This window comes from Lytechinus variegatus, chromosome 3, assembly GCF_018143015.1.
Source record: "Lytechinus variegatus isolate NC3 chromosome 3, Lvar_3.0, whole genome shotgun sequence".
In the NCBI taxonomy this organism is placed as follows: Eukaryota; Metazoa; Echinodermata; class Echinoidea; order Temnopleuroida; family Toxopneustidae; genus Lytechinus; species Lytechinus variegatus.
The window spans coordinates 62713893-62785981 of record NC_054742.1 but is presented as its reverse complement, the minus strand read 5'-3'; the positions used below and the strand labels follow the sequence as shown (position 1 = coordinate 62785981).

The window sequence follows — 72089 nt, the reverse complement described above, 5'->3', positions numbered from 1 at the left end:
TTTTTCAGCCTGGTCCTGTTAACATAAAAATAACAATATATACATAATAGATAAAAAAAAGTAACATTGGGTTCTGTAATGATTGAGTTCAATAACATTTAAAATTAGAATTATTACAAATACAAAATTGTTCAAAGATAACATACACTACCAGTCACAATTCCCAGACTTACCACTACCTGCCTCAGCCAAAATCCAGCCGAAACAGGCAATAGTGATTCAAAAGAATGGTGACTGGTACTGTATTAATTTTTTGTAATCGATGAAATGGGAAAACTATCCTGTATACAATGACTTTCAAAACTCTTCTCTGGTCCTGTCATTTACTTTATTCGCTGATGATTCTTCCGTTTTCTTTTTCCATAAAAATCCAAATATCCTATTAGAAACAGTTAATATTGAACTCAGACTTGTCGCAGAATGGATATGCGCTAATAAACTTTCCCTTAACATAAATAAAACTCAATGAATGTTTTCAGTAATTCTATTTCACAGTTACCCGGTAATGTTTACATTAATAATACTGTTATAAATATAGTTGATTCGTTAATATTTCTTGGTCTTATTATTGACAATAAACTTTCTTGGGAAGAGCATAATTTGAAATTAAGTAAAAGTTTGCGAGGAATGTTGGTTAATCTATAAACTAAAATCGTCATTTTCATAAAAATGCATATTTTAAAGGGTTTATACTTAACACTTATACTACCTTATCTGAACTACGGTATACTTGCATGGGGTTATTCGTTTAATTACCAAATGGACAAATTGTACATGTTAATTCTTCAAAAACGCGTATTGCGAATAATTTGCCATTCTGACAGGTTAAGTCACACAAACATTTTATTTTTCAACAATAAAGTATTAAAGGTGTATGATTTATATAATTTCTTTTGTAGGGTGTTTCATGTTTCAATTGAACTCAAATGCTCTTCCTCATGTTTTTACATCACTATTCCAAAAGAATCAACATTCGCATAGTTACCCTACCCGACAGTCGTCATTCTTTCATTTGCATAGGTTGAGAACAGTACTTAGGAGAAGAACGATAGTATACACTGGTCCAGTTTATTGGAATTCCCTGGATATGACACTTAAGCAACTACAAAATTATAATATTTTCAAACATCACTTGAAAGCAAAGCTTCTTCTTCAATATAATGAAACAAAGTGAAATTGCTCTTTATTGGTATGTTCCATTGCATTTTTGTCCAAAGAGCTTATCCAGAAGATTCTTAAATTTTGTTGGATGGCAGCTTCTTACTTTATTTCTTTTGCTCTTTTATTTCTTCGTGTCTTTCTTCGTTTTTTGTCACTTTTCTGCATGTATTGTTTTTGTCGGTGTAAGTTGATTGATAAAATGTTGTCAAAAATAAGTAGTTATATCAAAAGTAATGTATAAAAAAGGGAACCTTATCTACAAGCATTCTGCTTTTAAGGTTTCCTCCACTTTTTCGTTTTTTATGTACTTAAACATCTATTAATATGTATTGTTTAAGAATGCTTGCTATTTATACTTTATAGTCTACGTGTGTAATGGTGGTTCAACTTAGTTATGTAAGTTAAGTTATCAAAGTTTTGTAACATAACGGAATTGTGGAAATAAAACCTAAATGAAATGAAATACCAGTCGTTCGTGGACCCATTGTTGTTTTTTGTGGATGTAAATGAAAACCACAATTCAATAGAATATATGAATAATGAAGACATTAAAGTTGGTGCTTATCTCATTGAAACCACCATGTCACTTTAGTGACCTTCCTCTGATCATCCGTAGAATCTTTTGATCATGCGCAGAAAGGAACTACGAAAGGCCTTGTGGGATGGCTGATAGGACTCTGAACCCCCCCCCCAAAAAATAAAAATAATTAAATTAAATGAATGAATATTTTAAATATATATGAAATAGATATATAATAAAAACATGAATTTTAAAATAATAGGTACTGTACATTTTTGTGCGCGAAGAATTTTTTTCTCTTAAAGTGAGATGTCTCTTTCACTCTTAAACCTGCATGCTCGTGAAAAAGCCACAAAAGGCAAAATAAAATTATAAAGGGCCAAAGGATAGGAAATTATTCTTAATCTCAGGCCCCGCGGAAGCGGGGGGAGGGGACTTCAGTCCCCCATTTTTTTTTTCAAAAACCGTGTACAAAAACGTAAAAATTACCATAATATGATTGTGATTATTTGCATGTTCAGCCCCCCCCCCACTTTGAAAATCGTCCTGCAGCCCCTGAATCTAATGCTAGGTTCACACCAACGCCGCTTTGATGGCGCTTTAAAGCGGCGTGCAAAGCGGTGGCAAAGCGTAACAAAGCTTAATTAAAGCGTAAAGACCGTAATAGAGCATGAGAAAGCTTTGAGCAATTCGGGACATGCGGCAAGAGCGCCAAAATTTTTTAAACTGTTTAAAAATTTGAGGCGATCTGTCACGGATTGCGAAAAGCGGGAAGAGCGCATTAAAGCTTATCAAACCGTCACAAAGCTTATCAAAGTCGTAGGAAAGCTTAACAGAGTTTAAGAGAGCTTGGTTCAAAGCGGTGACCCCACTTTTGATACTTTGCCCATAGGCCCTACAGTTAAGGATTCGTTCAGCCTGATTTTTACCGGTTATGGACCTTTGCAAGAAGTACTTATAACACAAAAACCACTGAATGTGATTTGGGTATTTTTGGATCAATTACTAAATGAAGAGTTGGTCTTTTCAATGAAACAAAAAATAATGAAAAAAAAACCACCAGAAGTGTACCGGGCATTTTTTAATGGGACACCCTGTATAAAACAGAATAAAATAAAAAGGCAATAGAATAAAAAAAATAAATAGAAAAACTTTTTTTAAAACTTCAAGTTTTCCACAAAGTTTTTTTCTATTTATTTTTTTACTATATTTCGTTTTTTAATTCTATAATATTTTATTTCCTTTGTTTTATGTTCTTTTTTATAAAATTGATTTTCTAACTAATTTTTTAATTAGTAAGAAAATCAATTTGTAATAATTTGTACAAATAAATTTAACAAAAAATGCGTATTTTAAAAACCTTTAATCGCACATGTCTAAATTTCGAATTCTGCAACTTGATTCCTTTAAATTTTCACTCCTGATGTACAATAGTAGTATTTTTTTATATTTAATGGGTAAGAAATCAATAAAGTCTGTATTTATAGTTTTACAAGCAGATGAAATACATAACAACAACAATAACATCAATAATAATAATAACATCTTCACAAGTACACACAATACAAAATTATTTCAAACTTGTATTAAAAATAACGAATGTGCATATTGGAGTATGTTCTTATTTCCAGACAAAAAAGTCTTTATCTTCATCATTCGCTTCTGACGATATCTGAGCCACTCCTTTCTTGACTCAATCAGGAAGTACCTCCCCAGCCATTCTTTGTTGCCAGTCAACAGCACCCACTGGAGAGTATTCTCTGAGATGATCTCTCTGATGTCTGGCATCCACAGTGGCGAGGTTCCCCCTTGCAGGTGGTTGCGGAACATCTTCCCAGTGAGGTCCACCTCCCCTGGCCCCTAGTGCGAAGCTGTGCTCTTCATCTTCGTGGTCCACCGCATTGGCTGCCAGCGCCACCCTCTTCTTCAGCTGGTTGTGGAGCACCACAGCATGCAGTCTCCACTAAATCTCTGATGATGTTATCTACCTTCTGTTCCAGTGTTCACAACAGGCACCGGAACCTGTTGGTCATGATTCCAAAGGCATTCTCCACCACTCTTCTCCCCCTTGAGATCCTGTAGTTGCAGATCCTCTGTTCATCTGGCATCCCTCTTCTGCTGTATGGCTTCATCATGTAGCTCTTCAAGGCAAAAACATCGTCACCCATAGGATAAAGTAGGGAATATCAGGCTGATTTTCTCCAGGGAGGGGGGCATAATGGGGGCAGCCCTATGGACCCATCTTCTAGGCATTCGAAGAGCTCAGAGTCAGACATGTGTCATTTACCTCCCAGCTCAATCCAGATGAACTTGTACTCTGCATATACCAATGTCAGCACTGGTACAGAGAAGAAGCCTTATAGTTGTGGTAGAGACTGTCTGTGATTGCTGGCTTCTTAATGGCTGTGTGCTTTCCATCCAAGGTACCAATTGCATGGGGGATATTCCATCTCTGTTCAAACTGCTGGGAAAGGGTGCTCCATGCTTCAGAGGGGTGGTAGGTATGTTGAAGACCTCATCTTTATATGCCTCTGAAATGGCCCTTCACACTCCTGGAATCAACTCTGATATGGTTGAGATACCACATCTGAAACCATATGCCAGTGATCTGTAGTTGTCCCCAGTGGCCAGATGTCTCAAGGTGATTGCCAGGCCAGCGGACAAAGGGTGCCTGTAGTTAGTCTCTTGCTTCTGGATGACTGGTGCAACTCTCGCAAGGATCTCATCGAACACCTCAGGGGTTACTCTGGTGAACATTGTGAAGGCAACAGGGTCCTCTAACCGCGGTTGTGTGTCTAAGAGGATAGTGTACTGGCCATATACTGCTGTCTTCTTTCTTCAGTGAGCCATGGCCTGGTCCAGCAGCACCTGATGAATGGTCTTCTCCCTCCTGCTGGTAGTTCAATCTCCTCTTGTCTTTGCTGTTCTTTCTCTCTCCTCTGCCTCGAGGGCTATCATGTAGTTATTTAGCAGGGAGACAAAGGTCATGTCTACATCATAAGATGGTTCATAGTCTGGTACATATTGAACTTCCATATCTCGTTCTTCTGCCAAAGATGAAATGACTTCCTGTATCTGCTGCATCTTTATATACTAGCTCTGGATCAGAGTCGGGATACAATCAGAATCTCGAATTTTGTCATTGCGTAACAGAGCTTGACAGACCCTATCAATGCACAAGAGATCTTGATAATCGTATCAGAGCGTTATTTAAAGCGTGATAAGCGCATCAAAGCTTATCAAAGAGTAATAAAGCATATCAAAGCGTGATTTAAAGCGTAATAAATCCTGATCAATCGGCATCATAGCGTGAGAAGCCGTAGCGATTCGGGAAATAATTTGTCGCACAAGCGGGAACGAACTTCGTATCAGAGCGCATCAGAGCTTATCAGATCATAACATATCTGATGAGATCGTGAGATTTTTTAAAAGTTGAAAAAAAATGACGCCGAATTGATCGCCGATTTAAAGCGCGGCATTCGCCGTTGGTGTGAACTTAGCATTAGTGATCTTAATAAATAGATGAAACTAAAGCATGGTTGTCAGAATCTGTAAATTTACATGCAAAAGACGTATCCATGTCCCCCCCCCCACCCTGACGAGCTTGAAGACCTTTTTTTTTTGCTTGTCAATATTTTTTCTGGTACAAAATCCTTCATTTGTGATTGAAGACCCTTTTTTTTGCTTGTCAAATTTTTTGGCTGACGGTTTTGCGGTTTTGCCCCCCCCCCTGTAAAAAATGCTAGGTACGCTACTGCCCTAATTCCTTTCGACCCTCCCCCCAACGCCGTTTCCACCTATCATTGAAAAAATTCAAAATGTTTTCTCTCTGAAATATCTCTACAAACATTCTCTTTCCCCGATCCATGAATATGGGGCCGCAAAATCGGAGGGGTGGGGGAGTTGGCAGGGGGTTCCAGCCCCAATTCTTTTGTTTTCCATTAGCGTGCACATAAACGTTAAATTTACCATCTGCCTTGTCCTACCCCCCCCCCTCCAAAATATAATCCCAGGACCAAAATCCAGTTAAAACCAATTAGAGCAAAACCAATTGAAACCAGTTGGCCAACTGGTTTCAATAGGGAAATTGGAACAACTGGTTCCAATTGAAAACCAGTTGCCAATTGGTTCCAGTTAAAACCAATTGGGCAACTGGAACCAGTTGGCAATTGGTTTTTAATTGGTTTTCAATTGGTTCCAGTTGTTCCAATTTCCCTATTGAAACCAATTGAAGGCAACTGGTTTCAATTGGTTCCAGTTGAAACCAATTGGAGGCAACTGGTTTCAATTGGAACCAGTTGAAACCAATTGGGCAACTGGAACCAGTTGGCAATTGGTTTTTAATTGGTTTTCAATTGGTTCCAGTTGTTCTAATTTCCCTATTGAAACCAATTGAAGGCAACTGGTTTTAATTGGTTTCCAAAATTGGAACTTCCAGTTGGAATGAACTTATATGGTAGGGGAAAGGAAGAGAAAGAGAAGGAAAAGAAGTGAGAAGGGAAATAAATGGAAGGGGAGATTAACAGAAAAGAGGGGAAAGGGAAAGGATAGGAAGGTGTATGGTAAGGGAAGCGAGAGAGAGAGAGGGAAAGGGAGAGGCATAAAGGAAAGAAAAATATTAAGAGAAGGGGGTAAGGAAAGTAAGAAATGTGGGTTAAGATCGGGGAAGATGGATAATTTAAAAGGAAAGGAAGAGGCACACGAATGAAAAAGAAATATAGGAAACAAAATATTTTGGCAGGCAAAGATCTAGGATGGAGGGGGTGAGGGGACCTTAACTCCCGTCCAATGGGGGAGAGAAAGAAGGAAATTATGGATCGGGAACACAGAAGCCTATATATAGCTGCCTCCTCTTATAGGTTCTTTATTAGTACCCCAGTATTTGATATATGATACCGGGATATGATAGCTACAGTCTGTAGCACAGACTAGAATGCCCGGCTAGAATGCCCTAGATAGCCGATCGAGACAGCAGGGAGCTCCTTTATTATCTTTTCCTTGACCAAACAAGAGTTCAAACATTCGAAAACCATCCCATTCATTACACTACGAAATTGTATGCATGATCGATATGCATTAGAATAGTGCCCCAATAGTGCACAGAATATGAAGGACAACGTATAGGTATATTCTCTCGAATTGGGTCATTCGTGAAATTTATGATAGGGGGTGCGGCGCCTAATGATAACTCCGTGATTATCTCTAAGACCTGGATCTAAGAATGGATGGACAAACGATGCGTTTGATGTGTTTGGAGGGATTGCTCCTCATCTGCATCTGTCATGTCTGTGTGGTTTATTGTGAGTCGGTGATCGTCGATGTGATAGATGGAAGGCTGGTCGGTGAAACGATTCCTTTTGATCAAGAGTTCCTCGGAATCACAACAAATGTTGATGTTTTCCTGGTGAGTCTGTGATCTGTGCTATTTGAACACCATTCTCATGCATTGCTTGTGTCGCGATATGTTTCACGGTAATATTGTTCTAGGGGCAGAGGATATCTATCTTTCAGTTTGCAGTTGGGGTTATCATACATGATTTAGAAAATGGTACGAACCAAATGCCCTGGGAATAGTATAATTGAGGTGATATCTCCTTGGTATAAGTCATGTTGAACACGGTCGATAAATTGAACAGCTGATCTTTACCAGTCAGAACTCTCTCGTTCTGTAGGCCATTTACCCATTCTCTCTATATCTCTCCCTCTCCTTAAAGTCCTATCCTATATTCTAAACACTTCCTCTTTCTAAAACTTTCTTATCAGTTCTTATTCTCTATTTTTAATATATACACACATAATATACACATACACCCTTACACATATATATTACAATATTATGGCCTAATGGTATATATCATTTTGGATGCATAAATCAATTTTCATTCTTTAATTCTTTGATCTTTTACTTATTTCTAGTGTATAATTTTTTTTTAAAGAATACCTCTTTTTGTAGTCTTATTTAGACATAAAAAGTAGAAAAACTATGCAACATAAAACCTTTTTGGGTTCCTCGATTTTCTATCTGGAATCCTACTCCATAAATATATATGACCTTATAAATGTAACCACTTGTATTTATGTTTATTATATTGGCAATCTGTTTTATTCTGTTGATTTTTTTTGAATGTATAACTGTTTGTGAAAGAAAGAAATTAACTACATAGAAATAAATATCATATATATTCCGAAATCATACGATAGGTGTGTATCATATGCACTTTGCATTTTTGGGAAGGATACCACTCTCCTTAATCTTTATACTTGCCCCTAAGCTTCTCCCCAAAATCCACAAACAAGAATAATAACATATAAAGAAGGTAAAGAGGAAAGAGAAAACAATTGGAAATGTAAAGGATATAATAAGAAATCATATTTTGGATATGGCAAAATCTCAGTTCCCAATTTATTTTCAAAATTGTTTGATTGTTCGCATTTATTTAGAAATGTTTGCCATTGTCAGCCCCTTAAAGTTTTTGTCTCATGCTGTCACATATTTGGTTTCGATGACTTCAAAGGTGGGGCATGGGGGGGGGGAGAAGGGGGGCTACTATGGCAGTGCGTGCCTTGATGAGTTTTCTAGTATAGTAAGAATAATGGAAGGAAATAGAAAAAGGAGAGAAAGGAATTATAAAGGAACTATAACCCACTGTGTACAGATGATGGGGGGGGAGGGGGACAGGGCCAAAAAAATCATACTGAGAAAAAAAAAGAAAAATAAAAGATTTTTTGAAAGTATGATACTATACTTTCTCGAATAATGATATTTATATGCAGTCACTGCATTAATTGCTCATTGCACAAAGCAGACCTTGAAATTAAAGAAATAATTTAGCATTTGCCCCAATGTGATAAATTAAAAATCGCATCTAAAACATCACAATTTTGTCTAATGCTGGTTAATAATTTCATGTGATATACTGTTTGATGATTTTATAATTCAGTTATTTATATAAATCCCAATGTGATGAAAAAATAGTCTCTAAATCATAACAATTATAAGTTATCCTGGTTAATAACTTTATGTGTTATACCATTTGAGTACCGGTATTTATGATTCAGTTATTTAAATAAATCTTGTGCAACTGTTTGAAATGTGTAGGATATATAGATGAAATTTTGTTTCAGGGGCATTTGAATGAGATTAAATTGAAAACAATTTGTTTAGCTCTTGCAATACAGTTATAGGCATAAAAGTGTTTTTCAGAATCAAGTTTTATGAGAAAATATATATTCTATATTCTATGTAATCTTGACATGTCATCATCAAGCTGATCAGATGTATCTTGGATTTCGTCGTGTCTAAATCTTTTAGAGGAGATGATCAGATGACAAGATGTCGAGATGATCAAATATCTTGACATTCGGTCTTCTCTATCAAAGATCTTGACATGAATAGATATGAGATCTTGCCATCTGATCAGTTGGTGCCTAGCTGGCACACTGCATTGCACTGTTGAAATTAAAAATGCATTGTCATTTATTGTGTTTGTTTACAGGGCGTTCCGTTTGCCGAGCCGCCAGTCAGATTTGCTGCCCCTGTACCCAAGGAACCCTGGGAAGGGGATTGGAATGCCACATACTTCAGGGATACTTGCTCTAATAACGTCAGGAGCAATCCACTTCAGATGCCATCCAGCGAAGATTGTCTCTATCTCAATATCTTCGCTCCAACTCCGAGGGTAATAGAACCACCTTAATTTCCAAACTTTGCAATAGTGTCGAGTTATGCTTTTCAAACAACAGCTGTGTTTGATATGTATTAACATGAATGCTTATCAGAGGTATACCAGACATAGCAACAAATATTCCAATCAGTGAAAGGTACTCTGCATAAATCAAACACACCAGTACATCATCATCATAGCAATAATTATCTTTATCATTATAACAATGTCCTTTATACCACATTTTCTGTTTCTCATTTTCTTCCATCTTGTCCTTTCTCTCTCCTTGGTCTCTTCATCCATAAACTTATTATGCATTCCTTTAATTATCCCCCTCTCTCTCCCTCCCTCTCTCTCATTCATCACTTAAATCTGCCCCTGCCCCTTTCTGCATCTCCCTTCTACCTCTTTCTTCTCTCCCTCTCATTCTCTTTTGTATATTTCCTACTCTCTCTTTCCTACTCTCCCTTTCCTATTCATCTCTCCCTTGTGCCTACTCTCTCTCTCTTCCCTCCTCTCTCTTCTCACTCTTTCCTACTCTTTCATTTTTTTTATCTCTCTTAGAGCCAACCAATGCTGCAGTGATGGTATACTTCCCGGGAGGAGCATTCAAGTTTGGTGGTGCTTCTAATCCTCTCTATGCAGGCATCTCATTGGCTGCTTCATCTGATGTCATTGTCGTCACAGTTGGGTATAGAGTCGGAGTGTTTGGGGTATTTACTACGGGTGAGTAAATTAATATAACATAATTATATCTAAAGGACAAGTCCACACCGACAAAAAGTTTATTTGAATAAAAGGAGAAAAATCCAACAAGCAAAACACTGAAAATTTCATCAAAATCGGATGTAAAATAAGAAAGTTATGCCATTTCAAATTTTTCGCTTAATTTCACAAAACAGTTATATGCACATCCTGGTCGGTATGCAAATTGGCACACTGGAGGCGTCACCCACTCACTACGTCTTTTGTATTTTATTATATGAAATATGAAAAATTCAAATTTTCTCTTCATTGTCATGTGAAACAAAATTTTATTCCTCCCAGAACATGTGGAATTACCATTGTAACAGTTTATGGTTAAGTAAAGTTGGTCCTTATTTTTAATCTGTAAAAATTGAAATAGTGTATAATTCAAACAATAAAAAGCAAAAGAAATAGTGAGTGACATCGACAACTCTCTTATATGCATATTGCTGAGTTGGGCATTTAACTGTTATGTGCAAAAAATAAGCAAAATTGATAAATGTCATATTTTTCTTAATTTACATCCGATTTCGATGAAATATGCAGCGTTATGTTTGTTTGATTTTTCTCTATCGATTGAAACCAACAATTATCTGGGATGGATTTGACCCTTTAAACAAAAACGATATTGCAGAAATCAGGAAGGGGACATGATCAACAACTATTCATCTCCATAGAAACTGATGGTTCTAGCTTCTAGTAGTCCGAGATTGAAATGGTTGCTTAGAAAAGTTACTGCCTCTTACCAAAGACCCTAGATACTGCTCACTGGTAAATGCCTACTGCAAAGACTTCTTGTTTGTGACCATACTGTAACTCTACTCTCACATAAGGCTGTGATCCGGGGGGGGGGACCACTTACATTGTCGAGTGGATACCACGCGCAATACAAAAAAACACGTAAAAAGGATGTCTTTTTCAAGATAGGGCATGTTATGTACGTAACAGGATAAGGGTGTCAAAAACACTAAAGTAATGAAAAAAGTGTATCTATTCTGCTGGGAAAGCTACGTATTTAGGCTCATTTTTTTCTGGGATGATAAAACAAAATTAAAATGTACGTGTTTATAGTTCGATTTGCGCGAGGTGTGGAAGGTGGGGCCGTGCTAAACCAAATGGTGTGTAAAGGGTAAAGGTAAAACCGACGACCGACGGACCCGTAATATAACAATAAAATATCGCTCTACTTGTTTAGGGGTTCATTTCAGGGAATTCTTGCCAAGATTTTGGTTTTGCTTCCAATACTTGTTAAGGGTAGGGTTTCACATGCCATTACTTGTTAAGGGGTGCATTTTCAGAATATGGAAAATATGTGTTTAGGGTGCTTTTCGAGACCCCTTGGTCATGCATGGTATCCCCACTCGTCAATGGAAGTGCCCCCCGGGGCTGTGATATCACTATTTCACTCACCAATCACAGACTGCTTGATTGTAGTTTGTACATGGTAAAAATTGAGATTGGCAGTAAACTTTTTTTTTTATTAGAAAGCATAAAAAAGCATCTGAAAACATGCCTAAATGATTATGAATCTTAACTTGCCCTTCCTCAAACATAAAAGGAAAAGATGCTGTATAAATCCAATGACATTGTCATTGTTATACTCATTTCTTTGTAGGCTAAACTGTATGGTATACTCCAATGTTCAACATATCTGTTATTTGTTAATTGAACATATTTTCATGCTTTTATCAGGTGATGAAGTTGCTCCAGGAAATTATGCCATGTTGGATCAGGTTGCTGCTTTACAGTGGGTCCACGGCAATATCGAAGGTGAGGTTTCTAAGTAAAAACTTCATAATTCTCCAACCTGTTTGGTTCCATCACGTTTGATCTGCTGACATAGGGTGATTTCATGTCGGGTGTTGGTCCCGATACTCTTTGTGTTGCACAAAGACTTGACCAAATTAAATTTCAAAATCAAGTGCAGGTCCAAATTTTGTCTAAATTTTGAATTCATCCCTTGCCTCTCACCTCTGACAGGAGCATTTTCTTTTTAAAATAATGAGAAGCAAATATAAATATATATATATAAAAAAGCTACAAAAAAATGGGTGCCCCTTTTGCCCTCAGATCCATGCCCTTTTTTATTACATTTGCTCTCAATTCCACTTTATTTATGGTTTGAACCAATAAATTATTTTATCTTTATAGCTAGAGAAAATATGTTAACCATCAACCATATAATATTAATATATGAATATTTTTTATACTGCTTGTAAAAGACAGTTTCAGAAAGATAACAAAGTGTTATCTCTTGTTATCAATGTAATTAACGTACCAATTTATTTGAATTATTTCATTTTACAACATACTCTGTCATAACATTGACCAAGTTTATGAATGCAATAACATTCCATTCTCTCTTATCAGCTTTTGGTGGTGATAAGGAAAAGGTCACAATTTTCGGGCAAAGTGCTGGTGCCGGGAGTGTTGGTTTCTTGCTCCTCTCTAAACTCACCGCTGGATTATTTTCACAAGCTATATTGCAGGTGAAATATGCAAAATTAGCAAAATACTTTTACCCCTACCACTCTTTCGATAATTGTTTGCATAACCTAATGCTTTTATCACCAATATATGACTATCCTACTGTATAATATGCTTGAATTTATAAGTCCACGCATTTATTGAACTGAAAAGGGCCATTTATTGATAAGAAGTTCTGAGAACCACATTTTTAGACACTTCCCCAAGAACCTCCACCACTTCTCATTGATCAAGTGTTTAATGATTAAATGTTTCATACACTCGGACGCAGATCCTGTGAATGGGGGGCATAGGGGAATATATGCCATTTCTTTAAGCAAAAGATTCCGATCGTACCTCTTCTATTTAAAGTGGACTTTTCTTCATCTTTTTTGTTTGTTTTTGCTTATAAGGAATGTTTTTAAGGATCAAATCACTTTCTGCCCCCCCCCCCATCATTGATATACTGGTCCTGCCAGCACCCCTTAATATTCATACCAGTTTTCATTTGTAGACCTCCACATACTTTTTTAAGATCAAGTCACATGGTCATGATGAGCATTAAGTTCCAAGAAAATCTCAAATTGAAGGGGTTAGGTATCCTTTTGCTTATTGTGTATCAAGAATTGGAATGAAATTGAACAGAATGTATAATAACTATAATAATGCAGTTGAGTCTACACAAGTTGATCGTACGCAAGCTGAAAAGTTACATTTTAATTTAATTACCTCTTAGTCAATCAGTTATCTGTGGTGTTGAGAGATTCAACTTTGATGAGGTTTTAATTTACATATGTATTCAATTTTAGCTTTGACATCCATGGTACAATACCATATTCAACCATTTTATGGACTTTATTGTAAAACTTTAAATCCTTTTATTTCCTACAATCAAAATGAAATGTAGAGTGGTAGTGCCTTGTCTCCTCGCTACTTCCGCAATGACCTTTCCGAGGATCGACGCGACGCAGTGGAACTTGCTTCTGCCGTGGGATGTCCTACTACAGACGCTGTTGCCATGGTTGCATGCCTCAGATCTGTGGATGAAATGACCTTGCTGGAAGTGCAGGATTCGGTATGTATCTATTGCTCTTAAAAGTCCTGGAATAGCATTAACAAAACTTGATTCAATATTGAGTTAGATTTAGATGATCATAATAATACCAACATGCTTATATAGCGCATATCACTGCCAAATGCGTCCCTATGCGCTCCATTGGATATTATTACCCTGGCTTTAGCCCCGCAGCCTTTTACAGGGCGGTGGCATTTCAAGGAGTAAATTCCTGCCAGGTACCCACTTACCTCACCTGGGTCGAGTGCAGCACAACGTGGACGAATTTCTTGCTGAAGGAAATTACGCCATGGCTGGGATTCGAACCCACGACCCTCTGTTTCAAAGTCCGAAGACTAATCCACTGGGCCACAACGCTCCACAAGATTTAGATTTGTGTATGTTCATCTTGCAAGAAAGACACGACTGGTGAATTTTCAAATTAGGTAGTACAGTAAAAATCTCCAATATGTAGACATTGTTCATAGTAAGAAAATACAAATCTAGCATAAAAAAATAAACATGCCCTGCCTACTTCGATCACACAATATAATTTTCTAACTTATATATCTAATATAACTTTGTTTATGATGTATGTATGTAGGTCTATGATACTGGCTACCACATTCGTGTGGATGGCACCTTCCTGGAGGACACTCCCGAGAATCTCCTGTACGGTGAAGACACCATCCGTCATCCTGCAGCCATCATGGCCGGATTCAACAGCCAAGAAGGCACTGCCAGCGTGCTCTCTCTCTTCCCGGAGTACAGCACCAGGGAAATGGGTCCTTTCATCAATCGTTCCATGTTTAGGACCATGGTACATAGCTCCCTCTTGGGTTCCGACAAGCATTCCATCGTCAGGCAGTCCATCTATCAGGAGTACGTAGATTGGAGCCAGGCCGACTACGATGATCTGGACTATTTTGATGCGTATGTGGCCTTCTACAGAGACTACATCTGGGCTAGCGGTAGTGATGCCACTCTAAGACGTTATTACGAGTTAGGCGTTGAAAACGTCTACCAGTATTATTTTACCCATACCCCGAGCAGGTAACTATGTCTCGTTTCTCATCGGATATAATTCTCCTTTATGTTAGACTGACACCCTTTTCTTGCAATGGGGATCATCTATCAATTTTTTGAAGATATCTCTTCCATAAATCGGAAAGAGTCCTGTACAATCCAATAGAGATGATCAATGGGTAATTCCTTAAAGTATGTATGTTTAATCCTCAATTTGCTTGACCGATCTGAAACGATTTGCCCGTTTCCTAGTTCATATGAAATGTTTTACTGTTCTTGTGTTATCCAGTCTTCATTGGTACATGGGGTGATGAAGGATATATATATGGATTTCTTTATGGAATTACCCTTATGTCAAATTTATGGAGAGGTTGAAGTCCGAAGGAGTTTTTAAGAACCTAATAGCTCTGTTTAACTTTAACCAAACCTTCCGTTTATCAGTATCGTAGGTTGAAACATGTCAGAATTAATAAACAATATCCCAAACAGTATTAAAATAAACCATTACTTTAACCCTATCTAGGCGGGGGGGGGGGGGCCTCGGAGGCCCCCCCTCAATGAATCGTGATAATTTTTTGACCGCGCTGCTTGCTGACTTTTTACTTTCAAGTCTTGTGCAACTTTTGAGACCAATTTTGCGTCACCCGGGTACACGGTTCCGAAATTACTTAACATTATGTAAGTTCATGTCAGACCGAAAATTGCTCAAAAACGTGATTTCATGTACAAAGTCAATGCAAATTGTGTTTTCAACCAAAATTCATAAATGTATGATTATTTTTAGTTTTTCTAGTCTAAATGTATTCATTTTATGCTTTTTATGATCACAGAAGAGTCCCCAACAAATTTCATTGAAAAAACAATGAAAAACAAAAGGTAAAAAAACAAAGAAATACATAAGAAATTGCAAAAAACAATATAATACATAAGAAAATGATTCGATATCACAATTTTTTCATGTACACTTGCTAAGGACACCACAAAGAGTTTCTATACCCAAAATTAGTACATTTGGAGCTTTATTTAGGGAGTTAAAGGGAAAAGTATGATTTCGCATACTAATTACGCATAAATTAGCATAATCACTCAATAGCAATTCGCATGAAATAAATTACTATACAATCTTGTAGATTATGCTCCAGGCAACCCGTGTGCCAATTTTCGGCACGAACGCGCGGTCGACGGCCGAGATCTTAGGGGGGGGGGCTGGGAGGCCCCGCCATAGGAACTCCAAAAATACCCCGGCCTAGATAGGGTTAGGATGAACAGATTTACAATTACAAATATTTTTACTTTAATAACAAATCAACATAATTGAAAGTTTAATACTATTCATAGTTTCATTTTAGTAAATCTTTTGGTATGTCATGTTACTGTTCAGGGGAGCATTTCATGAAATGACTTGTCAGATGTTTTTTCTGACAGTTACTATGGTAATAGTGCCTTTTAGCCAATCATATTCAAGGAAAGTTGTCAGACCTGACAACTTGTCGGAGAAAATGTTGATGAAATGCTCCCCTGCACTCTATTTAAGTGTGTTATCCAATGAATAAAATGTATCGTCTTGTTATTTTTACGATGGTCCTTTATTGTATTCATTCAACTACACTATTTTCTATTTCCCTTTACAGTTCTTATTATCGTTCTGGGCCAGTCAATCCAACATGGCTCCAGGCTTGTCATACGGAAGAGCTCCAGTTTGTCTTTGGATGGTCATTTGATGAGAACATCTTACAGTACAAGCATGAACTGACGGATGATGAGAAGACCGTGTCTGCTCAGATGATGAAGATGTGGACCAACTTTGCTAAATCTGGGTGAGACCTAGAGAGTATATAAGGACTTGTTGGATGAAATATCTGACAAAGTATGTTTCAACCAACAGTTACCATAATAGTTGAATAAAAATGTTGATATAGAGATCTATGCACAACAAAGACCACTCTTTTTTATTCTCTCTTTCCTTCTTTTTTTCCTTTTTCTTTCTTCACCTGCTTGTCCCCCACCCAACCCCCATTAATTGCAAACAAGTGGAATGCCTCTGGCCGTCTCACCTGCATCACGCGGTTCAATATAGCAGCAGTGCTGACTTTGAATACTACTCTAACTCGCACAAGATGTTCAGTGATACATGGTTACTCTATGTCCACTTTTTATGAACTAGACCAATAAACTTACAGAGATATGATGGGTTTTCAACGAAAAACCCCAACATGGCCAAAGTTCATTGACCTTACATGACCTTTGACCTTGATCATGTGACCTGAAACTCGAACAGGATGTTCAGTGATACTTGATTACTATAATGTCCAAGTTTAATGAACTAGACCAATAAACTTTCAAAGTTATGATGGTAATTCAACAGATACACCCAATCGGCCAAAGTTCATTGACCTTTGACCTTGGTCATGTGACCTGAAACGTGCACAGGATGTTCAGTGATACTTGATTACTATAATGTCCAAGTTTAATGAACTAGACCAATAAACTTTCAAAGTAATGATGGTAATTCAACAGATACCCCCAATTCGGCCAAAGTTCATTGACCCTAAATGACCTTTGACCTTAATCATGAGACCTGAAACTTGCACAAAATTTTCAGTGATGCTTGATTACTATTATGTCCAAGTTTCATGAATCAGATCCATAAACTTTCAAAGTTATAATGGGAATTCAACAGATATCCCCAATTCGGCCAAAGTTCATTGACCCTAAATGACCTTTGACCTTGGTCATGTGACGTGAAACTCATGCAGGATGTTCAGTGATACTTGATTAACCTTATGTCCAAGTTTCATGAACTAGGTCCATATATTTTCTAAGTTATGATGACATTTCAAAAACTTAACCTCATGTTAAGATTTCGATGTTGATTCCTCCAACATGGTCTAAGTTCATTGACCCTAAATGACCTTTGACCTTGGTCATGTGACATGAAACTCTAATAGGATGTTCAGTAATACTTGATCAACCTTATTGCCAAGTTTTATAAACTAGGTCCATATACTTTCTAAGTTATGACGTCATTTCAAAAACTTAACCTCAGGTTAAGATTTGATGTTGACGCCGCCGTCGGAAAAAGCGGCGCCTATAGTCTCACTTTGCTTCGCAGGTGAGACAAAAACATGGAGGGGGTGCTCCAACCCCCCTGTAGCACAGCCTCGGTCATGAGCAACGTAAACCAAATATCCAACGTTTATATTCCAAGTGCTTCTTATGCCACATAAGATTACAATTACCACATAATAGCTGTTGGGTCCAAGTCAGAGTAAAATTCTATTATACATAGATTAAAATTCCAAAGCTATTTATTTTATCATAATCCAGAAGTAGGCTGTTTTGGTCAAAGGAAGGGTCGGAGGAAAGGTCAGAGAAGTGCCCGTCTGGACAGACTGACCTTCCTCCGGCCAAGATACTCTTACCTCCGACCAGGAAACCCACGTCTGAATGAGGCTACTGAAATACAATTGAGTCTGCATTAGTGGAATAATCAAGTTGAAACAACTTTTTAGACCAGATGATGTCAAAGATGTCTCATTTACTTCTCTGTCGAATGTTATCTTTTATAGTCAAATTCCTTTGGTTCCTAAGAGATTCTATTTACGCTGGCCTGCATACCACGTTAGCAATTGTTTTCATTTTATTTTCTTGCAGTGATCCCACCCGTGAGTCGGCCGACTCTTCTCCTGATCCCGAGCTACCTGCTTGGGCACCCTACACTATCCCCGAGCGTCGTTACTTAGAAATCAGATTGAATAACTCAACTACAGAGAGAGCTGTCCAAGCAAGCGGAATGGCTTTCTGGAATCGCTATATTCCCGAGCTGAGAAAGTTCATAGGTAATGATTAAGTTGTTATCAAATTGACTAGAGTCCCCACTTTTTTGCAGTATGGAAAATTAAAAAAAATCTTGTTTGTGTCATCTTAAAAGAAAACATTTCATTCATTTCCTATACTGAAGAAATGGGCAAGTAGTCCTTACCCTTAATCATAAATACAAATATTTTGAATTTGCTGTAAGTATAGTGACTACAACGTTTGAAAGTTCATAACTTTGTTTGTCCAATTTGCTCAAACTATCTCCAATTGGCTTGTCTGATTTTTCTTTTCAAATAAGAAAAATATAGGGTATTTATATTGCGCACATATCCACCTTGTTAGGTGCTCAAGGTGCTCCTATATTACCCGGCTATGCTAGGCGTTCATAGCGCACACAGCTTTTTAAGGAATTACTTCCTACCGGTACCATTTACCTCACCTGGGTTGAGTGCAGCACACTGTGGATTATAACTTTCCATTTGGGTTGGATTCCCTTTTAATCTTTCTCTATTATCTATATGAATTGTATTTGTAAAATTGATGTGTGGATGAAAGAACCAATCCTTTCACTTGTTTTTTTATCACTTCACAGAGGGCCTGTCCGATGATGAAGAGGAATGGGGAGAGCAGTTTGCTGCCTGGCAGGACAGGATGGACGAATGGCGGGTTGCTTTTGATGACTATCTGGCAAAACCTACCTGCCCATACCCATAGACATATTTCATGGTTTTTGCTTAATAGAAATAATAATACAGGATAATTATCTTGTTCACATATTCTAAGGTGTTTAGGGCATTGCGATATTACCTTTGAAAATATAGGCTAGCAATTTTAATGTTGACAACTCATTTTTCTAATAATAGATGTTAAGTGAAACAGTGTCAATAGTACTTATTCTGTGCCAAAAGAATTTAATCCTAGTTAAATTCTTGTTTGAACCCCCCTCCAGAATGAAAGCTTTTGCTCAAAATTGTACAAAAAGGGCAATCCCATGATAATTTTGCTTTGATTTGTGTTATCTTTTTTTAATAGTCAAATGCTAAAGTTAAAAACAAAAAGAAATTTAATTTGATCTCCAGAGATCAGAGACGTGTTTTATGAAAGGTTTTCTTGGATGTTTTATCCGATAGTTGACATACTAAACGTGTTTCTCACTACTTCTCAGCCAATCAAAATCAATGAAAGTCAGGTGTGATAGCAATCATTGTAAAACATTTGTTACGATTGATTGCATGGACTACAATGTACAATCATGAAAACCAAGCGTACGATTAATCAGTAACCTTTGTGTTACGAGACCCTGGTGGGTGTTTCAAAAAGCTGTTCCTTAGAAAAGAGCGACTTTAAGAACTGGTGAACCTCTCTTACACGACACGCTGAATAATCACCAATGAACATTTAATGGTGAATATTATTTACCACAAGAAAGGATCAGCATTCATTCTTAAAGTCACTCTTAGCTAGTTAGCTTACGAACAGCATTATGAAATGGCCCCCTGTAAGTTGATCACTTTCAAATCAATATTTGACCTTTAGCTTTAAGGATCTGGAAATCATTGGTAATGAATATTAATAGAATCAGAAGAAGCAGTTCATACTTAAATGATATTCAAATATGGTTTACATTACTTTTCAGAGAGTAATCGATCTATTGATACGATATTGAATTGATATATTTTAGATTCCTGTCATGACTTGTCTCTGCCATACAACTCACTCCAAATTTTCTAATCGATGATTATCTTTGATTGGATACGCACAGTCACATGTAATTCAATTTTTTGTAGCCTACCCTGGTATGTTACATTTCTTGTTTGTTTGAAAAGCATTCAATATTTTATAGTACAATCCAACATGTCTCTTTCTCTCTCTCCCTCTCCTTTCGGAGTTGAGTGTCCATGTGCTACGTTTGTGTGTCATTATACCAAGGGTATTTTTGCGCATATCATTAAGCACATTAAATTGAAATGACTGCGCAATTACATCCATGATTCGTTGCATGTCTAAATAAAGTTTGGTTGAAAAGCACCTTACGGTTGCGGAGTTAGGTAAGGTTGACCTGAAAATGACCTTTGACCTTATCATGTGACCTCTGACTGCAGCATAACATGCAGGTCCCCCAAGTCCATCTACCATCTAAGTTTGGTTGAAAAGCACCTTACGGTTGCAGAGTTAGGTAAGGTTGACCTGAAAATGACCTTTGACCTTATTGTGTGACCTCTGACTACAGCATAACATGCAGGTCCCGCAAGTCCATCCACCATCCAAGTTTGGTTGAAAAGTGACTTACGGTTGTGGAGTTAGGTGTCAAGAGAGTCTTGCATGTAAACTTTAACGTTGACCAGAAAATGATCTTTGACCTTACGATGTAACCTCCGACTGCAGCATATCATGCAGGTCACCAAATCCATCTACCATCCAAGTTTGGTTGAAAAGTGTCTTACGGTTGCAGAGATATACGTAGGTGTCATAAGAGAGTCTTGCATGTAAACATTAACGTTGCCCTGAAAATGACCTTTGACCTTACCATGTGACCTCCACCTGCAGCATAACATGCAGGTCCCCCAAGTCCATCTACCATCCAAGTTTGGTTGAAAAGCGACTTACGGTTGTGGAGTTATGTGTCATTAGATTTGTGACGGACGGGCGACATTTGGATCCCTAAGTCTCGCCTTCACCTCTAGTGGGCGAGACAAAAATATCATTTTAAATGTATTGAAGACTGCCAAGAATACTAATCAGATAAAATATATTTCCTGATTAAAAATAAAGCCATAACGTAGTTTCCTTCAGCAAGGAACTCATCCACAGTGTGCTGCACTCGACCCAGGTGAGGTAAATGGGTACCGGCAGGAAGTAACTCCTCAAAGAGCTGTGTGCACCTGAATAGGTAGCCTAGCTTAGCCAGGGTAATAATAATAGCAGCTGGGAGAACAGTTTTCGGAACTGAAGTGGCTACCCTGGGTAAATATACTGCTATTATTATTATAAAGTTAACTGTGTCAATCCTATATTCATCTTTGTAATATATATATACTATTATGTAGGTATACAAAGATTCTATGGGACTGTTGCATACATTTATTCAATATTTCATCTGTGCCTTTGAGATTTTATGTGTGTGAGCTTGACAGTACTAATTTTGAAAATGTGAAGAAAAAAAATAAATCACATATATATATTTGTTTAGAAATGAATGTTAGATGAAAACTTAGTTAATACATAGTATTCAACAGAAGTGAGTACAAACCTCACAAAAATTTTCAGTGCAGCTCTTCACCAAACTTTTTTCTTCTAATAAATCAAAACAATAAAAGAATAGTGAATACATAACAATGCACATCATTTAGTATGACAATGTAGCATTTAACCCGAAGAAAGCTGCATACAGAGTTATGGATAATAATTGACATATCCATTAGGGATGTACTCACTTCTGTTAGATATTACATATATGATAAATGTATGGAATCATATAAATATATTTCACTTTCATTCTATGAACAAATGAGAGGAATGTGACATGTTTTTCTAATAACGGGTCAAATCAGCATTATTTTTCCTATCACTATTTCATATTGTCAGCATATTTTTTTCTATTTTTCAATAAAAATGTTTCAAAGATGAAATGAATTGTTTGTGTTATACTGTACCCTGAATATGTATCTTTACAGATAAATAGGCGAACACCAGTTTGCTTCAAATAAAGTAAAAACAAATATTATATTTTTAGTTGATTTTAATAATCACGTCAATGGACAATGCATATTCAGTTTATCCACGATAATATGACATTCATTACACATACTTGGAAGATGTTCATTAAAGGACAAGTCCATCCCAACAAATAGCGGATTTGAATAAAAGGAGAAAAATCCATCAGGCACAACACTGAAAATTTCATCAAAATCGGATGTAAAATAAGAAAGTTATTATTTGAATTTTCGCTTAATTTTGCAAAACAGATATATGTACATCCTGGTAGGTGTTTCATAAAGCTGTTTGTAAGATAAGAGCGACTTTAAGAACGACTGGTGATCCTTTCTTATGCGCTAAACCTTTGCCAATGAATATATCATTTACCACAAGAAAGGATCACCAGTCGTGATGGGTTCATCTTCATAGAACACTCAAAGTCACGACCTTGATCAAAGGCTAAGCCACCCTTGGCCATGTCTTTCACCCAGTCAACAAGAATTTACTCGGGGTATTTTCCTCTCCTGGATAGAGTGTGTCACGAAGCATCTTGACATTAATTTCAACTGTGCTCTGAGCCAATCAGATGCCAGGAACTGGTAGCTTATAACAAAAGTCAGTGGAAAATCATTGCCTGTTGGTTTATGCTCCCGTTTCTCACATTTCTAAATGGACAAAACAATTGAGGATCGGAAAACCCCAATAGACGATAATTCTGACTTTTTTAAAACTCCATGAAGATGAGTGCCTTTTCAAACATCTTTACCAGTACGAACAATTAAAAGAGCTAGGTTGAAGATCTTCGGGGCAAGCCTACCTCTTCCATTCAGACTGCCTCTAACCATGACAACAAATTCTTCCTCCGTTAATCAGTTCATCTGTTCTTTGATCTTCCTTTTCTTCCATCGATAATCAGTTCATCTGTTCTTTCATCTGCTCTTTCTCGCTACTTCCTTGCTCCATCCCCTCTCCTCCATCCTCCTCCGCTTCCTCCACCTCCTCATCGGGTAAGACCATTGTCCTGATGATGGGTTCCCTGTGGTCGGCCCATTCCGGTACGATCTTCCCATGCATTCTCCAGGTTCCGTATCGATGCGGCAGGTGCTTCTCAAAGACCACATACTCCAGAACATCTTTAGGTATCTCTTCACTCCCGACCATGATGCGACCGAAGCGATCGTAGATTGCTAGTGTCTGTATGGGGGGAAAATGTTAACATCCGAGTCTTCAGGACATAGAGTACAACTTGGAGAACCTTATTAATGAAGATTTATATTTCCATGCCCAATATTATAAAAAGTGACATTATACATATATCATACCTGCAGACCTCGCAACTAAACAATAGAGTCAAATAGTGGAGAATATTTCAAGATACCGATATTTGCGAATTTCTAAATAAAGAGTAAAGTAAGGGGACAATATTGCTCTCTAATTTTTCCCCAAATAGGAACTATCTGATACTATTTAATATGAACAGGTAGAAGGAATCAAATATACATGAATATGAACCCTTTTTCAAGGATAAAGAATGCACTTATAAAATCATTCAACATACAGTCTTTGATAAAGTAAATACAAAACAACTGATATGTACATAATAATAATACATATGATTTATATAGCGTTTTTTTTATTTTGATTTAATGCTTAAGGCGCTTAGAAGAGAGCGAAACATGAAAGTAAAGATAACTTGGAGAATTGCAAGAAAGAATAAATCACAAATGAGGATAAATGTCTGTCTTCAAACCTAGTACCAGCTGGTGAACAAACTGTTAATGTTGTCTCTGCTCGAAAATTCCTTTAGAATTTTGACTAGCTATTGAGAAAGAAAGCACTTCTATACCTGTTTTGTATGAAAGCGCACAGTGACCTGCCCATAGATGTTTCCTTTGTTTATCATATCTGTACATCTCATGTGTACAACGCGAGGTTTCTCTATAGATTCAAGCATCTTCCATCTTATCGTCTTGTAACGAAAACCAGCTGTGATCTCCTGCAAAAGAATTACATATTAATAAATACATGTGAATACAGGTACTTTGTCAAATAAAAAGTAGATTTCCACAAAGTATTGCACTTTAATAGCTCTAAGAAAGTTTATTCATATGAAAATCAAGTTCTTGACGTAACCCGTCTTCTTCAGGGTTACATGGATTACTAAGTATGACAAGATATTAAACGATTGAACAGATTTGAATAATTTGATATATATATATATATATATATATATATTTACATTATTCCCATTTAAGGCATTTCTTTAGGGAAAAATGTTCAGAAGGGGGAAGCCGACTTTTCAAACAAACTTTTTGATTTGTCGTAACATTTTTGAATTTATTTTCTCTGATCTCTGTATGGGTAGGAGGCATTCTCTTGACACCGATGTAGAATGTCAAACTACGTTATATTACTTCAACACTCTGTAGGCCAGGGAGAATTTCAACATAGTGTAACATGAAAGATAACTATACCAGTATGCATTTTGTCATAAATAAAATTTGAACAAAATCTATTCCAGAAAATATACTAAGACATCAATCCCCCCATGTCATTCTATGCTGATACAGATACATGTATATGAAAAAAAAATCAAATCAAATTTGCCCTTCACTTTAATTCACAGTGGCGTATGTACATAAAATCATTGTATATTTCAAATGGTTAGCATAATGGTCTTTTATTGCGGAATATTTACTTAAATCTGCCAAACAAGGGATTTAAATAACTGTACAGCAGGATATCTTCTTGTGGTGGTTAATTTTCTGGGGTATATGAATGGCATGGAGGAAAGGGAGGCATAATACTACTTAAAGGGGGATGAGACCTTTGAAACAAGTAGGCTTGTGTCGAAACAGAAAAATCAAAGAATAAGAACAAAGAAAAATTGAGAAAAATCTGACAAATAATGAGAAAGTCATGAGCATTTGAACATTTGAATATTGTGTCGAAACAGAAAAATCAAAGAATAAGAACAAAGAAAAATTGAGAAAAATCTGACAAATAATGAGAAAGTTATGAGCATTTGAATATTGTGTCGAAACAGAAAAATCAAAGAATAAGAACAAAGAAAAATTGAGAAAAATCTGACAAATAATGAGAAAGTTATGAGCATTTGAATATTGCAATCACTAATACTATGGAGATCCTCCCTTGGCAATGCGACAAGGAAGTGTGATTTCACATGTGAACAACTTTCCCTTTGATGGACTATAAAACAACCCCAAAATGTGATACAAATTCTTTATCCATGATGTATTCTTTAAAAATCTGTATTACATGCCCTCCTATAGAAAGAATATATGCTCTACTGATAGATGTGAAAAAATAGGCAGTTTAAGTGAAATATATACTAAAGTAATGGGAAGAGTTGTTCACAAGTGACATCAAACATCTTTGTCGCATTGCCAATATGAGGATCTCCATAGCATCAGTGATCGCAATATTCAAATGCTCATAACTTTCTCATTATTTGTCTGATATTTCTCAAACTTTCGTTGATTTTTCTGTTTCAACACATGCTATCTTGTTTCAAAGGTTTCATTTTCCTTTAATAAAGTATCCTTATCAGACTTTACAATGGTGACAAACTACATTAAAGTAGAAATATATTGAAAATCGTAAAAATGGAGAATCATATATCACAATAAAGGAGAAAATAAGGAGAACACGATGGTGTACATCATTTATCATGGAGACGGATGAAACTCAGTTAATTGATAGTTTGAAGTTCTCTCTCTGAATGCTTCAAAACACGCAGCCTTACGTCCGCGAAATTGGGGATTTTTTATGACGTCACTGTCTGTACGAGAGGCGTGATTGGCTCTCCCACGTGAAGCTCCACTTGCATGCAAACCTGTTGCAAGGGTACATTTTCTCCACATTGTCACTGAATATTTCGATCCCGAAATGATCGAAAGAAACCCAGAATTTTATCTTGATTTGGATTTTCAAATTGATGATTTTGAGATGAAGAGAATGATGATGAAGTGAAACAACACAGTGACGTAGTTGGAGGTAAATTGGGGGAATTACGCCGATGATGATGATGAAAATTCAACTTGCAACACAATCACAAGTAAAGTCATGTACATGCCGATTCGCTACCAATTCATGCTGCTGGAAGTGCTAGCTACACCGCGCGGGCCAAATTGAATTCATGCTGAACATGAATAACCACATCCAAACAGAGTCTATCATAAGAAGGAAAATGATATAACTGTACTTACAAACAAGTGAATAATCCGAACCTGAAGGCAAATCAATTCAACGAATAGTAGCAGACGATATGGCATATTCACTGACGATACACTTCATGTGGCTGGATAGATTGTCACTCGTTCTGTTAGATGTAACTTTTATCTCATTAATTTGACAAAATTACGAAACTCGTGGAATTATTTATCTATGTAAAAATATAGTAACATCTATCATTTTTTGAATAACGATAAAACCTGTTTTAAAGGAAAACGTTGAGGTAAATTAAAATTAGATGTAAAAGATCATCCCATCATGCGTAGCATTATGTGATCGTAAACAAACCATCACAACAACACATGCCGTATTGTTTGCTCGCCTGAGAGAATAGATCTTTGCACGTGTGCAGCAGCTCTCAATCAGCAAGGAAGGAATACGTGCATGTTTGCGATGGTTTGTTTGCAATGACATACATGTACAAGCTACGCATGTTGGGGGGGGGGTGATCTTTTACATGTAATTTTAGTTTACCTCAACGTTTTCCTTCAAAACAGGTTTTATCGTAATACAAAAAATAATAAGGATGTTACTATATTTTTATATATATAAATAATTCCCCGAGTTTCGTAATTTTGTCAAATTAATGAGTTACAAATTACATCTAACAGAACGAGTGACAATCTATCCCAGCCACATGAAGTTTATCGTCGGTGCATATCGTCTGCTGCTATTCGTTGAGTTGATTTGCTTTCAGGTTCGAATTATTCACTTGTTTGTAAGTACAGTTATATCATTATTTTCCTTCTTATGATAGACTCTGTCTGGATGTGGTTATTCATTTTCATGGATTTAATTTGGCCCGCGCGGTGTACGTAGCTACCACTTGTAGCAGTAGCTGCATGAGTTGGTAGCGAATCGGCATGTACATGACTTGTGATCGTCAGGCAAGTTGAATTTTCATCATAATCATCGGCATTGTTCCCCCATTATTTACCTCCAACTACCTCACTGTGTTGTTCACTTCATCATCATTCTCTTCATCCTTAAAATCATCAATTTGAAAATCCAAATCTAGATGAAATTCTGGGTTTTCTTTCATTTCGTGATAGAAGTATTCAGTGACAGTGTGGAGAAAACGTACCCACGCAACAGGTTTTGCATGCAAGTGGAGCTTCACGTGGGAGAGCCAATCACGCCTCTCGTACAGACAGTGACGTCATCAAATTCCAGTCAATTCAGAGACCGATGCGAGGCATATTTCGGAGAGGCATTTTAGCGTTTTTTAATCGGCGATTTTCACCTTTTTGTATTATTTTCGGTATTTTTGAATGACCCACTGGACCGGCTAATGATCCCAACATCATTACCTTTTCATTGATATATAATAAGACCACATTCATAATCAATATATTTCTCCTTTAAACTAAGATGGATAATATTGAAATATTAACAACTTCTACAATTATCCAAGAAAAACTTCTGTGACCAACTGACCTTCAACCTCAAAATGTAATTATTGCACTGTAACTCCTGTTTGCAAACATGAATACAGTTTGAAGGGTTCTTTAGTAATCAAAACTTAAAAACCAATGCTTCCATTGACCATGTAAGATGGTTGGAGGCCTAAAAACACTATCTGTATTAAGTCACCTTGATACAAGTTGTTAAGTGATATAAAAGGGGCAAATATCAAAACCCTAAATAAAGATGAAAGAAAAGTAATATAAACTGTTCACTTACAGGATAGCATTTTTCAGTGACAAGTGAATGCAGCAAATGTCTGTCAAAGCTGTCAAAAGAAAATAATGGAAGCAACAGATACAATAAAATTAGAAATCATTTGTCACTATCATATTTGTCAAAGTTTGCAATATGTATATTCTTCCTTGAAATAAGAATTCATATCCATGTTCATTGATTAATATTTAGTTTAGTTCAATCAGAAATAAAATAAATCACAGATGATAAAAGTATTTGACTGTGATTAGAATATTACATTTTATGAAATACTATTCATTGTGCCATTATTTTCAGCAATGTTTTATGAGTACAAAACATGTTCAATCTAATATTGTTGCCTTGATTGAGGGTCTATGTAATACATGTAAATATACACCCAATTTGTCAAAGAACAAATTTCCTTTACTTTTTGGAAGTATAAGAGTATGTTTAAAAAATAAATATTTCAGGCAAAGATTTATTTGAATATGAGGTGACATAGCTCAGTTAAGAAGCAGGATAGCTGAGTCAGTTAGAGTGTCTGTTTTGGATGAGATCACAAATCTCAACGTAAGGGGTTCGAGACCCCTTATGATGAAACACGTCTAACAAAAATCTGATGCTATAGTTGGGTGTTAGCGTGCTCAGTGAATGCAGTTGGAAAACACTCCGTCCATTAGAAAGGATGCAAATGTTTGTCCCCTCTAGAACCACGACTTCTGTACATTTACAACCAATACACTATTTCTCAAAGAATAGGGTGTTTCCCCAGTATATTGCACCTGCCAGTTATAATAATCTGAAGCAAAGGAAACTGACACAAGTCTGAAATGAAACAAATCTCCTGTTGCAGGCTTTGGCAAGACAAAGCACGCTCTGGTAATAACTGCTATTGTATGATGCACATTTCCCATTACCAAAGTACACTGTCATTTCTAATGAACTTTTTTTTTTCATCTAAAGACTCCATTGTTTTACAATAATCACATTGAGGGCTAGCTTGTGATGGACCTTTGCTTTGCTAGTCCATTATATTTCTCATGCTATCATGTAAATCCGATGACTTCTATTCCTAAATTTGTAAATTAAATTGATGTTTTTTGTTGGGATTATGAGAATAAATTAATTGAAATACTTACTCTTGGAGTGCATTGTGGGCATCGACATAGATCTGCTGGGCTTTCCAAGCAAAGTCTGTCGTTGTGAACTCTGGTTCAAATTGCCGGATTTTCCTCTGGGCCATTTGCGTGACACCAACATTTTTGACCCGCTCAAGGCGTTGCTTAGCACCCTGAAAATATGATTAACAATTACAAATGAATTAGCCTACAACATTATTTGCAAAGGGACAATATTATTCAAAAGAATTTTTGTTTTGCTATTTGGTAACATAATTTCTTCATGTACTGAGAAGTGAATTAAGGTGTTATGATCATTCAAGATGGCCTATATTAGAAGACTACACAGCTTAGGATGTTGCATTATGGGTAATAAACCTGGCCAGATTTGAGTAATTGAGGACTTGAGTTGAGATGGTGTTATTAAGGCTGCTGGTTCGTATCTGCTTTACCGGGGGTAATCCATGTTTAAAAAGGAAAATTGCCAAAGGGATCAAAGTGAATTTGTGGGCTGTTGGTTGGTAAAGGAAGTATTACCTCTGTGGTTAGTGACGAGGCTCTGCCATCTCCTTCTGGTGGGACATAGGGCTCAAAGAAATCGCCTGAAAGAGAGCAAGAATATAATATATCATTTTAAAAGGATAAATGCAAAAAATAGATCCATATTTCTTGAGATATAAAATGATGGATTTCACCAGTTTTCACAAAAATGAAAACAAAGCTAAACTCAATGGAGATTGAGCCTGCACATACCTGGGTTTGAATCTATCTTAAACATATGTTATAGCAAAATCATTGAGTTTCTAATATGTTATAAAGATGTACCGGTATATATATTTAGGGAGGGGGCTATTGTATTTCAAACGCAGTGGTCTCTTAAAAAAATAAATGTTAAAAACACACCACATTCAATTGTCATAATTACTGAAAAAAGAATATCCTACAGTTTTACATACTAAACAATAACAGAACCTTGTATAAACTATGAATATCATCAAGATTTCAAATTTCAAATCAAATATTTTTGGATGTGAAGAGACAAAACCGTGATTAAAGGGACCTCTTTCATTAAACAAATAAGATCTATAACATTGCAGTTATTTTTCAAATGAAATACATTAAACTTCTGTTTTACATGGGTGTTTTTATCATGCATGTAATGAGAAACACAATGTAATTGATGTAATCTGTATTTGAGAGCTGTTAGAAATGGAAGGAAAAAAAATGTTATGTTATGCCTGTATTCTTAAATATCTTGTACCTTGTAATACTTTTTACATATTTTGCATCATATGATATATAAATAATAATATAAATCATCAGATCCTGAAAGATTACTCTTGAACTGTTAAAAGATTTGTACTAAATCAATCAAATGGCAGGGGCTCAGAAGCCTATAAAGTAGCTTGTAACTTGTCACTAATTAAAGGAATTGTTGAACTTCTTTCAGGATCTAAAATATATTTTTTCTTGCAGTTAATGCTAATTGCACATCATCAGGTTTATATAGACACTGACAGGAATCACCGAGATTTTTATGCTAATTATTGCTAAATTGCTATGATAATACGGTCATACACGGCCATGGACGCTTAAGAAGGCTATGGAGGGAAAATAATCAACTTTTAGATTATTGAGAACTATGTAATGATGCTTATTATGAGACAACAACGCCAGGGTTTCCACTTGAACTATCATTGCATGCACTGACAGCATATTAGGGCCCAACAACTCAGATTTTTGCAAAGCTCCACAAAGTTACTCTTTAAAAGGTTACAGGGCCATGCCTGACCTATCATCAAACTCACCAGTGCAGGTAATTGTAATTGGTCTCTCCTGATATTGTTGTCCAGGTCTGATTCCTGCATTTCTCAAGGTATCCAAGATGTATTTACGTCGATCATTCTTGTACTCCTCGGCCTTCCTCAACCGCTCCTCGTCTTTCAGAGTCAGTCTAGCCTTCTTACGAGCCTTGTGGATTTTTTGTGTGGTTCTGTTCCTGCATGGCTGGGTAGCAATTACTGACGAGCTCAACAAACTCTGACGAGCTACATTAAATGCATGCTGTCCGATCTAATAAATTAAAGAATCAACAAAGGGATTAGCGACTTATAGGCAGATGCCATCAAAACTGGAAGAAAATTGTGATACTAACCCATTTTACATAGAGCACCTATCTTTTGAATTGTTCCCCCTCCTACATGTAGTCAAGCCTTTAAATTAAAACTAAACTTTCTCTCTCTCTCTTTCGCCTGTCTGAGCATTTTGATGTCAGGTGTCAGGAGATTGGACGCCCCAATTGTCGAGTCTGAGTTCTGACATTAATGAAGTTTATCTGTAACTTTAGCATATAAAAGATAGACCTCTTTTATTTGAATCAAAATTTAATTCTCAACAACTATCTTAGAATATCTAAGTTAACTGAAATAGCCCTTTCTTCATCAGAGCTTGGATGATATACTGCTACTAGATAGAATTGACATAAACAATCTCCTATGCAGCTTGACAGAAGCAATGGAGGAGATATCTCTCACTACCTCACTGCTATTCGTCGACAAAGAAAAGAGGCAAGCCTGAATGGTCCCCTGCTGTTCAAGCTGCCTACGAAAAAGCTCAAAGAGCTTGGAGAGATTGGCATTCTAAGAACTGACCCAAAGCAGGCTATCACTACTGGAAACATCTAAAAAGCATAAAAGCCTTCTGGAACTTAGCTCTTGCTTGAGGCAGGCTATGCCTTAAACCTCTTCTTGAATTCCAACTCTCCATGAAAGATATACCAGACCAGCTGCAATTTGCATTCAGAAGAGGATTCTCCTGCCAACTCACAGCTTTATGTCTGCAACTGATCTAAGAGGGCACTGTTAAGCAGCTAGCACCACTTTATTTAGATTCTCGTACCTTCATATATTTTTTCCTGCATTTTTATCTATTTTGTTTGATGAATTGAATAATAAATGGTTATAGAATCATTGTTATTACAATGATGGTTGATTTCATAATAACTTATGTATCTATTATATACCTCAGGCATGTGATTATATTTTTACGTATTTTGGAATTGTGCTTCTAATTCCTGTTTTTCATTATAGTGTAATCTTTATGTATATTTGTGTGTTTGCTTTTACGTCTGAAAATCTGTAATTCGGCCTTTGGGCCGCAAATGTTTTTTGTTCAATAAACCATTTCTATTCTATCCTATTCTATCATAGAAGTTCAACCAGCAGAAAAGAGGCCTACCTACGTTGCCTTCCCAGATGCTGAAAAGGCATTCGATAAAGTATGGCATTAAAGCTTGCTGAACAAACCGAGAGCTGCTGAACCAGACCAGTTAATTCTTCGAGCAATAAAGAGCCTGTATGATTGTATTGATAGCCTTGTCTACTGGGACGGCAAAGTCCCTCCTCCAATCCATATCCAGCAGGGTGAAAGGCAGGGTGGAGTGCTCTCACCTTCTCTCTATACTCTTTTCATTGATGGACTTATTAAGACCCTTCGAGACAAGAATCTTGGCTGCCATATTATGCCAGAGTCCTTGTTCTTGCCAATGATGTGGCACTTTTGCAACAGAGCTTCAGGCAATGTTAGACACCACCTTAGCCTAGTCACAGTGCTGGAGGTACAATATCAACCCAAATAAAAGCGCTGTGGTGGTCATGCACCCAAAGAATGACACACAGACTGTCTGGACGATGGGCGACTCCCCAATTTCTCCCAAGAATTGCTACGACCATCTGGGCATCCCCAAGTCTGGTTCCAGCCAAACCCAGATCATCTTGAGAGGCCTTAAGACATTTTATGCCCTCCATGGCACGGGACTCACACGATGGGATTGGTTCCAATGCTGTCTTCCCATCTTTGGAACGTGTACTGCATCCAAAGAATGCTGTACAGTACAGCAATCCTCCACTTTACCAAAGCCAAGGAGTATAAGCTGGACAAGTCGCAGAATCATCTTGAGAGTCCTTGGGGTTCCCAATACTGCGGCTAATGAATGCGTCTTCCTGTTAACCGGTCTTCTTCCCATTAATGCTAGAATAGACTATGAAAAGCTTCTGCAACTTCTTAACCTAGATCAGATCAGGTTTGAGTATGGAACCTTCTTACTAGAGCACTGCATGCCAACACCCAAAAAGTCAAGTTCCTTTATTCTTCAAAAGTATGGACTACCACAGCTTGAAGACCTGCTTATCAATTCCATCCCATATCGAGATTTGAAGCCCACCATCAATAAGGCCATCAACGATCATTTGCAAGCTCATATTACAGGGAGCCACTTCCAAGCCTTCTCTTATTTGCTGGACACTGAGGCCCTTCACTGATCCTTTGTAGCTTTACCCCAAGGACCCTCCCTCTTCCATTATCAGACAAGCCTTGACTGTGAGAGCACAACTCCTTACATCAACATACCTTACTCAGTCCAGACTCGGCAAAATTGGGAAAAGAACAGACCCAACTTGTGCCCTGTGTAATCTTGAAGAGGACACTACAGCGTATATCCGTGCCAAATGCCCACTACCCTCCACCTACGCAACACTCTCTTGGACAAGATTAGGAATCTTCTAAAGGATTTTCCCTCCTCAGCAACCTTCTTCAATACCAGCAATCCCTGCCAACTCACAGCAGCCATCCTACTACCCTATGATGCTTCCCTCCCTCAACCTCTATGCCCTGATCCTAAAGGCTACCTTGCACTTCATCTTTAATTTGCATGTCCTTTTCTTGTCCCTTAAACTTGTCAATTTACAGTAACCTGCCTATCTGTGCTACGCACACCCAATATCATGCAAAGAAATTTCCTGTATCTCAAATTCTAAACCATGTTCATATTATTAAAGGAAAATATGAAATTAAGGTGAATTAACTTGAAAACTCCAAACAGTCGCTGGTTTTTTTTCTGCATTTGTTGATTTATCACAATTTATCTGTAGAAAAATTGAAAAGGAATGGTTCATCACTCTTAAGTCACAGTTCCGTACACACAGAGTGCACATTGTGCCACTGAAATTGCATGCACAATGGGTGAAGCGTAGCTTTAGTTTAGGACCCCCTATCAAGTACTGTACTAGAAATGGATGAAATTTTGCTTAATTTTCCAAATGACTGTCAAAATTTGATTGTCCAGATGTTGGACACACAACTTGGCTGGGCTGGGTAATAAAACCCTCCCCCCCCTTTTTTTGCTTGTCAAAAAAACTGCATTAGCGCCAAAAGATGTTCCAAGGACACTGTTATTATGTAAAATCCGTAAAATAATGCTAAAAATGTGAAAGGTGAGGATTTATTTATGTTAAAGTAGACAACCGAAGAATCAAAAGTATTTTATAATGACTTTTTTTGGTCATCATTGTAAAGGGGAAGTATTACTAATCAGATATATAACTTCACCTTTTAAAATAGTGATTAGAGTTTGCAGAAATCAGCTCTCAAAAATGACTTATTTTCATGGCATATTTCTGCCTTCGTCCGTCCTCTGGCGAGCTCCAGCTGAGTGACGTCACACCACGAGCAGTGAGCAGCTGAGCTGACAGCAGCCCATTGAAGACGATCTTTCCAATCAGCGTTTTTTGCTCTTAGAATAGTTTATTCCTCTCAAGATTGGTCTTATTACATAGATAAAAGTTTGAATTTTCTGAACAGTAAAATGAAATGCACATTTAACATATTTTGGTAACCGATATTTAGCTTAGAAAAAATTATTTGTTTTCAAGAAATATACGTGAATAAACAAAGCATATTTTCACTTAGAAATCATGCTTGCACCACATTGATATTATTATCAATATAAAGCATAGACATTCGTCTTCACAACTGAATAAAAATTATGAAATTTAATTACGTAGCAAGTTCAGGAACCACAAAAAACACGGCAATATATGATCGCGAAATGATTGGAATTGCACTTGGATTGCCGAAGCATTGCGAGGCAACTGCAGCGAACGCACTTTGTTCATATATCGTTATGAACACGGTCCATATAAAAACATGGTCTGTGGACAAATCTGTAGGCACGAAGTTTTTTTTATGAGTGCGGGGATCCTGGTTCGAAACTCTGATTTTTTTTTTGTTCTGGATTTTTTTTTTTAATTATGTTCCTTCCCCATTCCTATCAGCTCTTTTTTCTCTTTATTTTCATGTGAGATTCTATTCAGTCCTGTATTTATTAAATCTTACTTCTTAATTGCTGCTTTTGATTTTCAAGTTCTTGATTAGATTCTCTACTTATATTATTTGGGCAGCGACTCACTCACTCACTGGAGCAACACAATGACGACTGCAGTGGACAAAATTGGTCTTTACAGTCCACAATTCAATAAAAACGGGCAAAGGAACACAGTTCTGAATCACGTTTGGTCTGAAGTTGTCGAAAACAGAAATTGAATATCACATTACATGAAGAAAACGGTAAATTCGGAAGATATTGAACAGGTCAGTAAGGTGATTCAGTGCATGATGCACAGAGAGATGATGAGCACGTCGATTGTGTGACGTCATAATTCTCGACCGTTTTCGGCTGCGTGATTGTCGGTCTGGGGGGCTGAGAAGGGTGTCTAATAATTTCATTTCTTGCATTTCCACGGCATCTATAAGACTTTTTAGTGACATATTTGTGTATAAAAAGACAATACCTTTCCATCCATATATAATTTGTCTATAATCATCACTTTCGTGAAATTTTCTTCGTGTGTCTCCTTTAAATATGTTCGTCAAAATATTTTATGTACCCGTGTAGATCCAATCAGAGCAGATTCTACTGCGTTGTTGGTACAGTGGCAAATACAGATTTTGAACAGCGTGAGCGTTGTTATTGGTACTGAATGGATAAACAGAATTGTTGAATTTCCGTTTTCTGACAAGCAATTCTGACAGGCAATTTTCTGAAACGGAAAAATCACTGTCCCTATATAAATCATTGCGAATCGGTATTCTCTGCCCCTTTCTTACCTTCAACACGCCCATTTTTTTTAGATATTACCAATCAAAATGTGCTTTGTATTGGCAGTTTACCAATAGAAGCTTTCCTTATGTCAAGAGAATATCATGGGCACTGTGCATACACTAGTTTCTGGAGATTATACGCAATGACTGATTGTTTGAAATTTCTTGACATGTGCACAAAATAAAGAAAGTAAAGAAAGAAATTAAATGAAAAACGAGCGAAATAAAGAATAAAAAAGAAGGTAAAAAAGTATCAGAAAGCAGAACTTAAAAAACAAGTGGAGTGCCTCTGGCAGTCTCACCTGCATCACGCGAATCAATATAGCAGCAGTGCTGACTTTGAAAGCTATTGTAACATAATTTTCACAAAAAACATAATTCATATTAGGCCCGCTTTGAAAGTGCATTTTTGATGCAAGTGTACACGGCCTGTTTTTCGGTCGTGTACACGTTGTAAAGACTGAGGGTCAGATCTCATATAATGACACAATAGTACTATGTTCATTGACAATAAATGACTTTTGACCTTGATCATGCGATCTAAGACTTGTCAATGATACTTGATTACCCCTAAATCCACATTTTATAAACTTTGAAAGTTATGATAGCAATCTAATATCTAGAGATGCTCGGCGGGTCGCGCAGCCGAGCACATGTATCCCCGAACCCACCGCGTCATCCGTCATTGCGATAAAGCTCACACAGAAATTTGACCAAAAAATACAATTATCATGGCGACAATGACCCTAGCATGCAGGTCCTCCAAGTCCATCTACCATCCAAGTGTGGTTGAAAAGTGAGTTATGGTTCCGGAGAAAGAGTCTTGCATGTTAACTTCAACGTTGACCTGAAAATGACCTTTGAGTTTACCATGTGACCTCTGACAGCAGCATAACATGCAGGTCCCCCAAGTCCATGATTTAAAGAATCAAATTTAAATAAGAGCCAAGTTGTATGAATAATAGGTGTAATGGAAACTGTCAATGTAAAAAATCAAGCATTTGCCCCAAAGAAAAAGAGAAAATAAGCCAAACATTCATTGCCACCCTTATTTTCCCACACATGGAGATATAACTGAGAACAAGGTTATCATAACCTTGTTCATTGAATGAGTGCCAGCAGCCTCATCTCAGGCGGACGGCCATGGGTATAATTACTTAGGTGCGGTCGGCCGTCGGCTGACTAAAACACTGTCCCACACGTGGACTTTGTGACTATTAACTGTCCCACACTTTGCGACTAACTGTCCCACACGTAGACTTTTATGTCATGTTTTGACAGTACGCTAAAATAAGACATGCGAAATCACTGGAGAAAATGAGGATTCTTCAATACAAACTTGAAAAAAACTTACCACTTTATTGTAACAGGACACAAAAGATTTGTAAAAGATATTATTAGCCATGATTGAAGTTGTACTAATCTGATCGAAGCTTCTGTTATTTATTATAGTCAGATAATTTTAAGCCCAGCATTTTCGTAGGACGACGCGACACACTCCACGCATGTAATTGTAGCCGGCCGGAAATTGAACGCAGAGTACGTAGATAGAGCTTACCGGCGAATTGCCTTGCCAGCTGCCTGACCCTGTTTTTCTTCAATTGAAGAATACCGTCTACCGACGCTAAAGTTAGGCTAAAAGCAGAAGTCAAGTGTATATTTCTATATGTGCACCAAACACAAATAACTTAAATGATTAATGAATACATTAATTAATCAATACAAATAGATTGATAAATGAATAATGACTAATAAAAAACTATATTCATACACAAGTAAATCGACAGATAGATTTCTGAAAAATGAAATTGGAGCCCCCCCCCCCGCCCCCTAAACTGGCGCCGCCCATGATATTCTTTCATTGTTTATTTGGAAAACAAATTGGAGCCCCCCCCCCCGGGGGGAGGCGCCGCCCGTGATAATTCTCATCGTCCACCGCGCGGGGAAACAAGCCCCACGACCACGTTATTTTCCACTACACAACAGTGTAAGGGGCCTCGATAACGAGTATACTATATAGCCGTCATCCGAGCCCCACACACGTGCGAATGCTGGGATAAGCGCATTGGACGGGGCCTGTTTCGCGACTATCTTAGGATGCAAGCTTAATATATACTCGTGATATAGGCCCCACTACTGTGTTGGAGTGTCTGCAGTGCCGTAGCGCGGGGCCTATATAACGGTTATAGTACTATACTCGTGAAACAGGCCCCGCGCACGGACATTCCAAGCCGTTCAACACAGCAGCGGGGCCTATATCACGAGTATATATAGTGAGCTGAAGTTAGCAACCTAGATATATTGAGGTATGATCGATTACAATTTTTTTCTCGAGCGGGGCCTATATCACGAGTATGCCGTAATTTATTGGCCGGATTTCGTTAAAGTCTATTGATAGGTCTGATCTGTTAAATTTGTGAGTTACATGCGAAATCTTAACCGCGAACCTACCCGTACGGTACTCAGCTCAGCGACGGTACGGTACGGTCAGACAGTACCGGTACCGACCCTTGGACCCGACTCCCCCGGTGCTCAGGCCTAGCCTGCGTCGCTGCTGCGACGACGCGGTGTGACTTCTACTTCTGCACGTTCACTCGGTCTCGATCTCAGATCAGCTGCAGCTGCACATAGATCTACACAATTGTTCAGATTGGTTGGTTGCTAGTTCAGCCCTTTCCTCCAACTCTTGATTGCTAGTGCTACCAAGTACCATCAGGTACAGTACTGTACTGGCATGACTGGACACTCCCTCTGCATAAAGCCAGCAGTTGGCACTCATTTTTTACATGTTCATTGAATATTTGGCTAAGTTAATTTAATGAAACTGAAATTTGTGAAATCTAACTCATGTATTGTAAGCTAAGTTAGTCTTGTACTCTTGAAGTTAAAGCAGTCATCATGCCACTGTGTCAGGTGAAAGGATGTGGAAATCGGAGTGGCCATTTGTTCAACAAGAGCATGTTCTGTATACCTGATCCTATAAAACAGAGGGATAGATGCGAGAAATGGCTGAACTTTTTGGGAAGAGAAAAGTTGCTTCCAATTGAAGCTTATGAAAGCTTGCACAACAGATCGAGAGTTGTGTGTGAAGATCACTTTGCACCAGAGAGCTATGAAGTGGATATGAGAGCCAAAATCATGGGCTATAAACCAAGGAAGAAGCTGAAGCCAGATGCCGTCCCTACCATAGCAGCTGTAGTAGAACCCAAAAAGCATAGATCTAAAACTAAAAGGTATCCTATCATATTTCTCTATGAGTTTAGGAATTTGGCTGTTGTATGTTGATTGTCTCGTAAGTTTTCATCTGGAATTTTGAAAAGTTAATAGCCATTATTTGAATTGAAATCTGTTTTTTTTTTTAAGTCCAGGGGAAACTTTTTGATACACATGCCATATGTAAAAATTAAAAAAGAATGAATGGCTGTGATAGATTTCGCTCACAAAATTGGGGAAAAAATCGAAGAAAAAAAAAAAATCGAAATCGAAAATGGTGAACGGTAGCGAGCGGTGACGTTTTTTTTCTCTCCACTCCAACAACGCTCGGGCGGTGTGACCAGGCCTTAAGATGCATATTTTTAGTCTATATCACTTTAAATAATACTACTGTTGATCTAGGGTGAATCCAGTCGCTTTGAGTGATATAAAGAAAAAGACTGAAAAAGATACCTGCTCCGTATGGCAGTAGTAACTTCATTTTCATTAGGCCTGCTCATTAAATTTCTTTCCACTTGATATTTACCATTATTTGACCATTATTTTTGAAATGGTGTGCAAGCTTCAACAGCACATCTATATTGGAAGCAAATGACATAATATGATTGTGTAGTATTTGTCACTGTTCACAGCCACACTGTATTGATTTAAACTAAATGTAGCTGTAATTTTTGTTTTCTGTGTACAGGAAGAAGAAAAAATCAAAGGTGGGAAAGGCAGAAAATGCAGTCACAGGTATATAAATTGAACTATGTGACCTACTAAATTTGTATGTATATAAATTGAACTATGCTACCTAGAAATGTCTATGTATATAAATTGAACTACGCGACCTACTAAATGTCTATAAGAGTAATCTTGTCACCAACTAACCAATACAGACAATACATCAGAGGGTGAAGTTGTTTTTATCTTTAAAGTTTAAAGAACAAAAAAAAATCCTTTAATAGTGTATTCTAAGTTGATAATGGCTCTAGATTAATTTCTTGAACATGTGACAAAGAAAAAAATCCAACAGTGAAGATGGCCGGCTATTGAAAAAATACAAAACAAGTGTTGTTATTTGTTAATGGGCAAGTCCAAGAATTCGTGCGCGTTACATATGGGACATTTCAGAGGCTTCAATGACCTGAAAAATAGTGTTAATTGACTTTGATTAGATTGAATACCCTCATGATGGTAGACATCTAGGAGAAGAATAATCATGGAAAAAATGGTGGCATATGACCTCGACCTTGACCTTTTAGAGAGAAAAGATGGGCCATTACGTATGGGACGCAGAAAAAAGACAATTTTTAAAACAATTTTTACAAGTTGAGAATTCTCTGAAAGTATTTCATTTGACAACTTGTAACTCAGTGTGATAGAAGTCACAATACCCTAGTATATCTAAGGCAAGTTTCATGTCATGAGCCAAATCCCTCTAATGACAGACTCTGATTAAACAAATTAATGACATGTTACGTATGGGACAGTTACGTATGGGACATTTTGTCCCCATAGAGAATGTACACAATTTCCCCATAATTAAAAAAATTGAAATAATTTAAAATATGGAAATAACAAAAGAGTTTCTGTCTTTTAAAATGTTCTATTGAGACATATTTGATATGACTGAAAAGGAAATTAGCCATTTCAAATTTTTTTCCTTGTTTTTCATGGTTTCATGAATTTCTTATGTATTTCTATTGTTTTTTATTTTATTCATATTTTTCCATTTTCACAATTTTTTCGCTTCAATTGTTTTCATTAATCAGTATTCATAACAAATCAGTCTTTAAAAACTAAAGAAAAGGTAAATAATCACTTTTTAGAGCACTCTTGAAATTTGTTTTTCTCCATTCACTTTGTACACAAATCTCCCCATTGACATTGTGTGTAAATGTCCCATACGTAACATGTTGTCCCATACGTAACAATTTTTTAATTAGCTTTTAATTAAAAATTAAACTCTATTTTTGAAACTTTTTGGGGTATAACATTTTCATACTTTATAAATTAGAACTTCCCAGAGATGCAACAATACAAGTATTGTATTATGAGAAATAACGTAATAAAACGACCTCAAAATGTTACGTATGGGACATTCCGTCCTTGGACAAGACCTAATTTGCATAATTAATTAGATGACATCACTTCTTTTCCCAAAAAAGTAATAAGATGTTAGGGGGTCCATGTCCCACCTATGACTAAATCTCACAAGTTTTGTTTTTATTTTGTATGAATTTTTATAATTGTCCCATACGTAACGCCCATTTTACCAATTATGCAAATTAGGTGCCCCAAATTAGCATAAATATGCATATTATCAAATTTTTCTTAATGAAATTTTAAAATTCAACATTTGGGCTTTCTTACCCCACCAAAGATAACTTCTTAAATTAAAGATGAAATTTTGCCTTCTAGGGTGACCTTTTCTTGGACTTGCCCTAAACTGTACATACTGGAAGTATGTGTAACATCAGGAGTTAGACATAGAAAAAATATTGAGTTTTCAGTAAATTTTAAAGCCAGATCTGGTCAGAAGACAAATTTACAAAGCCTACCAAAATGTATATGCAGTGGAGTTAAAATCCTTTGTGTTGACACAAGCTGAGCTCTTTTTTTTTTGCTCTTACAGTACCGTACAGTACTTGTTATGGTTGATATTGCTAGGATACATATATCTGTGCCAAGAGTTTTTAGTTCCATCTCTACAACTCCCATCTTTAAGTTTAATTGAATTTTTGTTTACAAGTCTGTTCAATAGTAGTGAAATTAATCTTTTGATTTAGGTTGGATTGTTTTATTTCCTTTTGTATTTCTTTTATATTTTTGTTTCACTAAAGAAGCACCATGTGAGGAGCCCTTTATCCCTCCTCTTTTCCCTTCTCGTTTACCATCGAATGATGAGCAGGAAGAAGATGGAGATGAATGGAATCATAACTCAAGAATGGAGAGTGAAGAAGAGACGGACAGTACTTCACAGTGTACCGTGGTTGAGGGTCATGATTGTGGCAAGTGTTGTAATAACTTTAATATCAATAAAATATTGATGGTTTAAGGCCAAGTCTTTCCCCAACAAGTTGATTAGATTATAGATGAAAAATCAAACAGACATACATGTAACAGTGAAAAATGTCATTAAAATCAAATGTTTGATAAGAAATATATTGAATTTATTTTTACTTATTTATATTATAAAAAAACAGTTGGATGTATACATGTATGCACATCACAGTTGATATGCAAATAAAACCACGGAGGTTATCATACACTGATTTTTTTTAATTTGACTACATTGGGGCATGGATTGCATCATTTCAGCATAACTCAAGACTGATTGTATATATTATACTATTATAAGCTTTACATTTGTATTAAAGGCATGCATTTTACTGAAAATTTTGGGCAAATTTAGACTAATTTTCCATGAAGTTATTGAGCAAAACAAAATAAAGGCATATTGAGTGATTTCAAGTATGGTGTTGAAATCTGGTGTTGGTGTTGTGACAACACCAGCCACAACACCGTACTTGAAATCACGTTGGTGTTGGGATTGACCTCGGAAAGTTTGTGTTGAGTGCTGGTGTTGAATGTCGTCTGCTGAACCGAGCATTACAGCTGGTGTTGACAATCTACGTGCATTTTCCCTTTTCATCAACACCAACCCCCATGGATTGGGAAAATCGCAATTTGAAGTTCGGTGTTGGTGTCAATGAACTAGCTAAATACCTCAGATTTCCTTATAGTTCTATTTTCAAAAGACAATTTCAGAATTGTCACTTTGCTTCTCAGTGTCCACCAAATGTGACATTTCCCAATGCTACATTGACACTGTTACAATTTTAAAATTTTCTTTTGAAACTGCATAGGAAATCTGAAATATTTAGCTGACTGACTTAAGTAAATGTACATATTTCCAGTTTTAGTCAGTCTAATTGCATTGATTTAACTTTTAGGACCAAATGTAAGTCCTCTGATGCTACACGGACACCATGTACACTAGCATTATTCACTGTTTTGCTAAATAACTTCATGGAAAATTGGTCGAAACGGCCCCAAATTTCCAGTAAAATGTATAGTCTTCATACAAATGTAATACCTACAAACAATATACTGTATGTGTATTATAATTAGTATTGTTTGAGTCATGCTGAAATGTCATAATTTGTGCCCCAACTTCATTGAAGATAATGAATGTTAAATATTTAGACCCTACCCCTCTTTTACCATGATCATTTCATCTTTTCTCTCCTGTGATAGATGTAGGACCGTACTGCAAAGAAGCCGGGATATCTGCTGCAGACATTTCATCTCACTTCCAGGACATACTGCCCTTGCCGACCATCAAGAATGGTCTCGTGCTCGAAGTCATAGATTATCTGCAGAGGAAAAATATGTACTGCCCCAAGAATCTGATTAAAGACCTGAAAAAACTAAGCGATACTCCGGACCTTAGCAATGGGAATGTTGGGGGTTATGTCAAGCGGCTGATGGAAAGAAGAGACCGGATAGAAATAAACACAGAGAACGGAAAAGGTAATCTTCAGTATTTGTGTGAGGAGGAATCCATGATGACAAGGCCGAAGACTGTCACAAAAACGATTAAAAAGCATGAATCCCCAAGAACGACGTCGTTGCATAAAAACCTTCAGCTGGCCAAGAAGCAGAGAGATGAAACATGGAAGTGCCTTGACGTATTGGAGAAAGATAATCAACGCTTGAAGCAGCAGAACAATAATTTGTCAAAGAGAGTGTTACAACTCACCACAGAGAACAGGGAACTGAGGGAAATTGTAAGCAGCTTGCAGGAGCAATGCAGTGAATTGCAGCAGTTCAAAATAAAATATGTAGATTTGGAAGAGAAGTGTAAAAAACATCCAGAAATTGACATGGAGTAGATTGTCAACAAACATAACTTCAATATTTGCTTCACGAGACCAATGACCTACCCTTCTCAGTAAATTTTAGTCCACCATTGTTAATGATGCTGCTAACTATATTAAGAATATGTGATGTTAAATGATGAGGATGTCCCAAACGCCGACATTTTCTTATGCACCTAAATATAAAGATACACCATGACCATATATCTATTAAACAGACATTGTGTGCGTGTGTGTGGAAGCATATTCTTCGAGAATTAGCTCGGCTAAGGCTGACACAAGTCCAGTGAATCCAGTGTTCTAACATTAAAGACTGGTAGTCCCATCAGAGGGGAAGTTCACCCTAACAAAAAAAGTTTATTGTAAAAAAAGCAAAAAAGTATTTAAAAAAAATATTGCTTAATGTTTGAGAAAAATCCATCAAAGAATAAAAAGGTGATTAGAATTTTAATTATTTGATTTGTGACGTCACATGTGAGCAGCTTTTCTACAAATCGTATGGTAAAAAATCAATGAAGTGTCATTTTGTCAGAATTTTTTTTTTTTTTTTCTTTGTCTTCAGTATATCAATAGAACAATCATTCCACAGCTGTTTCTAAGATGAAAACAACACTAAGTCATGAACCTTTCAAAAATTAAAATTTATGCATTTTATATTACATAATGTGTGGGGCAGCTGCTCGTTTATGTCACAAATCCAAAACTTTAAATTCTAATACAATAATTATCTTATTCTCTAGTGGCTTTCCTCAAACCTTCACCAATATTTTTTTCTGTTTGAACTTCCCCTTTTATCATATGAACGTGTCATAGAAAAAAGTAGTTGAGTGATACACACCAAGGGTCCTGGAAAATAGAACATCCTCCCGTTTTAATACGAATGCAGCTGTGTATTCAATTTCCCCATAAAGTTTATCATTCTAACTTATAACCATGGTGGTCATTAATAAAAAGAAATATATCCCACAAACTCAAATAGATTTATCTCAATGAATTGTCAAGACAGAATGATTTATGATAGATGATTTTAAAATATATTTTGAAGAGAGTCAACTCAATGACCTTGATCATAAAATTCAGGTTTGATTCCCAGTTTTTTTCATTGTAAAAGATAGACTCCAATTAAGTCACCTGGATTATTTTTTTGTATGTTCAAAGGATTTGACTAGCTTTGCATTATTGATAGGTCAAATCTCATTTGAATCTGTTCACACAAGTATGACTGTCTAACTTTGGAATTGATAAGTGTATCGTAAGAATTGTAGGTCAAATGTGTACAATAAGAATTGTAGAGGTGTTGTGGCTCAGTGGATATGACATGTCTCCGGACTTTGAACCACAAGGTCCAGGTTCAAATCCCTCCGCAGCACTCACATCCTTTAGCAAGGCATTCATCTACATTTGCCACTCTCCACCCAGGTAAATAGGTAGCTGGGAAGAAGGAATTCCTCGAGTGCTTGAGCACTCGGTCAGGGTAGCCATGCTAATGACCTGGTAGTAGTATGCGGCGCTTAGAAACATTTGTATTAAACGCTATATAAATGTTGCATATTATTATAAGTGCCTTGATAGGGAATACTTTGTTGAGATATAGACATTTATAAAGCATACAACATCGATGACACAATATTAAAATAACACATTTTATTACACAAATACCTCTTTACAATTTTTGACACAATAATAATATACCAGAACAGTATTTCAAACTAAATAGTCTGATATTTCCAGAGCAATCTAATCAATGCGTGATCACTTGTTTTCACTGTTCAAAGGAATCTGAGTGGTTCACTGTTCTTACAAGAAAGTTGCAAAGCCATTGGCTATTAAACTTCATGGTTTCCAATATTTTGCATAAGGCATTTACTATCTTTATGCATATGGAGATCAATTCAAGCTTGTTTCTTGATCTTGAAGTCTCTGATGGCAAATGCATATCCATTGTCACATACATATACTATATGCAGTCAATTTAAATGAAATTGAAGCTGCTTGTTTGTCGATGTAAATACTTTTGTTATGAATAAAAATAAAAAGATAATGAATCCCATGTAAGTCTCTTGCATTCTTTTAGTTAACAGTGCTTTTGAATTTCCTGTCTCCATATTAATTGAGGCAATTCTGCCAATGTTCAATTTGCAAAAGTCAAATTAACCTCAAGTGAATAATCGCCCAGTATCGGCCACACAGAAAGTTAGAAACGTTTAAGTGTTAACAATGCACTAACAGATGTCCCTGTTACAACCAGTAATGTGACTTAAGTCGCAGTGATGCCAAATGTGCATTGTTTACATCTTGGAACATCGTAATCTGAAAGATGTGACTGGGTCTACTGTTAGTGTGCTCTTTTAGCGCTAACATCTGTGCACTCGGTACTAATCAATATTGTACTTGAAATAAAGGTCAAGACCACCCCAGAAAATTGTTGATTTGAACAAATAGAGAAAAAAATCAAACAATGCTGACAATTTCATCAAAATCAGAAGTGAATTTAAGTTGTGACATTTGTAAGTTTTGCTTATTTTTTACAAAGCAGTTCTATGCACAACTCAGTGATAGGCAAATGAGGGTTGATGATGTCCCTCACTATTTCTTTTGTTGTTTATTGTTTGAATTGTACAATATTTCATTTTTTACAGATTTGACAATAAGGACCAACTTGAATTAACCATAAACCATTAAAACAATAGTCATTCTACATGTTCAGGGAGGAATGAAGTTAAATTTCACATGACAATGAGGAGTCAATTAGAATTTGTCATTATTTTATGTAATAAAATACAAAAGAAATAGTGAGTGGATGATGTCATCAGTCCACTCATTTGCATATGACTGTTGTGAAATCAAGTGAAACTTTAAAATGTCATAACTTTCTTATTTTACATCCAATTTTGATGAAATTTTCAGTGTTATGCTTGTTTGACTTTTCTCCTTTTATTGAAATCAACATTTTGTTGGGGTGGACTTATCCTTTTAACTATTTTCTATTGTGTTACGTTTCATATGGAATCTGTTTTCAAATCATTTCCATTGAACCCAATATGGAATCATATTTTCAACTATTTTTTGTTGAAGCACTAGTTAAGACATGTTGACACGATTGTACTTGGGCAAAATACATACTTCCACAATCCACAAGATGTCCCTACATGCACACAAATTTGTTCTTGTACTAAATAAAACACTTTTTCACACTTGAATCAATCTAAAAATCAACAATACATTGGCATTTATGGATGCGAGCACTACAATACAATGTTCACAATAAGCAGCATAATTAATATCAATTTATATAATTGGCCCATATTCTGAAGTTCAAGGTCTATTCATCTGAGCTAAAATTATGGGAAGCCAAAAATCTCAAAATTCTGCTATCACTATATATTTCTTTTGTTTATTGTGCTCTTTCATCATACTATATAACAGGGGTTCTCAAACTACGGCCCGAGGTCATCAGTTCCCTCATTTGCATACCGACCGAGATTTGCATATAAGTGCACCTACAAGAAGAGCAAATTATTTACCGGTGTCTTCATTCGATAGTTCCAAAGTTTCATCCTGTATCTTTATATTTTCTTGAAGTGAATTATTTACGCCAGTGGGCATCGTAACAGAGAGGACGGTTCGTGGTGAAATCGCGAGGCACGATAGCGCACTGTATCTATCCGGAGAGGACGGTTCGTGGTGCGTGCGACGAATTGTTTCAGAAGAAAACTTACTGAATTATTTCATTTCCCATATTTCATACAATGGTTTCAATACAAATACCGGTAATACAAACATTTGTACGTGGAAACCCAATAATGCATGAATATACATAGAGTGCAATGAGGGGGGTGGGGGGCATTTATTCTTTGTAGGCTGAAGAAAAGGGATAAAACAATTGAGATTGGCAGTTTACAGAAAGTCTCATACCTTGAGAAAGGCAATCTGAAACTGAAAAAGGGGTTCGATGTGGCTCAAGCTAAAAAAAAAAACAGGTTATAGATGAGCTACCCCCCCCCCACACACATACTATCATCTACAATAATTCAATCAATGACTAAAATAACCGTAAAACATGATTTACTATGAAATTAATTATACCTGTATCATTTGTATACAAGGATATCTAATAAAACAGGATAGACAATACCGTATGCCATTTGAAGCTGGGCAATTTCATCAAAAGTGACATTGCATCTGTGAGTTTGCAGTGTTTATAAATGCTCCTGTGTTGAAAGGTAGTGACTGAAAGCCTTCCTCATGAAGATATTTATGGTTCCTTGAAGATTAATGATGAACACTCAATAAGCTGGATGCTATGTTAGGCATGCCTCTCTCAATGTCGATGCAGTATAAGGAAGTTACTCTCCAGTAGCATCATATATTGATATACCAGTCCAAACTTTTATCGCTTCTTAAGAGGTTAGCACAAACAAATTTACTTGCATGATTTCTTGGGGATTTAGAGAATCCATGGATTCGGTGAGATACTGTCCATACTGAAGTATCCCTCTTCTTAGAGTCTATATTTTTAACTTTATATTGAATTTTTACTTTGTACAAGTCCTTTTGCATTGTTGGCGGAATCCCTTACATTCATTCAATAAAGTTGGTTCTGACTTGCTTTCCTCAAGACCTCGGCTACCAGTTCTCGGAGCGTCTAGGATGAAATGACATTGTAAAATCATTAAAGGACAAGTCCACCCCAACAAAAACTTGATTTGAATAAAAAGAGAAAAATTCAACAAGCATAACACTGAAAATTTCATCAAAATCGGATGTAAAATAAGGAAGTTATGACATTTTAAAGTATCGCTTCATTTCACAAAACAGTTATATGCACATCTCGGTCGTTATGCAAATGAGGGAACTGATGACATCACTCACTCACTATTTCTTTTGTATTTTATTATATGAAATATGAAATATTTTGATTTTCTCGTCATTGTCATGTAAAATGAAGTTTCATTCCTCACTGAACACGTGGAATTCTATTATTTTAACATCTTGTGCTTCAGGCAAGGAGGTCCTCATCAAATTCGTAAAAATTGAAATATTGTATAATTCAAACAATAAAAAACAAAAGAAATAGTGAGTGAGTGACATCATCGACTCTCTCATTTGGATGTAACTGGCTCGTTCATATAACTATTTTGTTAAAAATAAGCGAAACTTTGAAATGTCATAACTTTCTTATTTTACATCCGATTTTGATGAAATTTTCAGCATTGTGCTTGTCTGAATTTTCTCTATCGATTCAAATCAACATTTTTCTGAGGTGGACTTGACCTTTAATTATGAAATACACACGCAACAGTACAATAGAGTGAACACTTGGCATAACCATGCTTGGACCATCATGTTAACATGGATGAAATAGATACCTCAAATCACTTATATTTCAAAGAGAGGACAATTATAAAATGACCTCAAGGCCACTCAAGAACAGATAATAGTCTCTAAGAAATAAAGCTAGGTTGGTTTATTTGCATAGAATTGATTCAGTTGATTTAGACTACACCTTCATATAATGACTTGAACCATATTTAACCATGAACTGAATAGTGTCCCCCCAAAAATGAATATCAAATTAAAATCAGAATAAAACTATAATGAGTATAAATTGTATTCCAATTCAGAGGAATAGCTCTGTCATGAATATTGAAAAGGGTAGATGGAATCCTAGTGCTGTTAACAAGGTAATCTGAATGTTTAAAGGCAGTTAGTAAAAATAATATCCAGGATTCAAAATCATAGTTTACCATTCTAGCTACTGTTGTAATCATAAATGCAAATTTGTAGGTCTTTATAAAGACACACAAAGAATAAACCCCCAAGTTGGGTATATTCTTATCTTTGATGCTGTTTCTTAATTATTCTGGGTTTTTTTTTGTAACCATGGGAACACTAACCTGAGGTTTGCAGTATTCTTCCAACCAGCTGAAGACACACGCTGAAAGCTCTGCAAAACTAGCAACGGATATTGAGGCATTGAAGGTTTGGAACTGGGCATCCATGATTGCTTTAAACTGTTATCAATATAATACAAAAACACAAATTGAAATTTTCAATCTCAATAGGTGCCATTTCAGTTTTTTAGATGAGCATATTAATGACGAATTTATGTTTGCCCAGATGGTCTAATTCCACTATAATAATAATAATAACAATATTTATAAAGCGCAACATATCCATCTCTAAGAGATGCTCAAGGCGCATACAAATAACAAATAACAAAAGAAAAATTAACAAACTAAACATAAGAATAAAGAACTAGACTGTAAACTGCTGGTATGATTTAGCAGTATGCATTAAGCATCAGGTGAGTTTTAAGTGCTGCCTTAAATGTAGAAAGAGTATTAGCTGTCTGAATAGACAGCGGTAACCTGTTCCACAAAAAAGGTGCAGCAGATGAAAATGCTCTATCCCCCCAACTTCGTTTAGTACGTATTTCTTTGAGCCTTACATTATTTGAAGAACGCAAACCAGAACGACCTGAGGAATGGGTTAACAGAAGCGATGAAATGTAATCAGGAGCTAGATTATTTTGTGCACGATAGGTTAAGAGGAGAATTTTGTAGATTACACGCTGTTGAACAGGGAGCCAGTGGAGGGATTTTAGGATAGGAGTGATACGTGAGGATCTTCTTGATTTAGTCACAAGGCGAGCAGCAGTATTTTGGACTTTTTGCAGTCTGTTAACTTGGTTGGCGGGTAAACGAAAGAGTAAAGAATTGCAATTGTCAAGATGTGAGGTAACGAAAGCATGTACTAACTGTTGGGTGGATTGAGGTGAGAGATATTGTCTAATTGTACGGATATTTCGAAGATTACAATTAGCTAGTTTCACACAATTCGAAACGTGAGACTCAAATGACATGGCAGAATCAAATAGTACTCCAAGATTCTTAGCCTGATGTACAGAAGTTACACGGGCAGAGCCAACTTGGACATGAGATATATGAACTTACATTGTAGTTTCACTTAGTTTTTTTTTGCACTTTGGCAAATGAAAATTTAGTTTGATGAGAGGTTCATCCTTATCATATAAACTATATAGTGTTAGATCCAGTTGGGTATAGCCTAAATTGGAATTTAATAAACAGAATGGTAAATGGGCAAAGTGGCAAGTTGACAAGCCACCAAAAAACAACAGCAATAAGTTGCAAGGGAAGATTCTCTGTAAATATCCAATAGTAATTTGGTCGTCAAAAAGCAAAAGATAGAAAATTAGCTTATCGAAAAGGTAATTCTTCTTCTTTATCCTGTCAAGACTTGAAATTGTACTGTTGAATATAAAAACAAGATACAAGAGTTTCTTTGAAACCATTTTAGTTGACTGCTTCGAATTTAACCAAGATCGCAGAGTGTGCATCTTGCGCTTCAGTGAACCCCGAAATTTAAACATTGTTTTCTCCTTGTTCATTGATGCTCTCCTAGAGTTTCTTCTAAATTCGATCACATACTTATATGGATTATTGTGATCAATTTATAGAAGTAATAAATATCTTTTTATGGCTTTTTACATTTCATCAACTTATTGTTAGTTATGGAATAACTGGTCACAAATGGTAACAAGGGCGCCGGAAGCGGGGGGGCACTTGCCCCCCCAAAGAAAATTTTGGGGGGGCAAAACGAGATTTTGCCCCCCCCCCCATGTGCCCATCTAAAAGTAGAAAAATGATATTATTTAAGGACAAAAGTAAACGATGAAGGCACTTTTCTGCCTAAGAACTGACATGTCTTTTGTCAAAAATGAAAAAATTTCGCCCCTGACGGGGCAATTACACATCTTAGTGAGCCTTGCGTCTTTTGACGAACATGTCCCTCTGTTAAACATACCTTTAATTATGATAAGCCCCTTTTCCATCTTATTACAGTGTGATAAAGTTTAACCTTTTAAACCGCCCCATTCCACAGAGAAAAAGACCGCTGGAAGACCTTTGAAAGACCATGAATTTTGGTTGATCTTTCAGAGGTCTCTCAATGAACCTACAATGGTCTTTGAGGTCTTACACGAGTCCTGACCAATCTTTCAGTGGTCTTCCTGGTCTTCATGGGCTCCAAAACTTTTTTGAAACGGTTCAAAACAGTCTTACAACGGTCTTACAGGAAAATTGTCTTTCAGTGGTCTTTCAGAAGTCTTTCAGCGGTCTTTCGATGAACTTTTAAATGTCTTCATAGTCTTTCATTGATCTTTCGGCAGTCTCTCAAGATGTTTGCGGAGATCAAGTGCTGTAAGACTCATGAGAGATTATTGAAAGATCATTGAAAGACCATTGAAAGACCAGGCAAAGTCCATGGAAAGAATTCAGAAAGATCACTTATTGCATAAAATATTTCTGAAAGACCATTGAAAGATCTCGAGAGGACTAGTCTAAGACCAGTACGACAAGAAATATCCATCAGTCTTTCAGAGTTCTTTGAGGGGTCTTTCTGAGCCATTCCAAAGAGATGACAAATTTCATTGATCTTGAAAACCGCTGTAAGACCTCACCAATTTTAAGTCTTTCAGTGGTCTTTCAATGGTCTCCGTTCTGTGGAATGGGGGCCTATTAATGAATACATTTCAGACTAAAAAATTTGCATGCTGGCTGTGTCGGCTAACAAACGCGCGGTCGCCCAGAAACGCTCAGACCGGGGTGAAGTTTCATCAATATTTTCGTCCGACAAGTTGTAAGATCTGACAACTTTCCTGTATTCTGATTGGTTGAGAAGCATTGTTACCATAGTAACTGTCGGATAAAACAGGACTTGTCGGATAAAACGTCCTACAAGTCCTTTCATGAAACGCTCCCCGGACCCGATATCACCAACGCGCGTGAACGCTAGTTACTCGAGCAACATATGGAATCTGGAAATAGCTGTAAAACCGAAAAGTTTAAAGAGTTATAGAGGATTGAGTAGTTGCTTATTGGATAAATGAGAAGATGCTAGCTTGAGTCGGCGAATGGAGTGCAGAGCAGGAGTACTCATCTATCAACTAATCAAGCCTCTTCTTCAACCTTTTCTGGTTTACTGTCTTTATCAGGACTACGCTCGTTTGAACAAAAAATTACTCGACTATCAACTGTCTACTTCCTCCTATCAATTTCACTTCTTCCTCTATCCACTTTTTTCGAAAACTCCACATGGTGTACCGTCAACCACATCCGCTGTTGGAATGTAATTGTTTTCTTCTAAATAATGTTACATAATGTACATTATGAACTGCCATAGTTTGTTAGTTCATGATTATTTACATATGAATATTTCCTGGAATTTGATATTCATCATTTCCTAGTTATGGTCACATTTTCCCCAGAAAATATGTAAAGAAAAAAGAAGATTTTGAAGGGGTCATCCAAAAGTGCTTCCCAGCCATACAAAACATGCCAAAGGAAACACACAAATCAAGTAATGTTTTAAATTTTCAGAAAAGTTTTAAATTGTTAGACAATAATTAAGCAGGTCATATTTCTTTTTCCTCCAGTTACAAAATATGAAACGTTTTGCCTAGCATTGATAATCAGGGGCTCTCTCCAATGCTGAGGTCAAAAATGATTTAAATAGAATGGGGATTTAAGCGCTTATCGTCGTCTGCCACGTCAGAACAGTATGACATTTTAAATTTAAAAAGACATTCATTATAATGTATTTTGTTTCTGTTACGCTTCTTCTGCTTAATACACTCCTTGAAACTTATGATAATTGTGCTCTCTCGCGTCGTCCGTGTATGTAAATGTACATAAATAAATATTTCTGAAAGGATATTGCATGAAAAATGTAATTTCTGGTATTTTGAGTCAATATAAGCGTATTACGTAATTTAATTGATCAGACACGAGAACCACATTCCGAATTAAGCGATCGTTTTGGGCATAGATTTCATAGGTTCTCATTAACTCTGAGTATAGTCTTTCGTAGTGACTTCTATGTTTAATTCTCATAAAATTTATATTTGAATTCTATTAGAAACGTAACTTTTAAACTCCAGTTTTACACAAAGTCCTTACCGTGGGGGGGGGGGATCCCACGCCGCCTCTCCCCCTCGATCGCTTCGGTATCTCACGCTGTCAAAAATATTGTGCCCCCTTCGGGATTTTGCCCCCCAAAACTGAAAGTGTTCCGGCGCGCCTGAATGGTAAGTAGACAAAATGGCCCGAATTCACAAAGGTAGTTTTGAAAACCCAAGGTTAAATCCATGGTTTATGCAGATTTCCAGTATAAATTACGCTTAATTTAGCATGTTTTGGGCGCGTGTACAGAACATGTCCAATGCTGATGCACGTTTTTGTCACAGTGCGCTAAATTGACGCCTGTTACCATGGTTAGATACGCCATTTTATTCATGAGTCCACCTTGAAGAGTGGACTCATGAATAAAATCAGTGTACTCATGAATAAAATAGCGTGGATAACCACTGCAACAGGCATCAATTTGGCGCACTGTGACAAAAGCGCAAATCCGCATTGGAATTTTTATACATGCGCCCAATATGCGCTAAATTAAGCGTAATTTATACAGGAAATTTGCATAAACCATGGACTCAACCATGGGTTTCCAATACCACCTTTGTGAATTTGGGCCATTGTGATTTAGACAATGACAGGTGAGACCAAATGGGAAGCTGAACAAAGAATTATAGACCAAATAGCACTTGGCCATATTACTTACCACGTTGAACTTAACTTGGTCTGAGACCTGGTTCTGTCCTCGGCCTGGTGTGTTCTGGTGAGCCTTCACTATCTGCTCATAGTTACTACACAACCAAATGAAAATAAAAAAAGTTCAATCATTTAGATTACATTTACCCTAATACAGTAAAAGCTTTATCTATGAGAAGCACAAAAAAATAGAAGTTTTGTATTTCTAGGGTTGCACATTCATATCAGATATCATCGATTATGATTTTTTTTATCCACATAAGCATTGAAATAAAATGAATGTAAGTGGTCAAATAACTGTAAACAATGTTTTCATTTAACGCCAAAGCATGAAATATAACACATCCAACTCCACCAATTACATAGAACATCTGATTCTCAAATGAGCTGAGCAGCTATTTAAATTTAAGATTACTAAAGAAATGTACAATTTATTAAGATTTTATAAAGAGCATTGTTTCATATCAGGTAAAATATCATTGCTGTTTCAAAACAAGACAAGGTACAAGCAAGATGAAATGATTTAGTGTAAGTGAAAATAAAGAGAGAGAGAAAGACAGATATTAACAAAACTCACGCTTTCATAATTTTCAGTGCCATTACTTCTTTCCTAAGAGCCTCCAATTCATCTTCCTGTTTCTTCTTTTGTTGGACAAGATACTGGATGTAATCGATTGCTGTAAGGAAAGAAAACACAATGTTTACACGTCTTAGGGTACTTTCAGATATTATAATAGTTAATAGGCATTTATATAGCACCATCTATCTGTAAAATATTCTATTCTGAGGCACTAAGTTAATATCATTATTAACCCTGCTTTAGCTTGAGCTGCCTTTCAGCGCTCATGCATTCAAGGAATTAATCCTGCTGGGTACCCATTCACCTCGCCTGGGTTGAGTGCAGCACAGTGTGGATAAATTTCTTGCTGAAAGAAATAACGCCATGGCTGGGATTCGAACCCACGACCCTCTGTACCAAAGTCAGAAGACTAATCCACTGAGCCACAACGCTCCACTATCAACACTAGTGATGGATAACATTATCGATCACAATTCATTCACGTTATCTCCACTTGCAACAGGCAATCAGTAATGTGTCCTTCAGACGTTTTAACTATTAGCAATAGAGAACAGATTTTATGATCTTCAGCATCAGCACTGCAAAGTATGACGTGTCACAATTCACAATGTGAATGGTCCATGGTGATGTATTATGTTGCAATGCAAATAAAAGTAAACTTTATGATGTGCCATCCAAGCTCCACCCAATTTAAAAAAATTGGTGATCAGTAACATGGCATATAGATATTGCGATTTGTTACCAACAGCCCAAACGTTGCGAAAGGTGACAGATTGATCTATCACCACTTGTACATCAAGATTGAATCAATTGCCTGAAATATGAAGACATATTCATCCAACTTACATCTCTGTAAGACAGTAGCTTTACTGAGTTTCTGAGATCCAACTTGATCAGTCTGTTGGCATGTAGGAACAATCAGCTGAAGGTCTTCATACCCTTTCTGTCAATGCAAACACACAGGAAATATTTCTACATTTATTGTTCAAAATTTATTTAAGTACAATATGACTTTGTCTGCTCTGATTGTAATACATGATTCTGCAAAGTTTATAAATAGAAAAAAGCAAAAGGTCCCTATTGTGTTTTTTCCCCTTAAGAACTACACTAAAGAAATTGTTCCGAATTCAAAGGACAATATGATTATGTCACTGATATTGAGTAAAGAGCAATAGTACCTTTCCTGATCTTTTTATTAAACAAAATAACCTACAGAAATTTTCATAAAATTAATAAAACATTTTAAGTCAAACAGAAAATTTAAATTGGAAGTACAAATGTGCCTTGTTGTTGATTTGGTAATATCTATCTTGTTAATTTAAATGCAGTTTTAATCAAATACCGGTAGTTATGATAGATTCCATCAAACTGAAATCGATCTCAAAGTTTGTACTTAAAAAAGCTTCTCTTAAGTTAACTTTTGGTAATCCCATTAAAATGTCGGACACTATAACAGTTTATAACTACTCAACATTGTACAAACATGTGTGTCCTGAAACTGGTTTGGTGCGGTGATATTTAATAAAAGCGTGTCTTGGTGAAAGTATTTTGCCGGGAGTCCAACCAAATAATTGCACATTTTATCTTTCTTGACACAGTTTTAAAGAATGGAATGGACTAAACATTTCAAGAAACTTCCTTTGTAATATGCCATTCCCAAATTTATAAAATAAATGTTCAAAGGGTCCTTAATGATAAATAGGAAGACCACTTAATGTTCTCTAACATGAAAGTCAAGTTTTGCAAAGATTTAACTGATAGCAAGTGATTGTACAGTCACAATTTTGTATGATTGGACAGTTACATGATAAGTAACTCTCATCATTGAAACTTTACCAAAACTGTACACAAGGATATGACTTTGATTGGAAGCCATCATAACTCTATGTAAGATAGGACTCAAGATGCCAAAAGATAATTCATTGACTCCAATCTCAACTGGAGAATAAAATCAATATTTTTAAAGACTTTGAAAACCGTAACCAACTAGTAATTTCATTTATTATTTACATAATATCAAATGGATCTTCTTAACAAAAATCAAATATTCATTCACTTTGAATCTTTGAAGGAAATGACTCGATGGACTGCTTGTTAATTCAGGAGAAGCCACTGACTACATAATTTCTAAAAACATATTGTCTTGCCAAGTTACCAAAAACAACATTGTGAAATAATTGCTATGGATTATAACATCACAAAAAAACCTGAAAAATGCTTAGAATTTCTTCCAACTACTCCCTACCCTTTGATACAAGTAATATTATGGGGGGGGGGGGGGGCAAACATTTGTAGAGGAATCATGTACCTTGATAGCATCTCTTCGTTTCTGCTCGGCAGCAGTATGGGCATTCCTTCTCCTATCCTTGTAACTCCTATACGCCTCTGCATCATCGTCATCATCTGCAAAACATGAATATGAACTTTATTAACATACTGACACTAATTAATTCTGTAATCTTCATAGGATATGTACAGGGATCATTCAGTTCCAGAAAGCAATGGTGTATGAATTATCAACAAAGAATATTTACCTTTTATATTGAGAAAGTATTGAACCTTAAATAATATAATATAGAATACATGTACTCCACTGGCATTATGTAGTGGTGAACAGTTTCAACTTTTCTTAACCAATTTATTCATATTCGTATAGTTCATTTATCTACTGAATGGGCGATTTCAAGTTCAGTGTTGACCTTTTGGTGTTGGTGTTAGGTCAATTTTTACATGATTATAACATCAAACATAAAACGAAGATGGTCCCGAAAGTCCCTCAGCAGTTGTTGAGATGTAAATAATGTGATCTGGATCAGTTTTACAAAATCTGAATAAGTTTTGGAGCTAGGGGAAGTAATCAAAATTGCAACACCAACACCAAGGCCAACATCGCCCAATATATCTACCACCATCTTTCCACCAAACTACCAACATCATGTATTAGTAGAAGCAGTCAGAATGAAAGGGTAAGTCACCAAATGAAAATGCAATATGTAAGTCAGTAAACAAAAGATGAAGAACTCGAGTGAACGCCTAAACTTGTGGAAACGCCTCTGAGTCTTGACTGCATTACACACATCAAAATAGCAGCAGAGCAGATAGACTTAGAAAACAATTAAGATTAATATTTAAGAAAAAAAATCATATGATTTTACACTAAGTTCATAGACCCTAAATGACTTTGACTATGTAACCTGAAACTCAAGTAAGATGATCAGTGATACTTGATTACCCTTATGTCCAAGTTCCATGAACTAGATCAGCTATGATTAAATTTCAAAAACTTAACCTCGGTTAAGATTTTCATGTTGACTGTCAAAAAAAAAAACCTGCACCTACTTGAAGTCTTGCTCTGCAATGCAGGAAAGACAAAAAGGGAATAATTATGAAAGCAGAATGCAAAAAAGGAAATAAAAAAGACCATGTACCAGGAAGATGCTGAGGGAAATATTTGAGGAAAGTAAAGTTTGATACCTCCAAAAAAAGTTACAATAATATGATATCAAATTTTAAATATCTATAGTGATAAAGCATACAAATCATGAAAGATAAGAAAACCTCAACCTCTTGATGAAAAGAAAATGAGAATGGGGAAAGAAAGAACAAGTCAAGAATGATAAATTGAACAAATAGAATATAAAGGAAAAATTTAAAAATCTGAAAGAAGTACAGACTGAAAAATATACAACGGGTCACATTAAGAAAATGTGTAATTAATGAAAATATAAGACTGATTAATTCAGAATCGGATATATATATAGAAAACAGAGTTAGTACCTGACATACCACTATTCTGTCTTGATAAACTCCTGACACTTGCATCATCTGGAAAACCTTTAGAAAGAAATTACAAAGTTGACTTTACATATCATTATACACAGAACATGAATTCACAAATATATACATATGAGGTTGTTAACACACATTGATTTACTGAGAGAATGATTTCAACGGAAAGAGTGGTTCTAGTACTACTAATAAAATTTGAAAGGATGCATAAATTAGTCATTTTCACGAGTCCATTCTACAAAAGGGGTACCATTTTGATGCCTAACAAGAAATAATTTCCACAAAAAAAAGAAAAAACATGACATCTTTTTCTTTTTCAGGGTTTCCAAGTAAACTAATTTCTTGTAAGTTGAAATTTCCCAAATGAATTCTCAAAATTCCATGGTAATTATTTGAACTTATTTCCAGCTTAACATGTGCCAATTTTCCTTTACAGGGGTTGCCATTGTCAGTGCAATAGATTTCATGGAATCACTTGGAATGTATATTGGTGAAATCAATTAACATATTCAAGTCAAAATTCCCAGACTTTCTCCCGATTTGAGGCATTTTTAATCAAATCATCTTACTTTTACCCCACTTTAACAAAGTACAATTATCTTCACTGATGGGCTGGGAACCCTGTTTTATAGAAATACACAAAGTACAATACAATCTGATAATCTTTGACTTGATATAACACAATACAACCAGGGAAGAAAACAGCTTCAGTGAACCAAATCTCTTTTTCCGTAGCATTTTAGTGTTATAGTGAGGCCTAGAATATATCAGGTAGGACTGCATAATATTGCATATTATTTATATACATATTTGAAAATTAATTTCATTACATCATCGTTGGATTTATCTAGCACTTACAAGGATAAGAAGCACAATCATTAGCCCGGCCTCAGCTCGAGCTACTGCTCTATCAAAAGCACTCCGTGCAGTCAAGCATCCAGGGTATCCAGTTCAAGTGCAGCACAACGTGGATGAAAGATCGATGATACACATGTTTTAAAACTGGATGGCTTGAGAATTTGATTTGAATTATTTTGAAATTTTTGACAGGTTCTGTACAGTGTAGAGCAATAAGCCACTTTTTCTGAGATCAATCTTCCAGCATCAATCACTGGAATAACAGAAGTTGATTGAAAAAAAAATGTAGTTATTCTAAAGATGAAATGATGAAACTTACTTGTATCAAAACTGGAATCTGTGAAGCTTGAAACTTGATTAGCCATGTTTGCAGTTAATTTCAAGCTCTACCTTTTAAAATGAAAAAAAAGGCAGTAAAACAATGAATTAACGAAAATCTAGAAGCTTTATGAATGATTGCTGACATGCAGTATTTACAGACGTAGCTAGTACTGACATGAAATGCTTTTAATCATATTTGCAAAATATGACGGAAAGCTGCTAGGACCGCTGTTAGATGCGTGCGTCGGGTAACGTTGGCGAAGAACAATAAGAAACAAGATGGCGGCGTAAACATCGAGCAAGTCTCTTCCGTCTTTCACAATATTTTTCTCATTTTTTAATGAATTCTTGTTAAAAAAAAACAATGAGAGCGTAGAAATGACGGAAATGAAGTTTTATCTCATGTACATGATTTAGGGCTAGATCTTTTAGAAGTAGAAATCTTGGGGGTGAAAGTTACAGGTTTTGGCTTCCTTTGTGTGGGTCAATGAGAAAGAAGACCTGGCTTCATTGAGAGTAAGCCTACGTTAGTAAATGATTTTTACTCTTAAGAAGCCGCCTGGCTACTCTCACTCTCCACATGAAAGTCCCAATTTGAACTCCAAAATCCCCTTCCTTTTCTATATGTCAGATTTCAACATTAAAAATGTGGATTCTGAGCCATACATGTATTTCCAGAAAACAAAAGCCACATGGCAGCCAAATTATATACTCAAAATGAAGAAATCTTTGGTTTTGTTCCTAGCTCGCAAGCATTCTCGCAAATTTAGGATTGTATATCAAAATAACCAATCAAAAAAAAAACAAAACTGAAAAACCCTAGAAATTTGCAAAGAATCAAGTTCACAGCATGCTATCGTGTAGCGGCAGTAGGGCTTCAACTATGTCTATGTCTGTCCGAGCGTGATGCCAGAGGCAGAGTGAATGGCCATGCATGCCGCTGCAATTTCCAGATTGAACGTCACAACTCGCATGCGGTGCAGCTCTCACACACACACTTATTTTTTAATGCGCTAGCCTATGCTTAAGTCAAACAAAGCTAGGGCGGGTGATATCGAAGTGCAGCCACAAAAAAGTGTGGCGATACATTCCAACTCAGCTCAAGTCAGATTATGGATGAGCTAATTATTTAACTTGAAATAAATTGGTCATGATTGGAATTGGCATTGCAAAAATAAAAATCAACAAATAATTTAATAAATTAGAGTCAATATTCAATTCAACAAACATTAATGCAAATTTCATTTTGTGAAAAAAAATGCAGAACAAAAAAAATATTGCAGAAAAGCTTAAAATGAATAAACATGTACATGTCGAATTTTTGTGGGAGGCCAGCCAACGGTACTGGCCAGAGTCGGAGGCGCGGCAGCCCAGCCCGCCCGGCGCCCCGACCCGGTTGCATGCCGTCCGGTACGCACCTCTCGTCTCCAGATACCGCTGCCAGCGCCAGAGGGTTATATTCACGCCACGGGATTATTATTCTTCTGTACTATAGTACTCTAGAAATTCTGTGGATACTTGGAATCCATTTGAGCTCCAAAATGTGCCTGTCCAAACTTCAAAACACTACTTTGGTACGTCCATTCTCAGACTCAGTTCACAGAGTCACAACAGTTACTCAAGTACATGTACTTTCCCGCGCGTGCGCGCTAGCTCGTTTCAGATCCTCTCTTTTTCTTCTGAACAGTCAATTTGACGAGTGTATAACTGATTTTCAATCAACATTAATAAGAAGGGGAAAAATGACTCAGGGGTGGATCTAATATTTCATTATTGGGAAGGGGGCAAAAATGATGCAATAACCATTTGACCCCCCTGTCTGTTCATCAAATGGTTCATCTAAGAAGTGTTCCCCTCAGACCCTCATTCCTCTATGTACACCGGTTAACACCGCAGTTTTTGCAGTGTAGGAGCCCCCCAATAGATAGAAATAAAAACAAGGAAAGTGTACATTTTAACTTGGATGATTTAAAAATATATTTCACAAACTAGCCCTTCGTCGCAAAATGTTCTTCCGCACCATATCCCTCAAGTTGTTTTGGATCATTGATTGACTGAAAAAATAAAAGAACTCCGTCGATCATATCTTCACTTAAAATAGAAGGGGACAAATTCGATTTAATTAGCTTCATCTACATCCACAATTAATAGGGTGAGAAACATTATATACATGAATATAAGTCTAAAAAAGACAAGAAATATTTATTTTCTCTTAGTCGGCCCATGAAGCGGGATTCAGTGGAAAACTGATCCCACAAACATGTACCGGTATTCATCCTGGATTAAAGATATTGCACAGTAGCACGATTACAATGTACAAATTAAAAAATATTGAAAACCAGAAAATAAATTTATGGATAAAACTGCAAGCCAATTGCCTACATCGCCTTGTTTGGCAACTACACAAATTAAGGATTATTGTAGTCCTCTAGGCCTCAGAAGGGGTAAGAAGAAATCCAGGAAAGGGAATCGGACATTAAAAAAAGAAGAAGAGAGTTTGGGGTCGTCTATTAATTGAGAGGGGGCGTCATGTAACCCCTCCGGCTCCCGAATCGAAACTTTGCGCCGCGCCGTCCCTGTGACTAAAAAAAATTCGGAGACTGAAACTTCAATGAACAATATTGGGGCCTATTTTAAAAGGTTATATAGGCCACCGTGTAAAATTTAGGCCTATTGATCAAATGCCTTAATGGGAACTCATAATCTTTTAAAGATGTTATGAAATGTGAATGGCTTTTCAAGTTTTCATAACTAGAAAAGCCGCTGGGAAAGAAAATTCTTCACCTACTTGTGGTTTTTCTAAATTGAGTCATTTTAATTATAGTTGTTTGTTTGCTATTTGATAAGGCTATTGTATGTGCATATCAGATATCACTTTTTACAAAAAAAAATTTGCTTGCTCTATATGGTCACCCGATAAAAAAACATCTTTTCAATAATAAAACATTTTCATTGATGTACGCATAGATCCAGTCGTCACTGATCTGAATTTAACAAAATATTAATTCTATATGCAATATACATGGAGAGATTGGGGCCGGATTGGGGGCACCATCGGGACCTCTTTGTACCAGGGTTTGTAAACAACTCGATCATTGCTTTTACTCTTAAATTGGCACCGCAAAACAGCAGTACAAAACCAGTACCGTACTAAATCTGACTGCTGTTTTTCAGCGCGCCCTATTTCTGCATTACGCGCGCCAGTAAGTTGGTTGTACATGTACAGAGAATTCCATAACGCAACTTCACGGTGTCCGTCCCCCAGTGTCTCCGGGCGGCATATCATGCAATTTCCCTTGAAATTCGCTTGAGTAGGATTTTCGGGTGTTCCAAGCCAAGCATTCCAAGACCTTGGTCCCAGTTCTACACCGGTATGATACTGTCATCATGCTAACGTTAGAAAAAGACAGCCTAAAAAAGGAGACAAGATCCCACCCGCTCGCTGAACAACGACTGAAACCGAATTTAGATTGAAAAACCATTGACTTTTTGAATTTGAGAACTAGCGCAGTGATGCATGGTCATCGACTTCAACTTCAAGTCAGTCACTGGATTAGAAAATATGGAACTGTAATGTTATAACTGGAAGAAATATAAGTGGACAATTGCGTCAACACCAGATTTCTTAACTCGAACGTCATCAAGTTCTACCGTGCGTTATTGGCATCAATTTGAATTAAATAATCATGATTGTGCGAGACTGAAAGTCCATTTAGTTTACAGCAGAATGGAATTATTTATTCAGCAACAACTCTACCCTGACCTATCCTGATCTGAGGCTGTAGAATTATGCTTACAGGCAACGCGTGTAAGAACAACTGTCTGTGATTTTCATGAGCGAAAACCCTTTTCGGTATGTGAAAATGAAGCCTGATTGCCGGAGAAGTGCTTTCAACATCAGTTACCAGGAAGGGCCTCACATTGTTCTGTTGTCAATACTGTCTTTACCAGTTGTCTTTCTATGTGCAGTATGTGTGATTGGTTACATCGGTGTGTTGACGTGGTACAACGTATTCTTGCATTACTTTGATGAACGAACCCTGGTCCACCGACTGACAATCTGTCCACTTCTCATCCTTACTCTACCCTTGATTCTTTTCTCCGTCACGCTCTCATTATCCATCTATGCATCTGTTCAGCAAATATCATGGCATCTTGAAAATTGGTGGGACAGCGTTCGTGACTTGGAGAAGGGATTTTTTGCAAAGATCTGCTCAAGTCTAGGATTGACAGAATGCTGCCCTTACGAAGTCATCGTACGAAGAGAAGAAGACGACAGTTTTGAGCTTGCAGCGGAAGATGTCAGTTTGAAAGGCATCGTTATTACCAAATCAGAAACTCCTTCAATTGAATTGTAAATTTATTTTGTTATATTGAATATTTTATCTTGTTTAGTAGTAATTTGTTGTCATGTGGCACACATTTCAATAAAGATATTGACAATAGTAATTGAACAGAATCGTGTCTTGCAGGAGGTCGAATCCAAACTGATCACCAAGAGGCTTTAACTTTTAAGGGTTTTTTAATGTTTACATGATATACAATCAGTAATGAACTTGGTTGTTATCAGGCAGGTAATTCTTTTTTTAAATAGGCCTGCATTTGTTTAGGAAAATAGTTAAAATTTAGGCCATACTTTTTTTGTCATGTGTCTTTTTGCATTCATCATAATTTGTAGTTTTGATCTGTACTTATACGTAAGTGCAGTTCATGATTGCAGTTATGTTAGTGTTGGAGATGTGGAACAATAGAATCAGTGGACCAAATCTATTGTTCTCTGGTTGAAACAGGTAAAAGTGATTCAAAGAATTGTGACTGGTAGTGTAGGATTCCAAGACAAGGTGGAAACAGATCAGCCTGTACTTTTTTCCAGGGAACTTTCAACTATATGTACATTGCCTGAGTTTCAAGGGGGGGGGGTCAAATAAAGAGTGACTTAAAATGTTGGTGTCTGTGTTGTATGTAAATATATAGTTAGACTGGACAGGGTAAGAGTGCCATAGGTTTGATAGCCATATAGTGAAATGAGTCTGAAATTTGTATGTATGTGTACAGTTATGCATAATCTCACTGCAGTTACTTGTTGTAGGGCCTTTGTAAGGTTCTCTTTTATAGAGTTTATTGATTTGGATATTTGTTATTCTTATTATTATATAATTATTATCAACATTATTTTCATCATGATGTTCTCAAATTTGTTGTCAATCAAATTACGTTTTGCAGCATTATTTTGGATCATCAAACTCGATTTGAATGTATAACAAGAAGCTTGTTATGACTTAAGATCACAGAAGATATTCAATTATTATTCAAAAGATCCAGATACGTAATATTTTGTCATTGCATTCTTTAATAAAAATGATGATAATGTGTGTTTATAATATAAACATACCAGGTAGTGAAGTGAATTCACTCTTCAATGTTTTAAAAAGCACAACTCAATTTATGCGTTAAGAACGTAACAAATTCTCATGTTTAGGAGAAAGTATTTGCTGTATCTAGAGATGCCTAATTTCCCATTTTTTTAAAGATCATATGACATTTCTATCACTGTTATCTTTTACACATTGTATCAAATGATTGTAGATCATTTGCATGAAATAAGTTTATGCAATCACTTTCCCACCTTTTTTATGCCATACTAGCTTGTGCAATTTATTCACTTGTAAATTCACTTTGTCCATCACATGTACTTGAATCACGAGTGCCTGATTTTTGTAAAATATTTTATGTTCCATCCTGAAATATTGATTTTGTATGCCATTTGCTTGTTTCTCATCAAAATTGTATTCACATGTAGAGTTGATTAAATAACATTATGCGATCCTGAACAGGATGGTTGTTTGTAGATGTATGTAATGTCTTTTTTTTATAGAAATGGTCACAGGTTGAGCACGAACATAAACAAATACAATGTCATGGATGATATTAACTATGTCTGTCGAAAGCATTATTGTATCTACATGTAGTATCTACCCAAAACTGAACGCTTTTTTAGAAAATTGTTAAAAGTGCTTTGTCTACAGCAATTGAAAGTCCTATAGTTAGATAACCATCAACTTGGCCTGGTTAGACTTGTCTTAACAGATCTATCATTTGGGCCCATAGAAAGATAATTGACTTACGAAAAACTTTACTCAGATGAGTTCGAAATAAAAGGTATTTTTATCAGGTGTTATAGTTTTGAGGGATTAACTGATTATTTGACTTATCGAATGTCAACTTACCGGTATTAAAGTATAGGGTCATTCCATCTGGATTCACCCAGTGGTTGCACCCGACCGTCTCAGATTTCATTGTAATTTGGTATACATAAAATTCACCATGGCCCAAGCACAAAACAAAAAAATTAGTTCAATCGGTCCGTCGGTTCTCGCGCTACGGCCCGCCCTTTTCTCCTTGTTTTGACAAAAATGGGCGTGACCTTCAACTTTCAATGGCCACTGCGTCGTTACGTGTTGACCAATTTTCATGAAACTGGTACCATTTGATAGGAAATTCAGAGAGGAATCCAAAACATGCATCGAATAATGTATTGGAGCAATTTATAAGGTCATAACCTTTGACCTTAACTTTGACCTTGAGTTTGACCCCCGGACAAATAATTTTTTAACTTGATTTTCGTGTATGTTAATTATTGGTATGATATTGACAAAATATGTTAAAATCAATGATGATATTTTATTTCTTCACCTTTAAAAACTTCCAAAGATACCATGAAATTTCACTCTAGTCCCACACACTGATATTCATGTTAGTAAAGTGTTTACCAGTTACATGATTTCTTCCAATCTTAAGTTACAGTATGCAAGCACATGAAAAGAAATTAAGCTTAATCAGTTCACAAACAAAAGATTAAACCTTTATGCTCATGAATAGGTATCTGTTTAGGCATTTTGATGTTCATCAATATATATTCATTTTGATGTTCGGCAATATATATCATATATATTCATGGTAGTAAAGTCTTCACTTTTATCATCAAAGTATATACATGTATATATATGTATATGATATATATTGCTGAATCATAAAATGCCTAAACAGATACCTATTCATGAGCATAAAGGTTTAATCTTTTATTTGTGAACTGATTAAGCTTAATTTCTTTTCATGTGCTTGCATACTGTAACTTAAGATTGGAAGAAATCATGTAACTGGTAAACACTTTACTAACATGAATATCAGTGTGTGGGACTAGAGTGAAATTTCATGGTATCTTTGGAAGAGTTTTTAAAGGTGAAGAAATAAAATATCATCATTGATTTTAACATATTTTGTCAATATCATACCAATAATTAACATACACGAAAATCAAGTTAAAAATTATTTGTCCGGGGGTCAAACTCAAGGTCAAAGTTAAGGTCAAAGGTTATGACCTTATAAATTGCTCCAATACATTATTCGATGCATGTTTTGGATTCCTCTCTGAATTTCCTATCAAATGGTACCAGTTTCATGAAAATTGGTCAACGTGTAACAACGCAGTGGCCATTGAAAGTTGAAGGTCACGCCCATTTTTGTCAAAACAAGGAGAAAAGGGCGGGCCGTAGCGTGAGAACCGATGGACCGATTGGACTAATTTTTTTTGTTTTGTGCTTGGGCCATGGTGAATTTTATGTATACCAAATTACAACAAATTCTGAGACGGTCGGGTGCAAAATTGCACATTCATTGGGTGAATTGGCATGGAATGACCCTATAACTGTATGCCAAATCATCAAATTATTTATATAATATTGGATGGCCTTGAGGTTAATACAAGGAAATATTGGACGAGCTTTGCATAAATATTGGACGAGTCGAAGACGAGTCCAATATTTTGCAAAGCGAGTCCTATATTTCCTTGTATTGACCGAAAAATGGGACATCCAGTATTATGATTATTATTCATACAGAGAATTTTAGCAAATAATTTTTAACTTACCCTCCCGCCCTGAGACTCTGACTCTGCTGTATGATGGGGGGACCTAAAGCTACGCACTTTGTTTTCAAACAATAAAAACTGTCCCAATTTTAATATTTCAACAAATTATATTTCACTAATTTGTGGCAAACATTCTAAAGATATTAACCAAGTAGAAAATATCACAAAACTCACTAGGCCTAATACGAAAATCCCGTCGTGTTTTTCGAAAAACTCTTAATTTCGCCGCCCGATGTAGAAGGGGTCCTAAAGCTACGCACTCGATTTATCATGCAAAAAAATAGTATTTCCTGTGCCTCAATTTCTAAAATATATTCAAATTATTATAGGATAAAATGAAATTAAAGCGAATATAACTCCAAACTTCCTAACAGTTGTTGGTTTTCTCTGCACTTAGAGATTTACTGCAGCCTATGTAGAAAAAAATTAATAGGAATTGTTCATCACTCTGCAGTCACAGTTCCACGCACAGTGCGCATTTGCCATTGAAAACTGCATGCGCGCGCGATGAGTGGTGCGTACACTTCGGGAATTCCCCTTCTAGTCGTCCAATATTTTCAATATTGTGTCACCTCGGAAAAAAATATTAGGCGAGTTCAACAAACTTTTTAAGTGGGTCGAGTGCACCAACAAAATAACACTTGTATTTGGGCTCTAAAATTGTCTGTATGAATAATAATATACAATATTGATTGTTTGCCCACATTTATAGGTGCATTTATTCAATTCAGTTCAATTTATCATCATGCAAAACATAAACATTTGTTCACAGTCTGATATACATTATAATAGATAATATAAGTACATAAAATAAGTACCGGTAGGAAGTAATTCCTTAAAAAGCTATGTGCGCTCTGAACGCATAGCTTAGCTGGGTAATATAGGAGCACCTTGAGCACCTAACAAGGTGGATATGTGCGCAATAAATACCCTATATTATTAAAATAATTATTCAATACATTGAAAAAAATTAATTTTGACGAATTCAGATTAAAACATTATGACAAGAAAGAGCAAAGTTCTGCAATAAACTACCAAAACAAATTGGGAAGGCATGGGGTACATCTCACTAAACAGACCAAGAGCAGAGGATTTGGGAGAATACTTCCCATATCCAGTACCCACTTCGATCCAGTATGGAATGGATTGGGGAGGGAGGGGGGTTCTTGACAATTTTTATAATTATATGGACGTGAATAACAATCAAATTACACAAAGTTGAATTCATTTATCTATTGCTGAACCTGAATATTAATTTCCCAATAATTCAATGAAAATATACAATGTTTTACACTTGTTACTCTTCATTGTCACCCATTAACATGCATATTTGTTTTGTCTCAATATTGGAAGATAGATTCATGGTTTGGTGTTGTACTCTATAAGTTGTATTCTCATGTACTGCCCTATTCAGTTCTATGTGTATTTTGATTTATGCAAAATTTGTTTGTTACTGAGATCATTAGATGCCTTTCAGATCACTGCTGCCTTTATTTTTAAGTGTGTGTGTGTTATGTATGTACTCTGTGACTGTTTCAAATGGTCCGTCTCTCTCATCTCACTTATTTTCAGTTATTTTTTACCGGTACTTGTTCCAAAAATGATTTTACGTTCTTGCATCTTTCAGAGAAATGTTGTGGTGTGAGGAAATATTGTATTCAATAGATAATGCTTATGCTATTGTGTTTGTGTCAAATTGTATTTTTATTTGTATTAAAGTTTATTTGAATCAAGTCAAATTGTGAATTGTCATCATTGCATGAGTGATGTGTGTTTGATGGCCCGATATATTCTGTGAATGACTCTTCTATTTTGAAGGTAATGCTACAGTTAAAAACTACTGGCCATTGGCATACTATTTGAAATAATGTAATGGATTTGATTTGCCTCGAGTCAATTACATGTACATGTATGTTGGTAGTGTCTACCAATGGTAGACAGTAGCATGATGAGCCTTTGCCAGGAAGAGGGGGGGGGGGGGGGTCAGAGTTATGCGTGAGTAGGGATTAGTGTTGGGTTTAAAGAGGTACTCTAAGCTGACAATGATGTGATTTGAACAGATATGTAAAATCAGACAAAACACTGAAGATTTCATCAAAATCGGACAAGGAATAACAAAGTTATGACATTTTTAAAGTTTTGTGTTATTTTGGTCAAAAGGTTCTATGCACGTCTTCAAAAATATGAGATTAGCATGTTGATGACGTCACATCCCCACTTTTTGTCAATTACATGGAGTTTTATTTATCATTAGGTGAGTAGCCTACGTATTGAAAATTTGTGATGACGTGCATATAACTGTTTTCACAATTTTCTTTTTATTATCTTGAATTTTTCAGCATTTTGCTCAATATTTATTTAGTTCTGATTGTTTCCATCCTGGAGTATTGTGCTTGCTTGAACATGCTTCCAGGAGAGCAACTGTCACTGAATAAAGTGTTATTGATTTGCATGTTTCAAGAGATAATTTTGTGTTTATTTTTCCAATTAAAAAATATAACCATTTTTTGTTCATTGGTCCAAGAAATTTTGATGCAGAACCAATTATATCCTCGTGACAAGAGAGAGAGAACAAAGGTAAAATCACATATGAAACTGGGCCACTTTTCTGGATTGGTATCTTGAACATCTTCCATTCAATTGTTCTTGAAAATGAAAGAAAAATAAATATAAATTCCTAAATTGGCAACAATAACTAATTGAATCTTCAAATTGGCTATTCTTTTTGTCTACAGTAATAGTATAGACATTCAGCATTAAGCTCTATCCCTGATCTATCCAGAGAGAAATTAATAAGATCAGTGATCTCTATCGAACAAATTTTTTTTTTTTTTTATTAATGGATCAAGTAAATAATGCTAATTTGAAGATTAAAAGCTGATCAAATGAGGCTACAGACAATCCATTGCCCTGAATAAGAAAAATAATAGATTGAGAATGACGAATTTAATCAAGTAGAATGCTGCCTCAAGACCTTAATGCATGTAATAAGTTTATGAGGTTTCCATACGAATCACTTGTAAGTAAAAAAAAAGAAACTTTTGCCCCCATCCGAGGTTTCGCTTATATCAATACACTGACAGTGTATACTTTCTTATGGTTCAGATAGGGGAGGGGGAAGTGACGAGAGGGGGGGGGGGGGGTAAATAAGATCTCTGAAATGGGGAGACCTCGTCACAATGTCATTTCACTTAAGTTCTTTTCATTTATATAAACCCTATTTGGTGATTCAAACTTTTGTGGTAAAAAAAATATTTTGGCTTGATATGGCAGATTATAACATTGGTCCCCCCATTACCGACTCTATCGATTTGAGTGAAGGGAAATAAGATTTACAATTTGATAAGTGAATAATTTAATAATCTCTCATTTGAAATGTCTCTCTAAACCAGTATACTCATGGGCCTCATCCAACAACAATGCAATCATTTTAATATCAAAATTAAATTGAAAATAATTGGATTTATATCTTGTGCTTTTTCCAGAGGATACAAAAACGCTGTTAACGGCATTAGACAAACGTTTATTGTTATAAGGGTGTGTTTTAAGATGTTTTTGAACAGGTCAAGAGAGGAATGGTTTTCAAAGTGGGGGGGGGGGGCTGAGCCAGAAGTGGGGGAAGGGGGCTGACCATGCAAATAATCACAATATGGTCATTTCTACGTTTTTGTACATGGTTTTGGAAAAAAGTGGGGGGCTGAAGCCCCCCTCCTCCCGCTTCCGCAGCCATCGGAGATGTTTTAGAGAGAAGGGAAGTTTGTTCCAAAGCTAGGGGGCAA

General features: G+C 36.3%; 4 protein-coding genes across 9 annotated transcripts; 2 read left to right on the top strand and 2 right to left on the bottom strand.

Moving 5' to 3' along the window:
- Positions 1 to 6731: 6731 nt before the first annotated feature.
- LOC121411612 (carboxylesterase 5A-like) lies at positions 6732 to 19403 on the top strand. Its single transcript, XM_041604420.1, has 10 exons — positions 6732 to 7085; positions 9178 to 9360; positions 9912 to 10071; positions 11785 to 11862; positions 12463 to 12581; positions 13466 to 13633; positions 14217 to 14665; positions 16270 to 16455; positions 18293 to 18477; positions 19050 to 19403. Exons 1-10 carry the CDS (start codon positions 6903 to 6905, stop codon positions 19169 to 19171), a joined length of 1833 nt encoding a protein of 610 aa, XP_041460354.1. The 5' UTR covers positions 6732 to 6902; the 3' UTR covers positions 19172 to 19403.
- A 3483-nt stretch (positions 19404 to 22886) lies between these two features.
- On the bottom strand, positions 22887 to 37599 carry LOC121411611 (39S ribosomal protein L45, mitochondrial-like). Of its 3 annotated transcripts, none has more exons than XM_041604419.1 (8): positions 37478 to 37599; positions 30996 to 31260; positions 29725 to 29789; positions 29209 to 29360; positions 28091 to 28139; positions 24000 to 24149; positions 23062 to 23347; positions 22887 to 23018 (listed from the first exon to the last, which is right to left on the bottom strand). In XM_041604419.1, the coding sequence occupies exons 1-7, from the start codon at positions 37526 to 37528 to the stop codon at positions 23066 to 23068; spliced, it is 1014 nt and encodes a 337-aa protein (XP_041460353.1). In that variant the 5' UTR covers positions 37529 to 37599; the 3' UTR covers positions 22887 to 23018; positions 23062 to 23065. The 3 variants fall into 3 exon arrangements, with proteins under 3 accessions (XP_041460353.1, XP_041460352.1, XP_041460351.1); XM_041604418.1 differs by having other exon boundaries at positions 22887 to 23031; positions 23075 to 23347; XM_041604417.1 differs by having other exon boundaries at positions 22887 to 23347.
- A 1348-nt stretch (positions 37600 to 38947) lies between these two features.
- Positions 38948 to 44607, top strand: LOC121411610. 2 transcript variants are annotated; one of them, XM_041604416.1, is made up of 4 exons: positions 38948 to 39356; positions 40025 to 40071; positions 42168 to 42332; positions 43582 to 44607. In XM_041604416.1, the coding sequence occupies exons 1-4, from the start codon at positions 39022 to 39024 to the stop codon at positions 44217 to 44219; spliced, it is 1185 nt and encodes a 394-aa protein (XP_041460350.1). In that variant the 5' UTR covers positions 38948 to 39021; the 3' UTR covers positions 44220 to 44607. The 2 variants fall into 2 exon arrangements, with proteins under 2 accessions (XP_041460350.1, XP_041460349.1); XM_041604415.1 differs by having other exon boundaries at positions 42165 to 42332.
- Positions 44608 to 48734: 4127 nt separating this feature from the next.
- Positions 48735 to 62005, bottom strand: LOC121411609 (max-like protein X). Of its 3 annotated transcripts, none has more exons than XM_041604411.1 (9): positions 61802 to 62005; positions 60382 to 60452; positions 59193 to 59249; positions 57724 to 57818; positions 56262 to 56358; positions 55413 to 55512; positions 54846 to 54930; positions 50102 to 50218; positions 48735 to 48849 (listed from the first exon to the last, which is right to left on the bottom strand). In XM_041604411.1, exons 2-9 carry the CDS (start codon positions 60425 to 60427, stop codon positions 48790 to 48792), a joined length of 657 nt encoding a protein of 218 aa, XP_041460345.1. In that variant the 5' UTR covers positions 60428 to 60452; positions 61802 to 62005; the 3' UTR covers positions 48735 to 48789. The 3 variants fall into 3 exon arrangements, with proteins under 3 accessions (XP_041460345.1, XP_041460347.1, XP_041460346.1); XM_041604413.1 differs by having other exon boundaries at positions 59202 to 59249; XM_041604412.1 differs by having other exon boundaries at positions 60382 to 60448.
- Between the last annotated feature and the right edge of the window lie 10084 nt (positions 62006 to 72089).

Excerpts from the sequence above, each read along its gene's own strand:
- LOC121411611 (XM_041604417.1), bottom strand. The coding sequence starts at position 37,528 with ATGGCTAATAATATCTTTTACAAATCTTTTGTGTCCTGTTACAATAAA. Across the intron at positions 31,261-37,477 it reads TGTCCTGTTACAATAAAGTG|ATCGGACAGCATGCATTTAA; the intron begins GTAAGTTTTTTT and ends TTAATTTATTAG. Across the intron at positions 23,348-23,999 it reads TGCGCTTTCATACAAAACAG|ACACTAGCAATCTACGATCG; the intron begins GTATAGAAGTGC and ends CCCCCCATACAG.
- LOC121411609 (XM_041604411.1), bottom strand. The coding sequence starts at position 60,427 with ATGGCTAATCAAGTTTCAAGCTTCACAGATTCCAGTTTTGATACAA. Across the intron at positions 56,359-57,723 it reads AACGAAGAGATGCTATCAAG|AAAGGGTATGAAGACCTTCA; the intron begins GTACATGATTCC and ends TTGCATTGACAG. Across the intron at positions 48,850-50,101 it reads AAGAATACTGCAAACCTCAG|ACGCTCCGAGAACTGGTAGC; the intron begins GTTAGTGTTCCC and ends ATTTCATCCTAG.
- LOC121411610 (XM_041604415.1), top strand. The coding sequence starts at position 39,022 with ATGCCACTGTGTCAGGTGAAAGGATGTGGAAATCGGAGTGGCCATTTG. Across the intron at positions 39,357-40,024 it reads CATAGATCTAAAACTAAAAG|GAAGAAGAAAAAATCAAAGG; the intron begins GTATCCTATCAT and ends TTCTGTGTACAG. Across the intron at positions 40,072-42,164 it reads GGCAGAAAATGCAGTCACAG|AAGCACCATGTGAGGAGCCC; the intron begins GTATATAAATTG and ends GTTTCACTAAAG.
- LOC121411612 (XM_041604420.1), top strand. The coding sequence starts at position 6,903 with ATGGATGGACAAACGATGCGTTTGATGTGTTTGGAGGGATTGCTCCTC. Across the intron at positions 9,361-9,911 it reads TCTTCGCTCCAACTCCGAGG|CCAACCAATGCTGCAGTGAT; the intron begins GTAATAGAACCA and ends TCTCTCTTAGAG. Across the intron at positions 14,666-16,269 it reads TTTACCCATACCCCGAGCAG|TTCTTATTATCGTTCTGGGC; the intron begins GTAACTATGTCT and ends TTCCCTTTACAG.